Consider the following 72,089-nt stretch of genomic DNA (forward strand, 5'->3'; position numbering starts at 1 on the left):
CCTCAACAAAGTCTGGATTTGGTCAACCCACATGATAGATTAGATTTCCAGCTGTTAATATCTTTGTCACTGTTGCTGTCATGGCTAAGATTCATGATCTCTGGCTGAAATCAGATGTTGCTTAGTACCTTCATTTAGCAGTATTTCTGACTTCAATGTCTTCTGCAAGGATGTACAGAGGAGGATGTGATTATCAATTTATGCAGGGTGATTGAGAAACAAGGGAGGGAGTTGTAAGGCATGGGAAAAATATGGATAGACACTTGCAATAAAAACATGAGGAGGTTTACCAAGTCCAAGAACTGGCTGGGGCTTATCCATGTCCATGCAATACTTGCAAGCCTGAGACATAATTTTTCACAGAGAGTTCTGGAGCGTAATACATCATCATTCAAAACAAATCAGCCATTCTCTGAAAGCTATTTAGGTCATGAGATGTCACCACACCTGACCATAACATCCATCATGCTGGGAAAACCAGTGACCAGCACCTGGCATTGCAAAACACTGTTAGGCAGAAGCTATATTTATCTTTGTTAGAACTGACAGATTGCCCCTGTAGCTTCAGATTAGCCCACACTCACATACCAGCTCCATGTATTACCATCCATCAGGGTGATCTCCTTCGGAACAAACTAGCTGCTACTCTAGCTTCAGGATTTCTGGGTTTGTTGATGGATTTGGAACACTGTGATCACATGTAGGAAGAAAGATGCCTTTTGAAATGCTAAACAGCTCTTTTCCTTATCCCTAGTAATTATCTTTGGTTTCGGATTGTTTGCTCCTCCCTTCATATTTATTTCTTTTCTTGAGCCTGCGAGGGTATTTTGCAGTGGTGAACCACTTCAGCCTGACAGCCTTGCTTCTGTTTATGCAGCAATGGAGCAAAACATACAGCGGTGCACTTTACATCAAATCTTCAAGGTTCCCACAAGACTGAATAGCAAGTTCAGTCTTGGTACCTCACTGACTCATTAAAGGTCTTTTGGGTTCACCAAACTTCTCATTAAAACCATTGCTTCTATGCAGAGGACACTTGTCCATTAGCACCGTGGAACAAACCAGGTGCTGAAGTGCATCTGTTGAAGTGCATGTCAGACCAGAGCTGATTTAGTGTAGCAGGCTGATAAGGACATATTTCTTTGCTACAGAAAGGAAATAAAGAAATAAATGTTTCTTTTCTATGCTGAGAATTGGCTCTCACTGATGGATGTTTCTGAGTGCCTGACATTATATGAGGCAAAAGATGGAACTTTCTTTCTCTTTGACTGGGCTTTGTCCTTCTCATTTATTACGTAATTACAAAAGAATGGCCAGTAGTGGTCAACAGTGAATGCCAAAGCACTGTTTGAGCAGGTCAAACTTATAAACTTCCCCAGAGGATACTCCCAAGTATTCCTGGGCCTGAAGAGAAGTCTTTATACTTCATAGACTTTGACAGATTTTCTTCCATTAATTCTTCCAATCAATTTTTAAATCTAGGCAAACTTTTCTAAGTTATAGAACCTATGGGATAAGTTCCATTAGTAAACTAGTTTCCACATCCTTAAGTGGAATGTCACTGCTAGAATGAAATCTGAGGAGATTTATGGGAAGAGAACCTTTACTTTAAATTACATTGCTGCTAATAAATATACAGGATATTGTAAAAATACATATAAATTTTATAAAACATACTACTAAGGATGTTCAGGCCTGGATACTATTCAATGAAAAGTTCTGAAGGTGTTCAAGGATGAATAGATGAACATAAACACTAGATGTAATCTTTCCCTGTCAGGGAGTACACGTGACCAAGCCCACATGGATGTCCCTGCTGCTGCCACTGGTCCCTTAGAGTCCGTTTTTGGGTCTCTGTTTTTGTAGGATCTCAAGAGGCCAAGCAGAGCCCACACAACGAAGAACATTTGGTACTTTGTACCCAGTCCCAGCATACTGCTGGGACTTTGAGGGTAACTTTCTGGAGGAGAGAAGTGGAGGAATAAAACTGAGAAAACTTGTGACTCGAGATAAAAACCAGGGGTGTCTGTGGCCTGTTACTCTGATCCCAAAGACTCCCATGTGTGGGATCTCTCACAGCTGTTGGACATGGAATGGGACACGAACACGCTTACCTGGGGGCCACCCACAATTCTAGGACCTGGGTGAACACCAAGAGACCCGTGGCTGCCACGCAGGCGCATCAGAGAGACCCACAGCCATTATGCAAGCTTTCTGTGCTTTATTGTTGTAGCCGTGCCCGTGTGGTGGTCTCGGAGGCTCTGGCTCTAAAACTCAAAGTCTACCATCTCTTCTGGCTCCTCCGGCTCCTCCTCTACGGGACGGCGTTTGCGTCTCCTATTTGGGGGCCGGCGCCTGCCAGTGGGGGGGCTGCCTGTTTCATCTTGGCCAGCGTAGCCAGCATGGCCCCTCATCCGCGTGTTCCGGCGGCGGGAGCGGCTCTGGCCGGCGCGACGCGTCTTGTGCAGGTTTGGCTGGCTCCTGCTCCTGCTCCTGCGAGCCCTGCCCCTCCGCCGTCTGTAGCCGGCCATGGTGGTGCTGGCTGAGCGGTGTGTGTGGCTGCCCTGCTTTTATAGGGGTGCCAGGGTGGAGCCCTTTGTGACACAAGGGCTTTACAGAGCCAACCTCACCAGTGTTGTCACAATGGCTGCATGGCCATACTGGCCACACATGGGCTCCGTGGCTACTGTCCAACCCCAGCCCACATGAAGTGGGGAGCTGTGTCTTCAGGGGCCTTGCTTCACCACCAGTATGTGCCAGTGGGTCTGCTGGACACTGACCTGACACAGGAGGGCTGGCCAGCAGTGCAAGCGGTGTGGTGGGAGGAGGCACCACAAAGACAGATGAGCCCATTGCGGCGTTGGTGCTGGTAGCACTGATGGTGTTTTCAGCTTTTATTGCATGTGTGGCTTTTGATTTCCCTAGTAAACTGGCTTTTATCTAAAGCTACAGGTTTTCTCATTTCTGCTCCTCTGATTCTCTCCCCTAGCCAGCTGGTGGGGGGGAGTGAGTGGCTTCGTGGCACTTTGTTTCTGGCTGGGGAATCTCTGCTGCTATGCCTGGAACACCTCCTCCCTTCCTTCTCTTCTGCCCTGGGCTCTGCAGGACTGTTTCTTGTATCTATTCCCAAAAGACTTTATTCCTGCAGCGCTACCACCTTTGTGAATGGGCTCAGCCTTGGCCAGTGGTAAGTCCTTGGAACCAGCTGGCTGATGTGAAAGCTACTGGTGGCATCTTCTCCCGGATGCTCTCCCCACAGTCTTCTCAATTCCAAGCTCTCACAAACACAAGCCTACTACAGGCACAGAGCACCACGAGGAGGGAGGGGGAAGCTCAGTAACGTTGAGAAACCTATCACAGGGTCCCACAAGGAGATCTGGGAAGGGCAATGTGACAAACCTACCAGGAGTGGGAGGAGGGTGAGAGAACATCCAAGATGAGAGCCAGGAGTGGGACAGGAAGAGCAACCGGCGATGCTGTGTCTGGCCTTTACCCTTTATGCCCCAAAACTGCTGCAGGAGAGGGCACGAGGTGCTGAGTGCTCTCTGTGTGGGCTCTGCTCAGCTATTCAGGACCCTGCAATAAGAGGAACTAAAAAGGGAGCCCAGGGGACCAGTGGCCAGGAGCAGGGGTTATCCATGTTGCCATCATCACGTGCACTCCCCATGGGGCAGGCACAGCCATGGGTTGCAGACACATTCACACCCCATCCTGGGCAAGGACAACCCTGGACATGCACATGCCGCACTAGAACATCCTCCAACTCACAGATCCCACATGGGAACATCATGCCTGAACATGCACATCCTGCACAAGAACACCTCTGTCTGATCACATTCTTGGACATGCCCTTCCCTCACAGGAGTATCCCTGCTCCTGGGTGTGCACCACTGTTGTACACGCTTATGATTCCAAACACTCCCACGTGTTACTCCCATGCATTGGGTTGCTCACAGCTGTTGGACATGGACTTTTGCAAACTGAAAAGAAGCAGCTGCTCACCCAGCAAAGCCCACGCCAAACTGAATACTGCCAAAGGACCTTCAGATCAGAAAAGTGGGTGCCATTGCCCAACTATCCTGGGTGCAGATGTATACCGGAATCTACTTATCTCCAGATAAGTAGCCCTTATCTCCAGATAAGGGAAGAGGCTAAGAAGAGCCAAATCCTGCAAGGTGGGAGAATCCCTGTTAACATGCCATTTTCCTCCCTTTACATGATAACTCTGCTCATCTAGCCTGGGCTATGCATCTCAAATGTTGGACCATGATTGATGCTGACACAATAGGCAACTGTAGCTGTCTTAGGAGATGTCAGAGACTCAGTGAAATGTCCCATGACATTGTCCATTGAAAAACTCCCTGCACTTGAGCTGGAATTGTATAGTAACTCATAATATCTTTGGAATTTAGCGGGGGGACTTCCCCCAGCCCCAACAGATCAAGACTACCCAGTGCAGCGAAGAAACACGGAAGTTGCAACTACCAAGTTTCATTGCTGGATCCAGTGGGTGGTGACTATATATATATCTTTTCACCTTTATACTTTCTTTCCCTTTCTCTTCCCTTATGCATTTCCTTAAGTGTTATCTTTATGCTTCAATATTGCTATGCTTTAATAGTGCTTTATTGCTATGCTTTAATATTGCTATATTGCTATAGATACTCTAATATTTCTGTATTACTATAGATGATAACATTGAAAATGGCAACATACCCGTTTATCTTTGAAACAAAATTGTTCCAAAATAAACCTTACATATAAATGTTTATAAACACTGATTATTCAGTGTCGTTTTACTCTAATTCACCCTAAGGGATTTATTGATAAGAACCTGGGTTACCCTCCTCTTCTGAGGTGAGTCGCAACAGCCACCCATGATCCCGGGACCCGTGGCTGCCATACAGGCGCACCAGAGAGACCCACAGCCATTATGCAAGCTTTCTGTGCTTTATTGTTGTAGCCGTGCCCGTGTGGTGGTCTCGGAGGCTCTGGCTCTAAAACTCAAAGTCTACCATCTCTTCTGGCTCCTCCGGCTCCTCCTCTACGGGACGGCGTTTGCGTCTCCTATTTGGGGGCCGGCGCCTGCCAGTGGGGGGGCTGCCTGTTTCATCTTGGCCAGCGTAGCCAGCATGGCCCCTCATCCGCGTGTTCCGGCGGCGGGAGCGGCTCTGGCCGGCGCGACGCGTCTTGTGCAGGTTTGGCTGGCTCCTGCTCCTGCTCCTGCGAGCCCTGCCCCTCCGCCGTCTGTAGCCGGCCATGGTGGTGCTGGCTGAGCGGTGTGTGTGGCTGCCCTGCTTTTATAGGGGTGCCAGGGTGGAGCCCTTTGTGACACAAGGGCTTTACAGAGCCAACCTCACCAGTGTTGTCACAATGGCTGCATGGCCATGCTGGCCACACATGGGCTCCGTGGCTACTGTCCAACCCCAGCCCACATGAAGTGGGCAGCTGTGTCTTCAGGGGCCTTGCTTCACCACCAGTATGTGCCAGTGGGTCTGCTGGACACTGACCTGACACAGCAGAAGCAAGAGGAGCGACTGGGCTCTCTGGCAGTGCAGGAGACAATACACAGGTAGAGAAGCCCACTACAGTGGTGGCAGTGGTGTCAGCGATGGTGTTTCCAGCTTTGATTGCATGTAGGTCTTTTGCTTTTTCTGGTAAACTGCCTTTTATCTCGAGTAATGAGTGTTCTCAATTTTACTCCAGCAGTGAGGGAGTGCCTTTGAAGTGCTTTGTTTCTGACTGGGGTTAAAGTACGACCCAGCTCCACTGTGGATGCCTAAGGGGTGTAAGGATGTGAATCTGCCCTGCAATGGCACAAAATGGAATGAAGGGTGAGAGCCTGCTAAAGCATCATGTTCCCCAGTGTCTGCAGAGGAGTCTCTGCTGCTATGCCTGGAACACCTCCTCCCCTCCTTCTCTCCTGTCCTGGGCTCTGCAGGACTGTTTCTCTCATGTAGTCTTAAAGACATTATCCATGGCTGCACTGGCCTTGCATCACTACAACCATGTGCGGGCAATTTAACCTTCTGTCTTATTTTATACTTTTGGATCATTTTATTCAAACCAGAAGCTGTTACTATTGTGGTAGCATAGGCTTAAAAGACCCTAAAAGTCCTTAAATGATACTCAATAAATAAATGCAAACTAGTCACTTGCAGTGTTTGCTGATGGAAATTACTCCATGAAAATAAAATAACCTGATATGCTTCAAACTTCATAGAATGATGGCTTATAATCAGCTTATAAGTGTTGGTAGAAACACTACTTCTGCTCAAGTGTGTATTATTTATAGGGGAAAAATTCTGTGGAAGACGTAAAGGGAGCTTCTGAAAACTGTCTTCAGGATATTTGTATTTGCGCTTGAAGAAAATCTCTCTGAGAAGTAGATGAGGTCTACTTTTCATCCTAGTGTTATTTTTTATTTCTTCTTGCCTTAGACAGGAGAGGCACAAAGTAATTTTAGTGATAGTACTTACTGTAAAATACTGCAACTACAGTGCCTTCCCTGGTGCTGTGTGTGAGTTTCGCCTCATGATCCAAGAGCAGACCGGGCTTCTGCATTCTAAGGTCTGCCAGCAACTCCCAGTAAGTGTAGCAAAACAGTTTCATTTGTTTTGGCATTAGTTTTTCTCAGTTGTAGTTAAAGACTAACTTAGTGGAGATGCTATGAATTAGTGCTTATGGATATTTATGAGATTGAAGCCTCTCTCAACTATTTTTTTAATGGTCTTGGGAATCTGGAGCGGTCCCAGTTGACTGGAAGCTGGCTAACATTGTCCCAGTTTTCAAAAAGGGCAAGAAGGATGACCTTGGAAACTACAGGCCTGTTAGTCTCACTTCAGTTCCTACTAAAGTTATGGAGAAGATTATTCTGGGAGGTACTGAAAACCACCTAAACACAATGCAGTCACAACCAGCATGGCTTCATGGGAGTAAAGTCCTGTTTTCAAACCTGATTTCCTTTTATGACAAGGTAACCCACCCAGCTGATCAAGGGAAGTCAGTTGATGTAATCTTTTTGGATTTCAGTAAAGATTTTGATACTGTGTCTCACAGGATCCTTCTGCACAAAATGTCCAGGATACAGTTGGATAAACATGTCAAGTGGTGGGTGAGCAATTGGCTCACGGGTCGAGCACAGAGGGTAATAGTGAATGAGGGAACATCAGACTCGTGATCTGTCACTAGAGGGGTTCCACAGGGCTCCATCTTAGGCCCTGTGCTCTTCAACAGCTACAAAAATTACTTGGACACAGAACTGGAAGGGATAGTAAGTAACTTTGCAGATTATACAAATTTGGGAGAAGCTGTTGATTCCCTCCAAGGGAAAGAGGCCCTGCAGAGAGACCTCAACAAATAGAGGACTGGACAATCACCGACCACATAAAGTTCAACAAGGGAAGGTGCCGGATTCTGCACCTGGGATGGGGCAACCTGGGATGTACATACAGAATGAGATGCTGGAAAGCAGTGCCATGGAAAGGGACCTGGGGGTCCTGGTCTATGGCAAGTTAAAGATGAGTCAGCAGTGCCCTGGCAGCCAGGAGGGCCAACTGTGTCTGGGGGTGCATCAGGCAAAGCATCGCCAGCCAGTCAAGGGAGAGGATCGTCCCGCTTGCTCTGCACTGGTGTGACCTCACCTTGAATATTGTGTGCAGTTTTGGGCACCACAATATAAGAAAGATATTCAGCTATTAGAGAGTGCCCTGAATGGCCTGAAGCTGTGTCAGGAGAGGATTAGGTTACATATTAGGAAAAAGTTCTTCACCCAGAGGGTGGTTGGGCACTGGAACAGGCTCCCCAGGGCGGTGGTCATAGCACCAAGCCTGTCGGAGTACAAGAAGAGTTTGAACAATGCTCTCAGACCCATGGTGGGATTCTTGTGGATGATCCTATGCAGATCTAGGAGTTGGACCTTGATGATCCTTATGGGTCCCTTCCAACTCAGGATATTCTGTGATTCTCTATGGTTAAATTGAAGTCCTAACATATTTAACTCCTCATTTTTTTGGTAGATGATTTCAGGTATGATTGAACTAAAGTTTTAAGTAAGATGTGAAAGTTTTAATCAGAGCTTAGGTTCTTTAAATTTTGATTTTTTTTAACCTCTTGGTTAATAACTACAAAGTGTTTACTTTTCTCTTTTTGTTGCACTGAACTGAAGGCATAGTAAAAGTTTCATGGGGATGGAATCATCAAAAGGATGATGGAGTGAGTTCTCTTATCAGAGAGAATAAACATTTGTTTATTTTAATTCTGTCCTTGTTCTTACTTGTTATTTCATAAATATTGATGAACAGTCAACTAATTCTTGGTATGTTCACTGAATTTTTTTCAATTTTCTTTCTTAAAAATTGAGCTATGATGTCATCAGTAGATGTAGATAAGGTTTTCTTCTCACAACTAGAGGAAGAACAGAAATGCAGATCAGAAGTTTTGAAAACATTGCTGTTATGGTGGTAGGAGACAGAAGTTTCTTAATACCTGGAAACTTATCTCAATCCTAATCAGTTAGGAAATAGCTCGATGGAAGTGAAATAGCTGGATGCAAACGAAAGCATCCAATGTGTTTTTAGTGGTTTATGTGAAAGGAGCCATTGGATTTTGTTTTTTTTACAAGATTTTGTAAAATTAGAATTACTACCTGTGATACTGTAATTGAACAGTAAAGTTTGTCTTTTATGTTTCAATAACATTGAAAGCTGAATGTAGTTAGTGTTACTAGAGGTTTTTGCTCAAGGAGCAAGAGTAAGTGATATCCACTAGTGTGTGAGTGTATCAGTAGACTTTGATCATTTCCCCTTGGTGATTGTACCATTTGGTGTCAATGTAGGTTTAGTGGGACATGCACCCTGTGGTAGGAAATGTTTTAATTTGCAGGCCAGCTAATGTTCTGAGCAGGAGAACAGGGGCCCAATGGCCTATGAGAACTAAACTTTTCTCATAGAGCTGGAAATTTTGTCGACTGGGAAGAAGAACAGAGAGAATTCTGACTCCTCATTTTTGGAGATAGCTCTCATTTTGCCAAAATAAGCATAATAAACCAGACCTGTACCTAATGGTAGCTCACTTAGCTTTTATAGATTTCATATATTTGCTGCATAAATCCCTTCATTATTTGTGTTGCTTTTACTTGAATTCCTTTATTGGAGAGTCTGTGAACCCCACTCAGGACCAAGGCAGGCTATGGAAAGGCTCTCAGTCAATTTAATGGGATCAAAATGGAAAAAGACATATAATTTTGAAGTACATGAGATGTGATAGTAAACTCCTGAAACTAAACACTGCTTTATGATTAATAATGAATGTTGCTGGTATATTTAATTAATGCTGTGACCAATACTATCTTTTTGGAGGCTTAAGCTTGAAGTGGACAAAAGAATGAAATTAAAAGGGTGTTCTTGTATCAGTGTGGGATTGGTTTCTGTTACTACTTTCTGTGTCATAGTTTTCTTAGTATTCATATTAATCTAGGTGTATTTAATGACAGAATAAGCTGGTGAATGTAATGATAGGGCTTTTATCTATACTTCAGCCAGCTGTAGTGAAAATATTGATTCATTTATGTTTTCTTATTCTTTACAGTAAAGTTACTCTTAAGACTGACTACCAAAATAATTTTCTGCAGCCATAACCTTTGCCTGGAGTAGTTAATGGGAAATGTGTTAAATAATTTGCTACAGCTAATACTACTAGATACTGAGGAATCAATATCTCTCTCATCTTTAGTTGCATAAACCCCTTTTGTCACTGTGGGATGTATGCAGTCACAACTGCATCAGATCTTTGTCACGTAGATATTTAAGCATTTTCCAAGTAATTTATTACCTTCTTCCTTCTTTTTCAGTTACAGGTTGGTTAGGATGTATTTGTTGCACTAATGCTTCATTACATGCATTATTCATTTCTGTAAAATACTTTCCAAATAAAGGTTACTTAAAAATGTTTCGGTATAAGTAATGTCTCTCTTAAGATACCTTAAGAATGTGACATCCAGTAGTTCGTGGTACTACAACTCTGCAATGAGGTGAAGGTCTGTCTCCCTGTGACTTATTAATGCTGTCTGTTCATTTTGTTCATTACTATGAGCAATTTAGCTCTTTCAGATACTATTCCTCATGATGACATTTTAAAGCTTATTTAGCTCAGCTCAACTTTGCTTGTTTTGCAAGTAACAGTGAGCAGTTTAATAAATTGCATCACTGTTGTAGAAACCTGATAGCTTGAATCATTATTCTTGATGGTTGCTGATTTATATACTTAAAACACCATGATACAAAACTGGCTTAGAGTCATCTCTGAAATGCTTACTACATGCTCTAAGCTAGCAGATTTTATGGCAAGGCCTGGAAAAGGTTGACTGCCAGAGCAATCAGAGTGATGCCTTGAAGTACAATAGTGCAACCTGAACATAATAATGCATTTGAATCAGCTGCTGCGTATAAGACACCTCAGCTGTTATTTGACAATTTGAAAATAGAAGGGAACAAAGTACTGGCAAACAGATACACTTCAAAAAGATTATTAATAATGGGACATAAGATATTTTCCAAAGTGCCAGAAAAATGATCAGCTGGGTAAAGGTGTTCACACCTTTTCCTAACAAAGGACATAGAATTCACTGAAATTTGAAAGGAAATAAGAGTAGATTATAACAACTGTTCTAATAATTGGTAGTGGGGAATTTTGCATCTTCTTTCAAAACACCTCAAAATGTTCATGGACATTTTAGTACTACGTATTTAGTAGTTTAGTACTATGTGTGTTTTCAAGCAGCATGAGTAACTTGAAATGCTACAAAGAAGACAAAACCATCGAAATATCTAAGCATCTCACAGAGGATTTTGGATTAGGACTAGTTTGAACCGAAAACTGAGAAAGTCTTTCATAGAATTATAGGATCATTAAGGTTGGAAATGACCACTATGATCATTGAGTCCAACTGTTAACCCAGCACCACTGCACTGATCACTAAAGCATGCCCTCAAGTGCTATATGCACATGCCCTTTGAACATTTCCAGGGATGGTTATCCCACTGCTTCCCCGGTCAGCCTGTCTGAATGCCTGACCAGCCTTTCAGTGAACAAATTTTTTCCCAATATCCAATCTAAACTCCTATTGGCACAACTTAAGGCCATTTTCTCCTAACACTTGTTACTTGGGAGAAGTGACTTACCCCCACACTGCTACAATTTCCTTTCAGGTAGTTGTGGAGAGAACAAGGTCTCCCCTGAGCCTACTTTTATCTAGGCTAAAAAATCCCAGCTGCCTCAGCTGCTCCCCAGTTGACTTGTGCTGCAGACACCTCACCAGCTTTGTGGCCCTTTTTTGGATATGCTCAAGAACCTCCATGTCCTGTTGTCAGTGATCCAAAACTGAACACTGGATTTGAGGTGCAGTCTCACCAGTGCTGAGTACAGGAGTACTCTGGTACTTTCTAGAGGTTTGAGTCAAGACTTAAACTGCAGTCTATAAAGGCAAAATTAAAATTTGTCAGTGAAAATAATGGCTTAAAAGAGAATTAATTTCCTTAATTTTTTTTATTCTACTGTGTGCTTAGTCAATGCCATCCTCATTCTTTTCTGTTTGCAGTTAATATCCTGAAGGAGGTGAGAAATTCTTTATCTAAACTTTAGTACTGTAATCTTAAAGAAAGTGCTTCCAAATGATATTTTTAGTATTAATGTGATCTATTATACTTGTAGCTACTATCCAGTATGACACAAAGGGGTGATGTTGCAGGCTTATGAAATAGTGCTTAGTTTATAGAGTATGACAGATATCAACAAAATTATTCTGCAAGAAGCTTAGGCTTAGCTTCTGTAAAGAAACAGAAGGTAGTAAACAGAGAATGGAGGTATTGTACAGGTGGTGCCTAAGAACAACCCTACTGGCTCAGATCAAAGTATTTGTCTCAGCAGTCTGATTTAACATGATCCATCAGCAGTGGTTTAGAAGAAAACATTAAAACTTCCCCAAAATACTGTCCCAGATACTGAACCTTTCAGTGGTTTTGTCTTCCATAATTCTGTCATGCCTTTTTCTGAAGCTACACACATTTATTTTTATATTTTAGTTTGGGTTTTTTTTGGTGGGCTTACAGAGGAACATTGAGGACTTGATTAGCATTTAGGTATCAGGCAAACAAAATGGTGAATGGAAAAGAGAGCAAAAATGGAGATCTCAGTCAAAGGAGAATCGGGGAATTGTTCACACAGAATTTTGATGTTTGAAGTAGGAGGCAATTTAGAAGTGAGCACAGTCTAGATTCAGAGGCAGTGCCCCAGAGGGACTACTGAGGGGCAGAGATGGGCTATTCCGTAGAAAATGAGCAGGGTAGTTTCAAAGCCTGAAATGACAGGAAAAAACCTGCATTATCTCTTTGTACTGAGTCTTCAAAGGACTGTCAACATGCTGGCAGATACCAATTTAAACCAAAACATCTCCATATTTTTATTTTGCAATGCATATTTTTTATGATTTTTCTTAAATGCCTCCCAAATGTGCTTGTAAAATCTAGTACTTTTGTCTCAGCTGAGCCAGTTCTTTAAAGCTGGCCAGCTCTGGAACAGGCCTTTCCAAACTCATAATTATTTGCTGTTGGCAATCAGTAAATTCTGGATGCCATTTCTTTAGGTCAGAGACTTTGCTTTCTGGATCATGGTGATTTTTGCTGGGTTCTTATTGTCCTCACTTAAGTAGCACATAATAAACCCCAACAGAAAAAATTAATTCTCAAAAATCTGGCATATTGACTTCAGTGGAGTAGAACACAGATCAGAAATAAAGATCCTGTTTTTGTATAAATATCATTGATTTAGAAAAGGGAAGAAAAAAGTAGAAAATGAAATGCAAAAATGACATATTACGTAATTTTTTTCCTAGCTAAAATGTGTTTTATGAGACCCTGAGGCACTTATAGCACTTAAATTGTTAACCAGCAAGGCCCTTTTATTATCATATTTGGAGAAAAAAACAACCTAGAGAGGTGAAATTTTTCTGCCCTCCTTTTAGAGACCAATGGTTGTTTTCTGCTCGGGCCACACTAGAGATTGGGGGTAAAAAGAAAAGGAATTTTTAGGAGTGTTGAATTGACTATTTAAATTCATTTTACAGTATCTTACTTTCCTGACATGTTTACTTTACAAATGCTTCAGCTCATGGCCATGACTTATTTTGAATGGCAAAGTATATAACTAACATCAAGGTGAAAGGCGATTATGCGTATAAATACTGCACTATGCCCTCCAGAAACCACTTATGAAGCCAATTTAGGTTACACATAGTTCAGTCTCTCAGAAATCCTACTTAATAAAGCCCCGAGGCACTCTCTTTTACTGAGCAGTTAACAGAAAGCGAGTTCCTGGTGTGATTGTGGGGAAAAGATAATTTTTGGAAAAGGGTGAGGAACCATATGAGATAAACAAACGTTTCCTCACACAGTTCTGCTGAAAACTGAAAATGCAATTTATATGGGCAGTTAAGGTGGAGAATAACATAGTCCAAAAGTACTACAGTGAAAGTGCTTGTATATGGAGTACAGTGATTTATGCTTGAGATATTCTATCCATCCCCTTCTACCCATTTTTTCCTGACTATTTAAATAGATGTTTCCCAAGAACCCTCCCCATGAAGACATATTGAAGAGGGATGATTCTCAGCATTTGGCATATCAGTTGCACCATGAAACCCCTTGGAGGTCCTTGCTTTTGCAGGCACATACTGACAATTTCAGAAGAGCTGAATGGCAGTAAGCATTAGATTCTCATTTGCAGTCATCATTTTCCAAAATCCAGCCCTAGAAAGACAAGGTTTTATTCAGTCAAGTAGTATGGCAGTCACTCGTCACAATTTGATTATTGACAATGTAGACAGAAACAAGCTACGTATGAAAACATTGTGCAATAATACTATATAAGAACCATGTGTTATCATGTGGTACTGGAATAGTTGTTATCAACTTGATATATTTGGATTTCAGCTTGGATTTCTGAAGCTGGCTAGATTATGGACTTTTATGTAAGACATCTCTATGGTACTTCTGCCAAAACAGGACTTTGTGTCATTATTCACTGATTTCTTTGGACCAAGATAATTCCCACTGGTATCCTTGCTGGTCAGAAAATCAATTATATTAGGCTCATAAACATACATAATTGAGTTACTACTCCATTTTTTAAGCTCTCAAAATGCAGAGAAGTGCTGTTATCAAATCAAGATACAGTCATGTTTCTTATATATTTAATAGTTACTGTTGTAGTCAGCACTTATGAGGAGAGAAAAAAAGATTTGTTGTTGTTGTATGATCAATTCTATTTCCACTGTTTATTTTGACATCTATTCTTGTGATAGCTTGATTTGCATATATACATAAACTTTGTACACATCCACACAAGATGAGCAAATTTTGCAGCTGACTGGTTGTTTCAATGTCTACAGTTACCCACAGGCTATACTGATTTTAGTTCAGTGAACCCAGTGGCACTTACTCAGTGTAAGGCAGAGCCATTGCAATGCTGCTTAGCATCAGAAGGGACTGCATTTCACTGTGCAGTAGTGATGTGGCTATAAGATCTGCAAAATAGTTTTAAAGATATTTTTTCATTATTAAAAATATATTAATCCACTGCCCTTGTAGAATAAAGGACAGATATAAATGCTCTTTTACTAGAAGGCAAAGGACAATAGTTGGTTAGCGTGAGTGGTTCCTGTTTTGTTTGTCATTCACATGTTCTTTGTCTGCCCAGCTATCCTCTGAACATACAGCGGCATCAGAGGTCAGACAAGGGTTCAGCGGGAGCTGAGCATTGAAGTCTGAAGTCCTCTCACACTGACACCTCCAGCTGACTTCTGGTGCTGACTGTTCTCCTTTGAAAAGAGAAGGGGGACATCACTGCCCTCCCTATCAGCATGGTGGGGGTACTATAAGGAATTACTGCGACTACTAGTACAGGCAGGCAGGTATTGCAGCTTTAGGTTGTCTTCTTTTTGTATGCACAACTACTCTGAAATTCAGATGATCAGACAGTCTCACAGCCTGTAGCGTAAGAAAGGCAGGAAAATAAGGATCTATTCATTAGTTGCCAAGTGGGTAGTTTTCACTGCTGCTTTCAATGAAAAAATACTGCCTGTGAGGTTTTTTTCTGCTAGTGGCACAGAGGAGATCTCTAGATGTGATAATACTGGGTTGGAAGGGATGCATTAATGTAGTCTCCTTCCACTGTTGAGAATTGGCTTGTTAGGGACCTTTTTTACACTCAGAGGACACAGGGAACATGAAATTTGTCTTTCCTTGGTACATAATGTCCCTTTTAACTTAAACTACTTAAATAGTACACTCTTAACACCTTCCAAACCACATTTCCCCAGGTATAGTTTACTTTTCTGCTGTTTCATCCTGCACCTGAGTACTGACTGGCCCACTGATCTGCTTCCCCTGCACTCATCTCTGTGTTGCCTGCTATTTTACATGCTCTCCCTTTTCTGTATAACAGCCTGCTCTTCCCCTTGTGAGCTCTCTCCTTATGCAAACTCCTTCTTCTAACTATTTTCGTGGTGCTGACAGAAAACGAAAGAACAGTAATGAGGCAGTTAGATGGAACTGACAGTTCAATTATTTATTTTTAAAGAATGCATATATTAAAGAATTCAAATTGGATGGGCCAGATCCTTATCTGATATTGCACTTCTGTGTCAAGAGAGTAGCTCTGAATTGTACCAGAGAAATCTCTCTCCTTATGTGTGCCTTTTCTTTTTTTTTTTAATGGTAGTTGATTTTTCTGGGAACTCTTGCTATGTGTGCTGTTTCAGCACATATGAGTGATAGTAAAGAAATCTTTTGGTATTGAATCCAATTATTGCTAGACAGGTAGTTGTATCCTTGGAGTACCTTAAGCCCCAAGAACACCTGGCAGCACAGTGTGTGCTCTCTCAGATCATGCCTGCGGGATTTCATCAGTGCGGTGCTGCTGAGGCACTGAGCAGCACAGCAAGGGGATTATACAGTTCTTTCTGAATTGGAGATCACACCAGTAATCCATCATTCAGAAGTTTTAAAAACAACAGAGTGCTATTATTGAAGAGACATAATTGTCACTGTTCAAAATAACATTCTCACCTATTATTTAGCCAGACCCAGAACAAATTGTCTACAAGAGCACATATTTTATTAAGTATTCTCTCTTGTTTCAGAAGCATGACAAGCAACTATGAGATAAAACTGCAAAAAGCATCTTTGGCATCTTGTCCTGGAATGTTGTTTTCTGGATAAAGCTTAGGTTATACCTATTCTGACCTTGTAATAACTTTCAAAATCAGAGCTATTGTTCAATTCTTCCTTTGATGTTCTTCGTAATTTTATTTTCATTCGCTTCCCGTGAACTACAGGATGGTGAAAGAAGAAGTGGCAAAACTTTTCATGAGGACAGTGAGGCTGGTCAACATCTTTTTGAATTGAAATCCTCTCACACATCTGATTTGAAGGCAGCTGTTTTTGTAGCCAACATGAGGAAAAATCAGGACAATGTGCAGCTCAGTTAAACTTTGAAGTTTATGTGTAGGAAAGATTGTTTTTAGCTGTAACTAGAACAAGGAACTTCTTGCAGCTGTGGAGACTCTTTGTACAACATACAATTCTAGTTCAAATGCTGTCCAGGTCACTAGTGCTCATTGTTGAATTCTCTTTGAGCTACTAGAAGGTAGCAGAAGATATCACTACTGGTACCTTAGCTGATACTGTCACCTGAGAGACAAGACAGAATAAACTAGACGTTATGAACTCCTCTGCCATCTACAGAATCGGGTCCATCTCACTGGAGAGACAACATTGCAACTGGCTACATTTTACTTAACCAGTGGATGAAAGTGTTTAGTCTCCAGCTATAACTGTCAACCAAGCTTGAAAGTGACTTTTAAAAATTTAAACCAGTTTATAGCTGGATGAGGTTTTAATTTTATTTAAAGACAATTATCAGTAGAAAGGTCATCTGCCTGCTTGGCTGTGACCAGTCCCAGGCTGCATATACAGTACAGCTAAGTATCAGCATTTGTAGGAAATTGGATGTACTCTGTGTCAAGGATTTATTCTTGGAACATAAAACCCATCTCGGAGCCAGTTCAAGACACTAGGCAGAACAGATGCTGACCAAAGGACATGAGTCTGTTGATCACAACTGATGATCTGTTTTGCCTATGTTGGATATGGCATCATAAGTACAACTACTGAAAATCAGCATTGAAAGAGATTATAAAAAGGCTAACATGGAGGGAGAAGGCAGAAAAGTAGTTTACCTGTGAAAATTACCTAGATGTAATATTTAGAAAGTTGATGTAATAATATACCTTAATTTCTCACATCTGTCAGTGTGCAGGGAAGGTGTACTGTGCCACAGTTCTGCATGGGAAATTTTGACAGAATCTAGGTCTGCTGCAACCATTCAGCTAATGCAGTTATGTGTGATGACCTTCTCAGAAGGCATCAGCAGGTGAACCTGTTGTGTGATGTAGGACAACCTCAAAGAACTGGAGTTTCATAATGTTCCTGTTGACATGGCTGTGCTCAAGCAAATAGAAATATGTGAGAAGCATCTTCTTTAGGCCAGTGGAAAATGCTGGGATTACTCTGGCTTTCTACAGTCACCCATCCTTTATTTTTTTGCTATACATCTCTGAAATACAAATTCATGAGTACTAGAGATTCACAAACATTTTTCATATATTCAATGCAAAAGCCGTGTATTAAAGAGCATATAGAAGAAAATAGCACTTGTTTTTTCCTGGAATTGAAGGTAAACTGAGATTATTAGAAAATCCTATTCTAAGGTAGTACCTTGAATGAGAAAATACCAAACCGTTTAAAGCAAGTTCGTATCAGGATGAATATCCAAAGTCCAACTTGTTTGGGTTTTTTTTGGTTCAGCTGAGTTTTCTGCGAAGTCTTTACATTATGAGACCTTTCTTGTAATTTCAGTCGAAGTCTGTAAGATGGGATGTATATATGGTGTTACAGGGAAAACAACCAACACATGAGAGACTAGAGAATTGGAAGTATTCAGTTGGAAAAAGAGTTTTCAGGGTGACCTAATTGCAGCCTTCCAGTACCTGAGGGGAGCCTACAAGAAAGATGGAGATATGCTATTTACAAGAGGATGCAGTGACAGAACGAGGTGGAATGGCTTCAAACTGAAAGAGTAGGTTTAGACTAGACAGCAAGAAGAGATTCTTTACTGTGAGGGTGGTGAGACACTGGAACAGGTTGCCAAAGAAGTTGTGAATGCCCCTTCCCTGAAAGTGTCCAAGGCCAGGTTGGATGGAGCTCTGAGCAACCTGGTCTAGTGAAAGGTGTTCCTGCCCACAGCAGGGGTGTTGGAACTGGATGATGTTTAATGTCCCTTCCAATTCTGGCAATACTATGATTCTATAATAGAAAACGCAATGCCTTAATACAATAGAAAATACTGCAAAAATATCCTGTTGTATGTTCTTCATCCTTTTGTGGAGTTTTTCTGAATTTGAAATACAGTTGGTTAAGCCTCTGAGGACTATTTTCCTCTGTGTAGACACAATTAATGGTGTAGACACCATTTTATATTACATGAATATGCATACAATGCTTTACAGAAAAGTATTTGGTGTCTCAAGTAGTCTATAGTTCAGAGAAAGAAGAGAAGAAGCTATGTTGGAGGGTAAAACCCTATAGAGATGGAGACATCTCAAAGTTATTGTTGGAGCAGGTGGTATATCTGAAGCATGTAGGCAGTGGCTTTTACAAGTTCGTCTTTTTTTCTTCATTATTTATTTTCTACCAATGGGAAGCTGATATTTCTGCTTTTGCTTCCTTTTTTCAGTAACTCTCATATGCTCTTATGATTTTATTTTTCATATTATCATAAGCTGTGAACTTATGAAAAGAACATGTGCTAATGCTATTTCTGAGCGTCACAAGTCACAACTATTCAGATGCACTTCAGGAAACAATGTCATTTTTCATGATGTCTTTAGACTAATTTAGTAGAAAAAGCAACAAAATGAAATGGAGAAAGAGATCGAAGTTCAATTGCCATTGTATTTGCCATCACCTACTCTTGAATACAGAAAATTATTTAATTTATGATACTAATTTGATCATTGTCCTGACTGAAGCAACAGGACTGTGGGATGTTACTGTGACATGTAGCAAGGAATCTAGCTGTACATGCAAGACTACCTTCAGGCCAACATTCTGTGGTTTTAAAATAATTGGAGAGAAACAATTAAGGCTGGACATTATTGTTGTTACTCTTGTGTTTTTCAGGTACAGACCCATGAAAAATAAAAGGCTTTTAGGCAATTTGTTATATGTTAAGTAAGTACAAACCCCTGTGTCAGATGAGCTTTAATGGAGCTTTCAGCGGCAAACATGTGGAATGTTGTTCTGGCCTTATGATAGGTAGCACTTTGCTCTACCTTTTGCAGAAGGATCTACTGCAGCTCCTGCCCGACTTTGCCACTACACAGTGTTGGCTTATTTCTGATGTGATATCTGACTCATGTCAGGAAGCAGCAAATTGTAATTTATTTTTAAAATGTAAATTTTTCGTGTTTCATTGCTGAGTTATAAAGGCTTCTTCAGGGTTCCACTGTTTGAAATAAGACTCTGAGAGTCTTTTTTTGCCATCACAATCAGAGTTCTTGCCCAAATCTAGGCTGTCAGAAGCTGACAGAGCTGGGGATGAATCTGGGTCAAGGAAGGTTTTGAAAGCAACTTTTCTCAACTCAATACTCTTGCAGCTGCAGGAGTGATACTTGATCCCTCCTCCTTGATCTCCTCACTCTTGTGAGCCTCTGATCTCAGTCCCATTTATGGGTATATTAGAGGACAGACCAGGTCAGAACTGAAGTGGGAAAAAACTAACCAAGCTGACTTTCAGGTCACCAGTTTTACTATGTCAGAATGAAAAATAGAACAGGAAACATGGTTTTCAATTCTGACATGGAAAATTCAAAATCCACTTGGCTGAGTTTGTGGTGTGGGGCTTTTCTATGTATGTTGTTTGTCATAAAATATTTACTGCTCAGAATGACTCAAATTCATTTTTCAACCTGAAAACATATTTCACCGTTGTGTCAGAGTGTGCTGGCTCCAACTGGGCATGAAAAATTAACATCATATCACATCAACAGTTAAGAGGGGAATTGAACAAGGTGATTTTTTAGTTAATCTCCATTACTATGGTTTTTTTTTTTGTTGTCTATTTGAAATATATGTAGAAAATTTAGGAAAGAAAAGAATGGGAATCCTCAGTAGACACAAAAAGGTACACGAAGTGTCAACCCTATTGCCCAGCTCATCAGTGCTGATCTATAGCCAGAGTTCCCTTGAGATTTGATAACTTAATGATTTGCTTTGAGATTTCAGTCTTACATGGCAGCACGACAGTCCAGGGCATTTCCTGGAGTTTTTTCAGCTTTGGGATAGACAATAATAAATAAATAAATGTGGACCATTTGTGTATATGTGAGAAAAGGAAATTAGGATACAGTTGTGCTTGCTTCCTGCCAAAAGTTTTCAAAAAAGTTTTATCCTTCCTCCACAATTATCTAGTAATTCAGCTCATTAAACTCATAAAGTTTATTATACTTAGTAAACCAGCTTAACCTGCACTAGGCTCTTTACCAAAACTAAAAACATGTTGTTCCAATCAAGGGTTCATAAAGGTAAAAAATGAGAGAATAGCATGTGATCTTGCATGTAGAAGTGCTTCTTCAGCAGCAGGTTATTTTCTCTGTTAACAAGATAGTGTACAGCTTCCAGTGTATGGGAATAAACACATAGTACAAAGTCAGCCTTCTCAGTCTGTGGCTCAGTGGTGTCTATAAGAACAGTGCAAGTGTTGAAACAGCTAAGGATAGCAACGCCTCCTTTTCTGATGTCATAAAAAGAAACAAACCAAGGAATAAAAATTTAGGGGGAAAATAAAATAATTGCAAGCACTATATAGTAAAGACAATTTTTCCCCACCACTATTACTACTGAAAACACTTTTAACCTAATCAAAATGTTTTCCATATCAAGTGACAAAGTTAGTCCAGTAACTTTTAAACTATGTTTTGTAGATACTTCATGGTGTCCTGACATACAAAAGGCAGGGAATTTACAACCATGGAAAGGCAGATCAGTAAAACTGAATGCAGGTTATACATAACATTTATTTTTCATTATTGATTCTGAATTTTTTTGGATGCCACTCCATTTGCCTCTGCAGCAGTAAAACAAGACTTGTCAGCTTAATGGCCAACACCTAACTTGCTAAAGATTTCTCAGTCTTGTACATGGTACTGGGTTTCTAGTGCTGTAGAGAAGTGTTTCAGTGCAGATAAATTAAAGCCCTTCAGGGAAAGTTATAGTGGTCTTTAGCAGAGAGCTATTGCTAGAGCTTGCCAATCACAGGTGCACTTTAAGGTTTATAGAACCTCATTTTGATTTTCTAAAGCTTATGCTTTTTACTATCATCCCCTTTTTTTTGATTTAAAGAAAATAATTGCCTGCTACTACAATGTCTACCCTCTTGTGCTATAGAAAGCTTAGCAGTATAAATGCCTTCCTTATGCCTCTCCATCTGACTGCTGTGCCTCAAGTGCTTTGGAAACCTTCCCTGTGAGCTTAGAGAAAAGAGGAATTTGGTGTCTTTGTTATGCAAATCAAGGGAAGAAACAATTGGTTTGTGTTGCCAAAACCCAAGGCACTACAGGGATTTGCATTTTTTCATTTAAGTGTGTTTTGACGACTCCAGTCCCAAAATCCCTCTCCTTAAAAATGTGAAGTCAACATAAATATTACTGAGATAAAGAAACCCCTTAATGTTGGAGGCTCAGGCAGCCAGACTCTCTGCATGGTTGATCAGTGCTATCAGTCAGTAGCTGTACAGACTTTCTTTGATTAGGGCTCATTTAATGACAAACTTTTCTTTGCAAAAGCCCTTTGTGTGTCCTGAGAACTGTAACTTTGCCCCAGAAAAACTCCACCAGTGGCCTGGCAGCATACTCTCAGATTGGACTCCAGGCTCTTGGCATTTGGTTTGAGGCCCTTCATAGACATTATTTTCTGGATCCAGCTACATATGTGGAAGAAGTTACTGACCTCAGCTGTGCTTGGTTGCTCTGGTATTTCTGCTGATGTTTCTAAGGTCAAGTAACATTGTAAAGAACACACTCTAGGGTCTTCTTAACCTTAGTGGAAGAAGAGCCCAATGTAGGATGGGGTCAGGATGCAGCACTGGTGCATACAAATGATTTTCCACAGCCACATCAGATGTAAACCAAGAGTCCTCTTCTCCAGATGCTCTCAGCCTAAGGAGACTGTATCCATTTTGGAGCTTAACTGCGCTCTATCAGCTTTCTTTAGTGTAGGTGCTGAAAGTGCTCTCTAGTTTGCTGATTCAGGTAAAATCATAGAGGTCAACTCAAACCATGGCTCAAGATGACATACTTGATTTTATCTGAACAAATTAAGAAGTGTTGAAGGGTTCAGCTGACATATCTGTAGATGTTTTTGCCTCCAACAAAAGGTGGAGCAAAATACGGTAAGCATTCTCTTCTACGGTGGCAGAGCTGGATCTAGCAGAAAGTAGCTGTAACCTTCAGTTCATTCTTTTCCAGAGAAAAAGATTTTTTTTTTTTTCTAATTCAGTGGCTTAGAAAGCAAATAGGATTGTTCTAGATTCATCCAAATGCTTAATTTACAGCAATCAGATACTAACTTTAAACTTCTGCATGATGTTGGGCAAAGACCTTTGCTGTCTTCCTTTGAGCTGCAGGGGAGCAAACACTGGGAGTGTTTATGAGGCATTTTGATTCAGATCTCTTCTCAGTAATCCTGAGGCTAGCAGAGAAATTCTGCTTACTAATTCTGCTTTGAAGCACAAACAGGTAAGCAGCAATGTCAGATCTCATTTTACCCTCCAGAGTTTGTCACTGAACAAGTCAGCATCCCTGAATTATTCACAACACAGAGTACCAGCAAGTGTCAAGATCAGTAACCATCAGCCAAACAAGAAATCTGGGCTGGGAGTGGTAGTTTTGCACTGTCAGGAGAGCCTGAATTTGAGAAATTAGATGTTCTTGCTATTTCATGTTCAGAACAATTTAATAAAAACAAAAAACACAGGCCTGGCCATCTAGGTGTTTTCGAGTTCACCCATTTATTCCATTTGTAAAAAAAAAAAAAGGGTTTTCTTACCTTTTCTAAAATTGTTTTGTTTCAATTGTACCATCGTACCTGCAAAATAATTTCATTGATGATTTTAGAATCCTTTCAGCTTCATGTAGATTAAACAAAAGTTAAATTCTGGTCCCAGTATCCACATGTACTATGGATAATTCCTGTAAAAACTAAAGCTAGTGCTAAGGACCACAGCCTTTGGTGATCTTCAAGATTCAGTGCACTACTATAATAGCAGGCCCCTATAAAACAGTTTAAGTTAATTCAGCTGTAGATTTTATTTCCATGGTAGAGTCTCTTGAGGCTTGTCAGAAACTATAAAATGATGGATAATTTAGATGACTGACATTCTTGAAAAGCATTTGCCCCTTTGATTGAAGAAAAATGTCTTGTTAAAAATAGTTTGAAATCAGGATATGCTAATTAAACTAGGAAAATATAAAAGAGAAATCCCACTAAAATGAATTCTGATTATGATTGTGAGCAGCAGCAGCCTTTCTTTGTCTGTGGATGTTTCCACTAAGCAGAAGGAGTGAATCAATACTTGTAAGTGCTATGGCCCTTAGATGTGCCCTGAGAAGGTTGAACAGCTTCTTCCATCGGATCGGGAGTTCTCATCAGTAATTAAAGAGTATGTAAGAGCTGTGTTTGGGTGGTGAGATTGTTAGCATAGGGTAATCTCATTTGTTTGTTGTGATACAAATGATCCCTATTTCTTTAGACTGATGATGTGATTCCTGCTGTACAAATAAATTTTGTCTGATGTGGCTGTGGGGATTCAGTTTTGTGCACTGTCTCTGCAAAGACCGTGTAAGCTTTGTTTGTGCCCTTTTTCCAGCAGAGTAAGGAAACCACCAAGGGTGTTCTTTATTATGGTGGTTGACCTTAGAAAGACCAGGGCTGTCAGCATCTCTTTTTTTTCTTGGTTTCAGTTCTGGTCTCTCTGGAATACAGAGAGGAACAAATGGGAGGGAAGAATGGGAAGTTTTCTTTCAAAAATAACAAAGCCCAAACCAACCAGAGAAATCCTTCATAAGTCATATTTTTCCTACAAAGACAGGAAAAAGAGAGAAATCAATAGCTGTAATTTAAAAAAAAAATCGAGTGATTCTTTGGCAGGGTGATAAAAGTAGACAGATAGCAATGGAGTAAAATAGCTGGGGAGCTTTCATATACCTTCAACATGCTGGTGAGGGGAACTGAATATTACACTTGAGAGCTCTTTCCTACTGCTTGTTAGCCAGTTCTTGTTTTACCCAGTACTAATAATATTACCTCCATTTTCTTTAATGTTTATGCAGGAATTCAAATAGATACAATAACAAGAAAAATTTTCTTTATCAATTTATCAAGATTTGCTGCTGTTTGTAACTTGTGGTGTAATATTCCTTCTGATATTTTTCAGTCATTCATGCACAGTTTCTGGAAGAACAGTACATTCGATAGAGACTTGAATTGTTCTCCCCTCAATCCCAACTCAATGCTCCTATTTCTCCTTCTCCTGCCCTGGACTTTTTTATGGAACTTCAAGGTTTTTCTATCTGTCTAGAGGACTGAAATATTAGAAGCCCATATTTTTCCATTTCAAGTCATGTTTAGCTAAAAAAATAAACTTCAACAAATGCAACGTATTTTGATGGTTCCAATCTATATCCTGTTCTTAGGCTCTGTCATCAGAGCATACCTGCACAATGAATATGGTGTTTAGAAAATTAGGAGGTAATTTAGAAAAAGGAATACTGGCTGGATAGGAAAGAAACAAAGAAGATAAGAACTGAGGGGAAAAAATGTTGGATACAGGTAATGAGGAAGCTACTTTGACTGAAGAGAGGAGTTAAGTTACATAACATGGCAGTGATGAGAAGCTCTAGAGTTTATGATGTACTATGTCTGAGCTCAAAGGTGTTGGTCTATTTCTTGAGTTAATGAGTAAGGAAGCCTGTAACTTTCTGAACAGCTGAAAATGTAGCAGTTATTTCTACTGATAAGGAAATAAACTTTTATTAGGACTGTAAATTTTAATTTTCTCTTTTATTGAAGCTTTTTTATGCTATGTGAGCAAAAGCTGAAGAGCATGTAGAAATGGCCTGAAGTTGTCTCAGGTGTTAAGGTAGTGTGGATGGTGATCCACAACAGACACAAAGTTAGTAAAAAGAATGGCTGTATTGCATTGAACCTTACAGGTTATACTCGCAACTGTGACAGTGTCAGTAAGAGTCTGAGTGTGCCTCTGTGTGTGAAAGGGGTGATGCAAACTCTTTACCCAACCAGAGACACTCAGCTGGGAGAGGGAAGGATATACTCTTTGAAGATTCTGGGTGAGTAAAACTGCCTGAGGATAGCTGGAGTCAGGATACAGGTCTGTCATCTAGACTGTTCTAGCCTGTTCCGAGAACTGGATATTTGTGCTTTCTTTCCCTTTTTGATTCTGTGCTTCTCAGAGGTTAAAGAAAAAGAGAAAAAGAGAAAGAGAAAAAAAAGATGATAGATTTTCCAAATCACTTTTTTTCTCTGTAATGATCTTGGCAAGATGCAGACTGGGTTTTGTCACCCATAATCAGGCTAGAAATTGCTTTTAAAATAGTTTGTCTGAATTTGATTGAAGTAAGCACAAAGTAAAATGCTTCACAATGCAAGTAAAGGGTCCAGGAATCAAATCTTCAGGACGTTGTCAGAAAATAGAACAAGATTAGAAAATGAAACAACTGGTGTACATGCATTTTAAAGCATAATGTTCTATAAGGCAGAAAAGGAATTTTCATGCTTCCTATCTGCCAGTTCTTTTCTTCTTGCCAATAAGTGCAGTAAAATATATTAAAGACCAAGTTTGGTAATTTTTTTTTTACATTTTTCTTTCAAGGCTTACCTTTTCTCAAACTGTCTCCAGCTTTAGAATAGCGACCAAGTGACACAAGGAAACGTGAATTTGTGTTTGATCATCTGTTTTACCATGTAGCTTGGCATAAAGGAAGCACAACACTCCAAAAGTTTGATTTTCATTTCCTTAAAAAGTATTCGTATCTTTTTTTTGAAATTTTTTCTATCTGGAATAGAAGGACATCTTTCATGAAAAAAACTCCAAAAGCTTCGATTAAAGAGTTTAGAGATTCTCTAAGTCAACTCGAGGAGTAAAAATGGGACAAAGGAATGGGTAGTAAGGAGGGGAGGCAAAATATTCTTATCTCTCTGTAAATTAATGACTTTTCTGTTGTGACAGTCTATAATAGTGAAAGTGTCTAATGCATCATCCTTGCTGCATTCAGAAGGACTAAATTCCGTGCAAGTGTCTACAAGAAAGCACGAGGTGCCAAATGCTTTGTAAGTGGCTCTTAAATTTAGTGACGAGCTATGACTCAGTTCAGAATAATGGGAAGTTAAGTGCTTTTTGTCTTTGAGCTGTCAGTGAAGGATGACATCCTCTATCTATAATGAATATAATACTTCACACAAAGTATTAAAGTAATGAGGTACTATGCAAAGAAGGTTTCTGCTATTAGAAATCATTGCCACTAGAGTCCAGCCACTCATGGCTCCTGCAGTTCTGATGATATTTATACCAGTGCTTGTCAGCTGTGTGCTTTGTGGGTTCAAAATGTAGTGTACTACCTATTTGGTTCTGGGGGGTGAAAGTATCATACCTACTAACATAGGAGCATTTTGGAGAAGATGAAAGAGGTTTGGACTGAGTTGAAATAAAGATTAAAGCTAAATAAAATATATTAGTTTCAATTTAAGGACATATAGTGGACTTAGCTAAGTCTAAAAATAAAATAAATGTAGAATGTGAGGCTCATTGCGTTAATTCCTTGGAACTTGCAATTTCTCACTACCTGTGCAAAGAGGTCAGGGTCTATATGGGATTGCTTAGAAAAGATGTAGATGGTACTGTGTATCCTAAACAGAGCTGAGAGATGAAAAATATTCAAAACAACAGTATGTCTGGCATAGTGTGTTATGGGTGAACTAATTTGTTATGCTGCTCAGAAACTCTTTGTTCCAGAATGAAAATAACAGATCAAAGAAGTTAGTTGTTTACTAACGGCCTCAGAAGTCTTTATTCTTCAACAGAATGGGAACTGTTGGTTGTGGGTGAGCTGGAGAATATATTCACATGTACTCCTGAGGTGCTACATTTTTTCTTTAATGAATGATCATAAACACCTCTTTCATATGTCATGTCTAAAAATCTGCTCTTACCACTAAAAATCTAGTGTGTGGCTTGGCAAATTCAGTCATATTTATTCTGTTGGTTTTAAAAGCACAGTCTTTCCTGTCTTCAGGGGAAAATTGTGGTGCTGGTGGTAGTGATGCCTGTCAGAAGTATCAGCCTGCACTAAGTTATCCCTTCCACAGGCTGTGATGCTGTCCAAAGTCCCTCTGATAATTTACTCTAGCCCTCTGAGGTATGTGTGGCTCTGGTTTGACCTGGCTGTGAGGTTTGGACAGATGCAGCTGTACTGTACAGCGAAGGAGGGGTTTTACTGCATTAGCATTCCTTATCTGTTACATTTGTGGATCTCCTCATGGAATTCAGTTTAGCCCTCTGCTCCATGAATCAGAGGCCCCAGTGGCTTTCAGAGGGATAGGGTTGTTAAATACTAGGACCCTCGATACAGTGTCACCTGATAAGGTGGACTTATCAGTCTCTACATTACTAAGCATTTGCACATAAATGAAGCAATAAATGCTAAAGTTGTATGAAGCATGAATGTTTAATCAATAATGAAGAAAATGGTTTTAGATCTGTGCTGTTCATGTAGGTTTTTAATGTTGTAAGCAGGAGGGTGGAAGAGCAACTTTAGGAGCAGGAGGACTTGCCAAACAAGTTTTTCAAAGGAAGGGGGTCCTTTGATCTTACAGTGTGGCAAAGAGCTAAATAATTTTAATATCTATCCTGTGTGGAAAGGGTATGCAGTCAGGTGGGTGATCATGGGCTCTTCTGTCTTTTTCCTTCACTTGTACACCTATGAATGTATCTCAAGAATTGCAGAAAGTAGGTGGTGTCCAAAACCCAAGCAGGCAGAAAAATATAATTAAAAAAATTTTTTTCTTGCAGTTCTGAATCCTGGTTCGGACCTTCTGGACTTGTCAGCACAACTAAAAAGTGAATTAATTATATTAATTATATATAACTTTATAACAATAAAGCAATGAGTTTGAATAGAAGAATTGTGTGTATGAGGGCATTTTAATTTGTGATGCCTGATACATGAACTTAAATTTGTCAGATGCAGGTTTCCACTCTGCCTAATATATAACTTTCCCATTTCCCATGCTTTAGAGATATGGCTGAAGTAAGATTAAATTTTCCCTGTAATTATACTTTTGGTAGTTTTCTTCTTCTGTGTTACATATAGCAGTACAGGAGAGTAGAGTGGAAAAACAAGGAAGAATCCAGTCTTTCCAGCAGGGTCACGCTTTGTGATGGATTGAATTGCTTTTCAAGTCTTCAGTTTCTCCAGCTACAAAATTGCTCTAACTTCATTTAGCAAGCTGACATAGTGGTATAAGCTTGGCTCATAAAAGTAATACATGATGGTTAAATGTAGCTTGTAAATAGAACTTGTGCTTTTCTGTAGCAGGGAAATCAAGAAGGGTGTGCTACATAGAAACGGATGGTCATATTTATGGGTCACCATCTTTAGAATGTTTTACATTTGTTTGCATTATTGTACTATAACTAAAAGAAGTCCATCTGTTTGGAACTTGAATTTACTTCGTGAAAACGAAAAAGCAGAGAAACCTGAACCAGTGTCTGAGTTCTGCAGGGAGTGCCCAGTCAGCCAGACCTGGGGTGGGCAGGGGCTGCCAGCAGCCCCGGGCAGGCACAGAGAAGAGCTGGGCAGAAACACAGGTAGGGGCAGCCCAAGTGCTTGCCTGAGTGAAGACCTGGAATCATGTGTTTCTATCCATGTTTCCTGTTGCAGTTTAATAGAAGAACCTGTCAGGGACTTGGGTAATTGTCCAAACGCCATCTCAAAGGATGGTGACAGTAAGAATTAAGGAAGAGAAGCAAGAAACATAATCTGACAGATAGGCCCTCCTTGGACATACATCTCTTTGTACTTTTTTTGGGAAGAGCTGAACACATAGAGACTATTGTGACTAAAATATTGGAGGAGTGAGAGTGAAAAAGAGAGAGAGTACAGAGGAACTTTCGTTTTAAGCACAATTGTCCTGGCACAAAATATTTATGGTATAGGGCACTGGACTGAAATAATTATTTGTGGCATTATTTTTAATTGCTTTAATAGAAGCATTTTTTAACCTGCTGGCAAGCACTGGAAAAACTCAGTCAGCCTAGGGGAAAAAGAGATTTTTGTGTGTGGCCATTTTTCTTTATATTGTGTAATGTACAAACCAATTTTCCCTGAATAAAAATTTGTAATTAAAACAAATTAGAAAGTGGCTGGGAGATTTTTATGAGGAAAGAAGTATATATGGAGGGTTTGGCCTTCTGAACATGAATTTTTTTGTAGTGTCTTTATAAGAGCTGAATTTCCCTTTAGGGTTTATAGTGCAGTATATACAATTATTTATGAGATACTGGAGTATGATAAATAGAGCATTTTGACATTAAAAAAATACCCCAAAATCCACCCAAAGAAACCTCAGGATTGGTATTACAGGTCTACTTAGTATTAACACTGACCTTTATTATAAAACTCAGAATAACGAGAAATACAAAAGAAGTTATGCTATATATATAGGTAAATTGGCAGAAGCATGTTTAATGTGATGACCAGATATGAATAAACTTGTTCTACCTTTTACAAACTTGTCCTCTATGCAATCAGTGTAAATGTTCAATTTTGTCTTCATCAACCCTGCAGGAGGAAACAGATGCATAGAATAGGAATGTAGAACCAGTACATAATCAGTGAATCCATCCAGCCTTACACAACTCTGTAAGAGACATTTAGTTTATAAAGGTCTAGGCAGTAACTCTGCCACAAGCCCACACACTTCACAGCAGTCTACATAAGCTCAACATCCAGAGGGGACCAAAAGCTGTAATCCTAATGTGCTCCTCAAACCCAACTGTTCTGCGGTGTCAGAGAAACATGAACAATACCACCCATGAAGAGTTCCTTCTTCATAATTTAAAAGAAGGCAGACCTCTTGATTTTTTTTATTTTTTACAAGAACTCTTAAAAATGTTCAAATTTCTTCCTAAATACACTTTAAAATATTTTAAAATTATTTTAGTGAGCTCTTTTTTTCCCCACAACAATGCTTTTGGGGTAAGTTATCTGTAACGTGTTTCCTACACCTTTCTTTTCTTTAGGGATTAAAATACCTTTCAGATGGCCTTTTCCCACACTTCTTAGGTCTGACTTAGCCAGTCTCATACACTCAGTGTGAGCTTTATTTTTTATTCACTCTGCATGTTCCCAGCTGTTGCAGCCTTACCTCAAATATTCATTGCATAGCTCTTATGGCCTCTCTTCTTCCTCATCTTCGACACTGTATAACAGATGTTTGGTTCTGTGCTCTGCTGCCTAGCTACATCTGCCACCTTTGGGAAAAGAAGGGTCATGAGAAAGGAAGAGAACTGTGATGCTGCATGCCAGCAGCTATGGGTGAATACTTTCTCCTTGGCATACCTTGTGAAAGTGCACTCTCTTCTACTGCATAGTGTTCTACCCTCCCCACTACACCATAGACAGAATTATTTCAGATGCAACACCTAGGGTGTGAAGGAACATGCCAGGAGCAAAGTAGGTCTAAACATCTACAGAGCCCCATTAACCAGCACATTTGGGGTGGCTGTGACTTTGGATCCTTACCCTGTAACCTCTGAGGGAAGTGTCTTAATGTGCCTGCATAGGTGTGCAGACCAGAAAGCCATGTCACGGGACTGCCTTCTGTGGACAGCTCTTGCTCTGACATCTGCTTTTTTCTTTTACTATCATCTTGGGTTTGTTCTTATTTCTTGAGGGAGTACCTGGAGTTTGGACACAAAGGTGTTTTGCTTTTTTAAGTTGATTGTTTTTCAGTAAGCTTGTGAGAGTGTGTATGTGCTGCATGTGGGTGTTCATTCTGTACTTTACCAGAGGACATGGCCTTGGAAAGGGCCAGAAACATTTTTCTTCTTTTAGAAGACAAAATGTGATAGGAAGGTTGGCACTGGAAGAATACATTTCCTTCATTAGACTTATTTCATGGTGTCTGCATGGTCACTTCTGGAGCCAGCATTAGTTGGTGAATATTGTTCTGTGCATTTTAATATCAGGGTGAATGTTTTGCTATGTGGAACTTGTAGAGATAATGAAACCTAACAATACTAAATTAAAAAAGCCCCAATTGCAACACCCTTGTTACATACTAAGACACCTGAATGAACAAATGTGCGTAGAATGAACAGGCAGAATTAATGCGGAGAAATGCACTGGCATTCAGACCAAAGCAAAACACAATTCAAACACCGAAGATTGCTGAAGCTCTTGGAACTTACTTCAAAAATACAAAGCCAAGGAAATATATAGCTAAAAATAAAAAGCAGGCTAAACCCACCACATATTTCTGAAGAGGGGCACTTCACTCCTAAACTACCACTAAACACCAACGTGTCACACTTTGTATGCACAGAGCAGTGACACATTGAACAGTGAGCAAGGACTCTCCTCTTTCCTTCTATGCAATTAGCTTCCATATTCATGTGTTCATGCACTATTGTTTTTGGCTTTTTATGCAGCAAGAATGACTTGTTGTCAGAGAAGAATATTCCTACAGATAAGATTTGTGTGCGTTCTTTTTCATTTGTTATTTTATTGTGTTTATTGCCTCATTTCAGTACATAATGTTTTAGCATCTCCTGTTACTTGAATATACAGCATCATCTCTCATTAGGATGTCTAATTTTATTATAGCTGACTAGATATTCAGATTTAATATTTTGATCTCACTGGCACACCCTAATAAACTTGGAAGCTGAACTGTTTCTGAGAGGGATGTATTTCTAAACCACTGAAGAACTAGTGCTATTATAGAGGGATTTACTTACTCCTATCTCTGCAACTTTTCATGTGAACTTGGATGATTTATTCAGACTTTTTGCCCTTCACTTTCCATTTATAAAATTAGCGTGTCCAATTGTCTGCTGGGAGGTGGATGAGCAAATATCAGTGGTGCTGCTGGGAATCTTCTGGCATTAACTGGTCTCCAAAATGTGACACAAAACACCTTTTCCTTGCTTTTTTCCAACCTTGTATTCTTAAATTGTAAGGAGTCTCTCTTTCCATGTAAATGATTTATAGAGAGGATCTCCAGCTTGATTGAGATCCCTAGAGATTATTCTAATACTGGTAAAAAGACATATTAATGTCTTGCAAGGGAAGCAAAGGAAGTCTTTCCCTCCATGTTTTTTTATTTGATCCATCTGTTAAACTTTCCCACACCTAAAATGTGACATGCACACATCTAAGATCCTGCTCTGTCTGTGTTTGTCACTTTCTCATTACAGTCAGTTGAAGCTTTGTCTCATTCCTGACACAGTGGGAGCAAGGTCTGCCAGCATGGGGAGAGGAGCCCTTGGAGATTCTTTTGTCTGGTGATCCTCTCTCATCTCTCATCTCTCTGTATCTTTTATTACATCTCATCCCCAGGGAAAAGATTCTTTCACAAGCCCTTTGGTCAAAGAAGGCACCTCAGCTGTCAACCCTTAACACATACATGAAGAGGACATTTGTTGGTGTGAAATACATGCAAAATGCAACAGGGATTATAAAATATTGAGCAAATCTACATGAGAGAGACAGGAATACAGAAATTCCCTCTAGTTCTCAATTCCTTATTTCTTGCTCTGTGTTCTTGGCTTGGCTTGTTTCAAGGCAACACAATAGTATTTACTTAAACCATCATTTACATTTTCAGATTTTGCTTTGGAAGAATTGCTATTGATGCCTGGGTTTATTTTGCATAGGACTTGGTAACAGCTCAATAAAAATTAGATTACAAGCCACTCATTATTCCTTAGGAAATATTAAGATTTATTAGCAGTGTCTCCAAAATTAAGTAGTTTAAAACTGGTACTTTTTAGAATTAAAGTGGGAAATATTGGTTTGTTTGATCTAGGGTGTAATTATGCTGAGTAGACTTTTTACTTACATATTTCCATTGTATAACATTGCACATTAATTGGTATACATATTGTAAAACAAATCCTCCATTCTGTCTCAGAATCCAGTGAATCCTGTGAAAGATGAATTTTGTTTCCAGAATTGTTGCAAACAAGGAAGTAAATAGGAGATGAAGCTGATTTTTATTATGAAATTTCAGTAAAAGCATGGAATGATGACAGTTCATTCTTTGCCATAAGGAATTTATGATGTAATTATGGGAGTTGCAATAATCTTCTTTCATTAGGAATACCTGAAAGATGAATTTGTTCTCATACAAATATTGCAAAATTGACAAGTTAAGGGTCCTTACCTAGATTTGCTACAGTGTGAGTTCTACATGCTCACCACTTTTCAGAGCTCTGCCTTGGTTTTGATTGTTTCTAGAGCCACTACTGTCTTTGTAATATCAAAAGCTGACATGAGTTATCAAAGTGTATTTCGTAAACTTTCCTCAAACTTTTAACTTCTGTTTAGTTTTTAAAACTAGAGATATAGAATTAGTGACATAACATTTTTTTATCTTCCTCTCTATCGTTCCTACTTTTTGTTAGTGGAAACAAACAACTGAATTGTTTGCCTTTTGTTTATACTTTTTTCTTTCATAATGATATTTCAAGACTTCTACCTCCAAATAGCTGTACTGTCAAAAAGGGGTATAGAAAAGTGATAAGAAAGCAATGAAAGGATGCCTGAATGCTATTAATATGTTGCATTCAATTGCAAATAGGAGTACAAGAAAAATGTGAGAAGGGAAGGAAGAATAAAAATAATGAAAATCTTTTGAAGCACATTTTGTTAGGTTTTGGGGGCAAGCTGGGCAGGAAATGTTATCTTTTGGAGATATGAGAATTATTGGGGAGTTTTTAACAAATACTTCTCTTCCTCCTTCCCCTTGTAATCTGGGACTCCTCATTATGTTTTAGCACTTTCAGAGACTCAATGAAAGAGTGCACAGAGCCCCAAAGGCCTTGTTTCTAGCCTTGCTTAATACAGGGAAATTGCTGGGCTGTTTGGAAAAGCTGGCTCTTCTGTTAAACTGGTGAATCTACTGGTCAGGGGAGATCATATATGAAGTTTTAGCCATTGGGGAGCAACAGGTTGCTATAGAGAAAACTTCTGAGTTTACTTTGAACTCCTGGTTTTTTTAAGGTTTTCATAGAGTCCAGTTCTGCTGTTGGGCTCTGACAGCAATTTGCCACTAGAAACAACCATTTACCCATATCCACTACCATAGGTACCAAAAATATGAGTAGCAATGCCAGCAGGTTTTTGTACACTCTGTCTTCCTGGCCTTATTCATTAACTACAGCATATTTTCTCATAATTGGTCAATTACTGCTGTTAAAAAATGGTTTATTAGCACATTAACCTACATTAATAGAGTCTTGTCTGAGAACTGCCACACATAACCAGTTTCTCAAGCTTTATAGATTTCAGTTATCCCTTTGTGTAATTCTCTGTATTAAAAAAACTGGGAGGAATTTCAGAGACCTGATGGTGAGAAGTATCTGGCATTACTTGGATCTGCCATACATATGGCATTATTCTTTACTCAAAATTGTATGTTCCTCACAAGACCTTCTGGAGTGTTTTAACTATCTGAAAATGTTGGAGAAAAATCTGTTGTGGTGGGCTGATGGAAAAGACTGATCCAAGAGCTCTAGGAACTGATGTCTGTTTCCAAAAAAATACAAAAAATCAGGATCTATGATGGGAAGTGTTATATCTCAGTATAGATGGGATTTGGAGAGTAGAAGGCTATATTTGACATCACACTTGCTATTTAATAATAATATTTAGCATTTGAAAATGACTCAGAATTCCTGAGCAACTGTGCTTGATGAAGAGACTCAAGGTACTAAGGGAGACAGGCAAAGAACCATTGGCCAAATGCTACCTGGTGCTCCAGAATCTATTGTTGATATACCTAAACAAACTCTCTCTTCATCATTTTCTCTGCTAATTATCCTCTTAATTTCAAAGTGGGTGACAAGATGGACAGTGTCTGTGAGGGTCTGGTGTATGTTTCATGGTGTAAAGAACAAAGGTACTGAGCAAAGAGAAGTTAAAACTCTGCTGCATGCTGAAGCAATAGCCAAGAGGTGTCCACTACTAAACAGTATTGTTTAACTTATTCATCAAAGACTTGGATGTCGTGAGAGTGCCTCCTCAGCAACTTTGCCGATGTCACTAAGCTGAGAGGAGCACATGAGACCCCAGAGTGCTGTGCAGTCCATCAGAAGGACCTCAGCAGGTTGGAGAGATGGGCAAAGAATTACAGAATCCCAGAGCAGTTAGGGTTGGAAAGGACCCCTGAAGATCATCTAGTCCAACCCCCCTGCTAAGGCAGGGTACACAGGAGCATATTCAGTTGGGTTTTGAATGTCTCCAGAGACAGAGACTCCATGACCTCTCTGGGCAACCTGTTCCATCTGAAACTCAACAAAAGCAAATGCAGGGTCCTCACCTGGGGAAGAATAACCCCAGGCACCAGCACAGGCTGGGGGCCAACCTGCTGGAAAGCAGCTCTGTGGAGAAGGACCTGGAGGTCCTGCTGGACAACAAGCTGTCCGTGTGTCCTTGTGACCAAGAAGGCCAATGGTATCCTGGGTACTTTAGGAAGAGCATTGCCAGAAGGTCAGGGGAGGTGATCCTGCCCCTCTACTCAACCCTACTGAGGGCTGGAATGTTATGTCCAGTTCTAGGCTCCTCAGTACAAGAGAGACTGTAGTGGGTCTGTAGTGGGTCCTGTGAAGGGCTACAAAGATGATTAAGGGACTGGAGGATCTCTTATGAGGAAAGGCTGAGGGGGCTGGGCCTGTTCAACCTGGAGAAGAGGTGACTAAGGGGATTCCTCACCAATGTCTATCTGAAGGCAGGGTATCAAGAGGAAGGGTCCAGGTTATTCTTGATGGTGCCAAGCAATAGGACAAGAGGCAACAGGTGGAAACTGATGCATAGGAAGTTCCACTTGAACATGAGAAGAATTTCTTTACTGTGCAGTGATTGTATACTGGAACAGGCTGCCCAGAGAGGTTGTGGATTCTCCCTCACTGGAGATATTCAAGAACTGTCTGGATACAATCCTGAACAATGTGCTCTGGGATGACACTGCTTGAGCAGGGATATTGAACCAGTGACCCACTTTGGTCCCTTCCAACCTTACCTATTCTGTGATTCTGTGATTCTGTAAAGTGACTTCAGATTACAAGAACCAGGATTTGGCCTCCTTGATCATTCATATGCCTTTAAAACCCTCAGAGGTATCCCATGACATAGGTTTCCACAGGTAAAAGTCTTCTCCTGATTATATTCAAGTGGAGTATTTTGTATCTGCCTTTTCATGTTGCTCTGGGTGGTATTTAGCAACTGTTCCTCCCTAGAATAGACCAATTGCCTTGTTAAACTTAATCTCAATGAAATAAAAATACTGCCTCATTAATACTAAACCTAACCTTCCTACTAATTATCATACCTAGCAAAGGGTTAAATGTCATGATATTTTACTTTTATGGCTGGCTATAGTTTTTCTAGTTGGTCTCATTAGCACTGACTGCCTTTGAAAATGCTTTTCAATTAATATAATTTTCACATATTTTTTAACCCTCCAGTTAAGTCCAAAAGAATCTTGATCAGGAAGAATTGGTGCGTGATGGGAACTGCGGAATCGGGAACCACCAAATAACTCAGCATGGATTGTTTCCCAGTAAGGAGTATTTGTATTAACCTTCAGTTTAATTAAATTAATTGTTCCACTAAGTAAGACTTTTGCAGAGTTTAGTGATATTATTAAGCAGTGTTTCTGCTGTACGTAGTAGGTATGGAATATGAAAACACATGGGCATTCTTTCAAATCTGAAGTCAGCTGCAAATGGTGCTAGATGAAATCACTTAGAAGGTGAAATGGCAGTAGAAAAAAAAATTTTGAAAGAATTTTCAGGGACTTCGGGGCTTTGATTTTGCAAATTTCTGGACTTACAGTATTTTGCCACCCACATACAGCATCCTCAATACAGGGAAGTTGTGAGTGGTATTCTGACAGAAGGAGTTAATCTAATCTAGCTATTTACCTTGTGGTCTTTTTGTAGCTGAATGCCATGTCATGTGATGAACTAATTAGACAGCTAGCTTCTTTATGAGCACTACTGAGAAACAGAAAATTCTCCTATTTTGCCTCCTCTACTCTGATCAAATCCCTCTAAGAGTCAGTCATCTCATCTGTTATTCCACTTGTAACTACTGAATGGTAGAGCTGTTGAAGTTGCATCCACTCCTAATACATAGGATCTATTAAAACTGTCAACTACGCTACTATTTTTGTGCAGTGGTGCAGATCCCATATTGTAAAGAGTTCAGAGGTGACCCAACACGGATATGATTTATGATTTAACTAAATAGATATCTCTTTATTGGATGATTCCCAAACAGAGTGACAAATAACCTCCTTTAAGCAGTTCTTGAGCCTTGAAACATAGGGACTCCTCAGTGGGATTTAATTAAGAATAATTTAATTGAATGCAGTAGAAAGAAATATGGATATTTGTGCACGATGATAACCTGAAACCTTCCAAAGAATTTTTGCATTTCTCTCCATACTTACCTTGTATGCTTATACATTCCTGCTTTTCTCCTTGCTAACAGACAGAGAGGGCTGACTTGTATTGAAAAACTTTTCCTGAGAGATGACAATAGAGGATCGTAAGGCTCCAGTCTCATTCAGCAAGTTTCTTAAAGGGGATTTGTTCTTTTTATACCCTGAGAGGGCACAAGGGATAAAACAAAACAAGGTTTTTCAGGAGGTTAAACAACAAACTTTTACTGACAAACTTTAGAAAATAGGAAACTTGGCAAATTTTAAAGGCAACATTCAATCACAATAAAGCAGTTCATGAAGCATTGACTTAGCAAACTCCAGCAAATCCAACTTTAAGTTACCCAGATTTCAGGAACGGGAAATTAGGAGAAGAGAGAAAGAAAGCAAGAGAGAGAGAGAAAGCAAAAACATACTCCTTTGGTTCCCTCATGGTCTTAGCCAAGGACAGTAGGGATGTGATCACACACGTCTTTGTGCAATGATTTTTATTTGGTCTGGCCTCCTGTGGCCACCCCCACACGTGGGCCTCTGGTCTGCTATCCATTCTGGAACTGGGTTAGGGGCTCCAGGGGTGGTGAGTGAAACATTACTTGTGGTGTGCCAGTGACTGACAGCCACTCCTGGGTTGTACTGGAGGCTCTAGGGAGGTGGGATGTGTGAGCAGTGCACTGTCCCACCTTTGCAGAACTTGCTCTGCCCTCTCCCCCCAGCACAGCTTAGTTGTTTTGAGCCAGGAATAATTTTTTCCAGTCTCTTGCAAGGGTGAATACCTTTTTTAGCAGCATCGTGAAGCAGTCAGAAGAATCTCACAGTCCTTGTGTGCGGCAGCTCTATGTTATAGGATGGAGGAAACAGCATTTCACCACAGGTCCGTGGGTGAAAAGGCTTACAATGAAAGAGGTGCCTAGATCCTGAAATTTTGGGCTGATGTTCAGCCTCAAAATGTGAATCTTGATTTACTACAGCAAATGAACATTCTTAGTATCACGAGTACTCAAAAAAATTTATCATGTAAAAAAATACACTCTCTCTAGCCTCTAGAAAGCCTTGGAGATTTGAGGCCTCTAGAAATTGAAGTTTTAAGAAAAGCTTAAAGATGCATTTGATTCTTTTGAGAGGAATGCCTCCTTTTCTGAGCTCTCTGTCATGGTTATGCCTTTCAGAATTTAGGTTTTTAGCAAGAAAATGACATCAAGAAAATGACATTTTTTAAATCATTATAGGGATTCTCTTACCTCACTGAAAAAAGAAATTTAAGACAAAGTATGCGTTTATATTATGACTTAGAAAAGAAAGCTTTTCTGCTTTCGACTTTAAAAGAGCAGGGAATCCTTTCTGATGCAACATCCTCATCAGAGAAAATGTTGTTACATAGTGCTGCTTGATCACTTCTGCATGAGACTCAGTGTAACTGTGTGTACGTATCCTCTAAATTTCCTTCGTTATTGTAAATAATATCACCCCACTGAGTAGGGAGGAAAGCAAGAGGTGAAGCTCCCAGTTTTTCTGGTCAGGATGTCAAGGATCAAAAACTGGGACACAGCTTCTAGGAAAATTATATTGACATCACCTCACCTCTCTGAGTTAGTACACAATCCAGTGGAAAAGTAGCATACGCACAAGACAGTATCATAGTAGATCTATAGATGGCAGCTACTGAGAGAAACTAAACCTGCTTAAGGAAACTCTTGTAGGCACTTGTGATACTGACTGGGCTTTCATGCATCTAATCAATTTGTTTTTCTCTTGAGATTTGCAGTATCCATTTCGTCTCTGCAGGTTACAATTCATCATCTTCTGAACACGCTGGGTTCCTGTAGACATCACTGCTAAGGTGTATATGTTTAACACCACTTACTGAAAAGAGAACTGCTGTCTAAGGTTACTTATCCCATGCCCACATGACAAAAAGGATATGTGGGATAGAGCTCTACAGGTCACATTCTCCTAGTACTAAGGAGCCTTATTTCCAAGGAGATTTTTATAGCTTGGAGAGCTACAGCATATTTCCTGCCACAGACAATGACACACAGAACTGCTTTAACAGAATCAGATTTGTAATAATCCAAGCGTAGTGTTTTCTTTCACAAGGAAAAATGAACAAGAATTTAATGCAACTGTTTATAATGGCCATATGAAGAACTTCTTTGACCACTATGGCAATTTGGGGTGTAAGTCAGCCCAATTAATGTACCAGAAAACAGATAATAAAAATTTCACGTGTGCTGTCGTTGAGCCATTGAACTTAGCAGGCAATCATCACTCCCAGTTTCACTGTGCCGTGACCAGTGCATAATGTTAAGGTTTTTAGTGGGAGTGACCCAGATTGCTCAGCTGCACTCTGTAGACCCTCAGTTGCAGGAATATCCTTTCAGTTATAAGTCAGAGCCTGAATTTTGGCAGTGGCTGAATTTGTGTTCTGCCAAATATTCAAATTTCATGTTTCTGTGGTGTTCAGTAGAGACATCTGTCTCACCTTCGCGGGGCTCCATCTTATGCCATATTTTCTTCAACATCTTCAAAAATGACTTGGATGCAGGACTGGAGGGGATAGTAAGTAAATTTGCAGGTGATACAAAATTGGGTGAAGCTGTTGATTACCTCCAAGGGAAAGAGGCCCTGTAGAGAGAGCTGGACAAATTAGAGGGCTCGGCAATCACTGAGGGAAAGTATTGGATTCTGCACCTGGGATGGGACAACCTGGGGTGTACATACAGGCCAGGGAATGAGATGCTGGAAAGCAGTGCTGTGGAAAAGGACCTGGGGGTCATGGCTGATGGCAAGTTGAATATGAGTCAGCAGTGCCCTGGCAACCAGGAGGGCCAACCGTGTCTGGGAGGGGCATCAGGCAAAGCATCCAGCTGGTTGAGGGAGGGGATTGTCCCGCTGTGCTCTGCACTGGTGTGGCCTCACCTTGAATAGTGTGTGCAGTTTTGGTCTTTGCAATATAAGAAAGATATTCAGCTATTAAAGAGTTTCCAGAGGAGGGCAATGAAGATCGTGAAGGGCCTTGAGGGGAAGCAGTTTGAGGAGTGGCTGAGGTCACTTTAACCTGGAGGAGACCTTGCTCATAGTTAGAACTGCGTCGTATCTTCTTCATCTTAATAATAATTTTTCGTCTGAGACCATGTTGATTGCTTTCTTTAAGTCTGATGGATTAGATTTTACCTAATTTCCCTGGAAAATCAGCTACCCTAATAAAGGTTATCTGTCATGGTGTTTTATATATAATGATATTCATTCACTTATATTTTTCTTGATTGTGATCAGGCCTTGTAGTTGACAATATCACTTTTTCCCCTATGTTAAATAAAGCCACCACATTTCTGATTCCTGATTTGTATGTTTCTGCCTCTGATTTGACATGAACAGGATTTGTTTATCCATATCACTTTCTGTTTCTTTAGTGTCATCTTTGTCTTTTCGTAAGAACCTATTGTGTTCAGTGCAATGTCCAGTCATGCTTACTGTGCTTTTATATTTTCTTTCCTTAGTGTTTACAATCATCCAGTTTCATGTCCTACATCAGGACTCATGGTTCTTCCTCCCAGTTGTTGCCTTCTTTGCAATAGATGCAACAGTTGTTTGCCTCTGACTTAGTGCTGAGTTTTGTATTGTCATACACTAATTGTATCAGCTGCCTGACTACTGCTCCCATCTGGCATCCTTCTGGCCTTTGCTCATCTCTGTGCAAAAATCCATTGAGCTAATTAAGGACCTAGACCTTCAACTGATCCTCTGCAAAGCCATTCTTCTCCTCATGGTCTGTTAAAATAATTACAGTATTCAGAGAATCACTCATAATGTTTAAAAGTTTCAGAAGGAGATGTGTTTGATTCCTTTGTGGCTTATTTCTGTGAATAATTCTCGTTCTGAAGCTTATCCACAGTCACAGGAATTAATGTAAAAATCCAAATAGTATGTCTGGATTATTCTACTTTTGCATTTTTTCTCCTACTTATAACTAATAAAAATGAGAAATAGGTGCTGAGAACCAACTAAAATCTCCTCTTGTCTTACACTCTAGACCTTAAAAATTTCTGGCAAGTAACATATGGGGGAAAAATAGGGAAAAAACCCAGACTCTTATCTTTGAAGTAACATACGACATTTCTTTGGCCAAACAAATCTATGCAAATGCTACCAATCCATATCTACCCTAGAAATGCAGGATTGCTGCCAAAACACAGTGCCTTTGGCTCAGAAAACACAGGATGCTTCTTAGGAAGGTAAAGTTGATAATAATGGAAAGGGTCATTGTAGAGAGCAAAGGGAGTATGTGTACAGAGTAAGAAGGCTGCAAGTACACAGAAGAGATAAACAAGATTGGCTCTTCCATTTTCTATGCTTAACACAACCCTGAATTTCTTTGCAGAAAGACCTTGGGCATTGCAAACAATGAAACAAATTCTGCCTTTAATTGTTTCTCTCCATTCATTTCAATGAGAAGACAGTGATGGAATTAATTCTAAAACCGACTTCATCTGGATCTGGAATTGTAAGGACCAGAATTGCAATGCTTTGAACTGTGTTGCTTTTTTAAGAAATAAGAAGGCTGGTGTTACGACCCATATCTGAAGGCAAGGGTAACCCAGCTTCTTGTTAAAGAGTCCCCTGGGGGTGGATTAGAGTTAAATGACACTGAATGATCAGTGTTTATAAATATATATGTATAGTAAAAATATATATATGAAAGGATAAGAGTAGAAAGGTACCACCACGCATGGATCCAGCAATGAGATTTGATTGTTGCAATTTTGATGTCCATTGGTAGAAGTGATTGTTGCAGTCTTGATCTGTTGGGAGTGGGGAAAGCCTGCAAAAGACAAAGTTCAATGGATTACTATATGTTTAGATTTAAATGGGAATGCCCAGGAAACTCCCCTGGGGGTGGAGTTTTACAGTCTGATACCACACTGTGGATTGTTGTAACATTGTGGATCATGTGCAGTCTTCTGGTTGAAGGCCCCAGATATGACTCTGGGAGCACTTTGGGGCTCTTTGATGGTTTATGACACCTTCTAGGACATGTCAGCTGCCTCTCGTGTCGACATAGTTGAGATAAATATGCCTCATTAGAAGGGGTGAATACCTTCAGGTCTACATGTGAATGTCCCAGTATCTCCCCAGGGGTAGTTGTACATCTGAGCCAGTTATGCCCCTTTAGAAGGAATGAATAGTGTGAATGTCCCTTACTTTCCCTGATGTGGGGGGAAGTTTTTACAACTGAGCCAGTTATGTAAGGGAGGACATTGGCATGATGTATGGCCAGTCTTCGCGAACGAAGATTTGGGAAGGGTCTTTGCCCTTCGAGCCTGCGCAGTGGATTTTTTAGGTGAGACACGGTCTGCTTCTTACTGGCCTCTTCCCTTGTCTGGCTCAAAAGCCAGCTTCTTGCTAAACAGAGGTTGATTTCTTGTGGTCATTCGCTGGTGCTCACACCCTCTGCACCTGGGTTGTTACTGTGCACATTGTCAGCAAAGAACCTACTGCCTCTGCAAATGGCCAATTGTTTTGAGTCATTTAACATTTCAGTCTTTCACAGCTGACACAAAATTTTAAAGAAAATTTTAGAGAAAGGAGTCTTCTCTCTCAATGACTAAGTAACCATACTTGTCTCCATGGGAATTGCAGAAAAGCCCCATGTTCCCAGTATACTGCTGTGTGTTTCTCTGCTGCTGTGGACTATTCCCTACTGTTACTCAGAACAGAAAAGAGTAGTGGAGAAATATCCCTCACTCTCAGTAGCCCTAATTCATTAGACAAACCTGTGCTTAAGTGTTGGTAACCCTGTAAAACCGAAGTTGTATGCCCGAATTCCTTCAAACTTTCCATCTCAAACTGCATTAGTCCCCCCAAACCACTATCCATAATCATGTGAGTTTCCCACATTTCTTTTCATCTGAAGCTTTTGGAACAGAAGGAGGACAGACTTTTGAGCCATCTGTAGGACTCATGACTCCATGATATTATCAGGGACTCTGGTTAACAGGGTGCCCTCATGTTGTAGCTTATTCCTCTTCCGAGACAGGAATAATGGGTTCAGGAACTATATTCCTAGACTATTTAATTCACAAATCTTTACTGTCTTGGACAGAGATTTAAAGGACTAAAGTGGCAGCATACCAAAGCCACAGCAAGTGTGCAATTCCCTAGTGCCCAGAAAGCAGCTGTGCTTAAAAGCTGTCAGCCAGCAAGGCCTTTTTCTTTCCGAAAAACTGTGTATTTCCATCAATTTACTCTGCCCCGGACAACTCAAATTAAGGACTCTCTGTCATTCTGTTGCCATCTGAATCATGCATCCTCAGATGAAAGCCAGCATTGATGTGGATGCGCCCAGATAAAGACAAATTGCACTTTCATTTATAACATGTGAAATATTTATCTTTTACTTTTATGGAAACGCTTTGCATTTGAGACATGATACCAGGCACCCTGAAAAATTAATGGGCTCCAATTAATTATCTTGTGTTTCTCCTGGTTCAGTTCCAACCTTTTAATTCTATAAAGCTATCAGTTTCATTGCTTTAGCACTTCCAGTACAACAAGACGTTCCAGGTTATGACTTGGACCCGTGAGTGTAAGAGGATTGCCCAGCAATTCATTTCCCATCAGATAAACCCTGAAGGGTTCAAATGTGTATCCAAGTGCATCCAAAACTCTTTGGAGGAGAAATCTCATTAGAACAGACTTTCTTTGAGTTTTGTTTCATTCTTGGTTGGCTTTAAAACAGAGCAGAAATAGCATCATTCATGGCTTTGCTTTCAAATATGTTTTTTTCCCAACATTTCCATTTGTAGCTCTGAGTAAAACTGGGTAGCAGAATAATGCAAAAATTAATGAGAAAAGAACTTAATTTTCTGGAGACAATCAGACAGTAGAGCTAGTCCAAGCACTGGCCAAAATGTAATACTGCTTCTTGATCATTACCTGACTCTCTCTTGTCCTGTTTGTCATGCTGGCTTGTAAGTCATGAAGCCACCAGAGAACTTACTTGTTTTAGTGACAAACAGAGCAATGTCCAGTTTCTAAATTAGTTCACCAAATGCACTTGTAATCAAAAAGATTTAATATTGTTCTGCTTTTGTTATTTAGCTATTTTAGTGTAATTGATTATTTGTGAATTACATCAGATCACACTTTTCAATCCCTTCAGCACTTTGAACAGTCTGAATGTTCACATGGGTACATGAATATTTGTGGAAGTAAACACAAAATTCAATTAAAAAAATGTAACAATAACATTACAGCTTTAATTCTATATTTATCATAGTTGTTCTTCTTTATACATTCATCCTGTTTTTATTTCACAGTAATGGTATATACTTCAAATGAATGTGTTACGAAAAGGTGACTGAAAGAAATAATGGCCATTCCTTTTCATGACATCTTCAACTTGCTCTTTATTTATTCATCAGAGTAATTGCATTAATCCACATTTCTCCTGGAGTTCAATTGGAAACTTTCTGTCTAAAGCTTTTCAACAAAATCTCAAAAACTTATTTAAACTTCTTCCAATATGTGTACTCATTTCTTATTTTAATAATCATTGCTAGAAAAACTACATTTGTCATTACATTTTTATATTAATATTACTTGTTATAATTGCAAGATAAAAATCTTTGGATATCAGAAGAAATTCTTGAATCAATTAACAATCTTAAAAGATAAATTGACATTTTTAGATGCATTTCACAAGTTGTGACGCAGATAATTTCCTTTAACTTCACAATATTTTCTGAAGTTTTATGAAAATGTAGACAGAAATGGACTTTAGTTCAGTGTTTTGCTTTTTGGAACTAGCAAAAGTATGTTCACTGTTTTTAAGTGAGAGTTTGGTCATCCGTGGCTCCAAGCCAGAGGTTACCTCCTTGAAATTTCATGTCCAACAGAACCTGTTGTGTACAGAAAAGAGAGCTCTGAAGCTGAGGTCTAAAGCGCTTTTACACAAATGATTCCTTAATGAAAGCTCCAGCCAAAGAGACACATCTCTACCATCAGCCTTCTCATTTAGGAGCTGACATAATTCATCCTCCTTCTCATCTGCTGCCCCTCATTATCCAAGCAGCCTGATGTGCCACATTACACTTTTGGTAGAAGCATTCCTTTTCAAAAGCATGCTCCCCAGAACAGAGCTCTTTCTTTTGGTTTGCTTTCTGAGTCGCTGACATTTGCAGAGATGCGCCAGTGCATCCGAGCCCCAAAACAAGAAGATGGAAAGCACGTGAAGTTCCTTTTGCTTTCATCTCTTCAGCCTTTGTAGTCAGACAAGATTTCTATTACATTGGCCTTTCTTTTCTTCTTCTACCTTTTTTTTTTTTAATTTTTCTTTCGTTTACCTTGATCTTATTAAAGTTACTCATCTCTTTCTTGAGTCCTGCCAGCAGAGTTCTTAGCAAGTCTTCTCATGCTATGACTCTTATGTAAAACATCCTTTAGCACTTCATCACTTGAACTGTATTCCTGTTACATCAAGATGCACTTGCTTGAAGCTGGGGATGCAATTTTAAAACACTGCTGAAAAAAATTATTTTACTCAAACTCAAGTGTACCTTCAGAGGGTGTTGTGATCTCTCCATCTCAGAATTTATCCTCTGTCAGTGTGTGATACAGAAATCCCTGTCCCCTGTGTTGTAGTAATGAACTAGCAGTCATATTATGAATTCCTGCCTTTTTCTGCTTTGGACTAAAATTTGATAGGTAAGTCTGAGGTTATCCTGTACTTGTGGCATGAACCTAAAATAAAGCTTTCTACTATAAAATCAGACTAACAGATATCAGCAAACAATTACCAGTCATCTATCTATGCACTAAATACCTGTGTTTATAGATGGTACTGACTTCTGATGCTTCATCTGTCTAATTTAATCTATTAATAGTATCTGCGTAGGTGTAACCACATCTACATGCAGGTCATGCTTGCAGCATTTGTTTCTGGAAGGATGAGAGACTCTAAATGGAATAATTCCATTGAGGCAGTCATAATAACAGTCTTGATAGACATGTTTATACTTTCACAAAGAGTCAGGCGAGGGAGGGAGACAAGCTTATGAGCTGTGACAATAATACTTCTCAGAGGTTTCGAGGCAGAACAGGCAGATCTACATCTCCTCCTACTCTGTCAGACACAGAATCACAGAACATTCTGAGATGGAAGGGACTCACAAAAATCATCCAGTCCAACTCTTAAGTGAATGGCCCATACAGGCATCAAACTCACAACCTTGGTGTTATTAGCACCGTGCTCTAAGCAACTGAGCTAATCCCAGGATTACACCATTCTTCTGAACACTTCATACTCTGTGCAAAATATCTAGGGCAGTTGCAGCATCCTAAAATCTCCTTTTGCCTATTATAATCAAAGTCAGGAAACTTCGGTTATGCAAATTTTAATCTGGCTTTTTTTCTTTCCTGTGATTACTGAATCCAAAGATGCCATACAACAGGATTTTAAAGCTATAAGTAAATGTTATTTGTTGATAGATTGTCAGTTGCATTTGTTGGAGGCTGTGAAATGAGAAACTTATATACTACTGACAGAGGTGTCCCAAGCAGTGGTTATGGCTAACTGAATTTCATGTCCCACAGCAACTCATTTTCCAACTTTAAGTGTTTTGATCTGTATCATGATTCTAAAACCTCCACTGAGAGGTGAAGAAAGTTTTCAGTATATGACGGAGTAAAAATGAAGTCACAGGAACGAATGTTTACTGAGCAGTTCTGAAAGTCTCAAGATATATTTGAAGGTTGTTATTAGTCTGTTAGATTTCAGTTGTACAACTAAACTCTTCTGTCACTATCTGGGGTCCAGCTTGGACAGGAAAGAGCCTGACAAGTTGAACTAGTTGAGACCTGGTTTGTAAAACTGCTGTGGGATCTACTGTATCCAAATGGGTGTAAGAACTAATCCATCAGTTGCTTTGGGCAGCTCACTCTTTGCCTATGTGAGCTGTACAATCATCTCTGATTGCTGGTTCTGACCATTGCTCCTTTGTTTGAGTAGCCATTTGGGTTTTGGATTATCTGCTCTTGCTCAGTCCCTTTCCTTTTGGAGCCAGATTTCTGACAGCAATCCTATGCTTCCTGCAAAACATCCTTTGTGGTCATATTTGAGTCATTTTTCTGAAGCTTAGCGATGCTATTGCCTTTCAACTTTGATTCCACCTTAACTTCTCAATTCCTGACCTTGCTTTCACACTATATCGATACAGGGTTGTCTCCCAGCTTGATGGCTGTAACCTGATCCCAGGCACTGTAATGCACTCTCTGCTGGATCTCCACAGGAGCTCCCATAATTTAAACATGTTACTAAACATTTAAAGTTCTGAGCTGCAGATTGCAAACAGGAAAAGAAAAAAAACCCTATTTAGTGTCATCCAGTGATTTTTAGTATAGCTCCTCTGATCCCACCTTTCCTAGAATAGACAAACTAAAAGTCTTTTTTTCCAGGCCTGAATGACTCAGGAGGTTCAGCTGAGGGCTTAAGTTTTCAAATTTGTTTAAGAAAAGTGTTTTCCTTGCTTTTATGTTTCAACTAAAACAATTTAATAGGATAATCATCTAGCAAAAGTATGTTCAGAAGCATTGGCAACAGAAGTCATTGAGTTCTCTGAGATAGGAGGATGGAGTGGGGAAAGGAGTAATCAAAAATTCTGAATACAAGCAAAGCTGCTAAGTGAGAAAGGAAATGAATTTGAAGATGTAGTATTATTCCACAATACAGCTTTCACAATAAAGGAAAGTAATTCTAGCTGTCTGGGTAACTTTTCTGAGACATCATGCTGATGATACATTATGATAGATGAAATGCTTTGATAAGTTGTTTTTCTTGACATCAGTATATGTTTGTCTTTGCCAAGCCATCAATAAAAACCTCTTGACTACTTTCAGATGAATCATTCTCTAAAAGTTACTAGTAGGTAGCAGGTAGCTGAGCAGTACTGCTGCTTTATTCTTTATATTTGGCAGTAATTATTTAAGGCGTGGATTTACTGGGTTATGGTCTAGAGAGTTCTGCCAGTTTTGCATCTACTTGTTCACTACTTGTATTCCTTAATCTGACACAAGGCTTGTGAAGAGTAGAATGCACTAAACCTTGAAGTTCTGGTTGTCCGTAAATAAGTAAAATAATGTTGTGAAGAAATTCTTGGTGCTCAGTCATCAGAAAAGAGGATGACAGTAGTTTTACTTGTGGAGAGAAGTAGGAGTTTAACCTGAGAGTGACTTGAACTTAAAGGAAGTCTTCCAAAGTGTCATGGAACAACTAAAAGTTGTTCCTGGTGACCATTTCAGTCTTGCAGGTATTGAGGTGACCAGATGAGGAATGTCTCAGATCTGAGCTTTTTACACTGATGGAAAGACAACAAGGCATTTAGTGAAAAATAGATTTATCATGTGTGATACTACATGCAGGCGGGAAATTGCAGTGTTTGGGTACAGACAGTTAAGTTCTTTGGCTGGAATAACTACTGGCTACCTTTATTCAAGGTAGATTGCAGTGTTATGGTCTAGTCTTTAATATTTATGAAGTATTTTTAAGATGAATAGCGTAATACGTAGCATTGTATTGATACAGTGATTGGTACTAGTTCTGTGAAATAGCCTAGTATTTTTTAATAAGGGTGGTAGCTAGAAAATGATCCATCAGGGATGTAACCAAGCCTGAAAACGAGTAGCATAAATGGTGCTCTTTAAAAAAACAAAAAAAAGGCCTCCAAGACAAATAAACACTCATTGCCAAACCCTTACTTTATTAAATTAGCTCCCTTTGCTCTGCACTTGGTGGTTATCTTTTTAAATGTCAGTAGTGTATAGTGTATATTATATCTTTTAAAGTTCTCATTTACATCTTCCCTTTAGCTCAGCTGACTTTCAGTTACTGTCTGACACAATGAAACTATGGCAAGCATTTTTTGAAGTTAAAGTGCACAAGTCTGTTTTTCTCAATCTGTTGCAGTCAATATAGTTTTTAAAAACATAAATACTGGTAAAATTTGCATTTCATATTTTGTGCCTGTAGTTCTTGCCACAGTGACAGTTCCCTTATACTGGATACTAGTGAGGCTGCAGCTCCTCACAAAGAATTGCTTGTGTTGAAGCAGCACTAAACACCTTGGATCCAGCCATGAACTTTGGGCTTGGGGGACCGTTCATGGATGTGAAGATAACGTGCGTGGAATAACAATTAAAATTCCTAGGTCCTGGCTTTGCTTTAGCCTGAATCAATCTCTCAGTTTCCTTTCCCTCTTTGTCTGCACAAGTGTTAAGGCCAAACATCTGTCTGTCCATCTGTCTGTCACTGTGGCTAGTGCTAGAAGTACCACACAGAATCATAGAATCATAGAATCAGACAGGTTGGAAAGGACCTCTGAGGTCATCAAGTCCAACCCTTGATCCACTCCCACCACAGTTGCTAGACCATGGCACTAAGTGCCAGGTCCAGCCTCATCTTAAAAACCTCATCTTAAAAACCTCCAGGGACGGATGTAGAACTAGGCCTCTACCAGAACTAGCCCACATAGAGAAGGGTCACATGTGACACATGCAAGGAGGCACACAAGCTCCCTCAAAGCTCTTCTCAGTGAAGGTATTGCCATCATAATGCCATGGTCAAACCCTTTGGGTCTGCCAAGGGCTGTTAGATCTGGGCTGAAAAATGAGTTCCCTTTCTAGACTAGAGTGAGCACTTTCTCATTGCAGGCCTTTGATGAAGTGCACTGGCAAAGCAAAGATGGGGCGTGATGGCACCTCTAGGTGAGCTCTGAAATCTGCCATTTATCTGTGCTGCACGTCACCAGCAAATCTTTTCTCAGGCAGTTGCAGTTGACATGTGTTGCTGATGTTGCACAGGGGCCTCATGCTGGACTAGGTACAGAAATCACCTTAGCTTAAAACAGATTATTTCTGTCTTTTCTTATGAAAAGCACTCATTAAGAGCTAACTGTTTCTACTAGTTTGAAAACAGATTGATGACTTTCCTTGTTATTCAGCTCTTCTATAGCCCAGATGTAAAATCCAGTCTTTCAGCTAAAATGTCTGGAATTTTTTCTATGAACGAAGTGTAAAAAGAAAATATGTTTCGTCTTTAGAAATGTACAGTCATAGTTTGTATTTTCTGTGGAGACTCCCTTGATAGTGTTCATGGATATTATGTTTCTCTCTTTCCTATATTTTTGTTAGAAATTCAGTATTTGTAAGGAAAGCAAGATAAGCTAGTCCCTCTGTGCATGATTGTGTGCATTATTAATGAACAAATGCAGGCCCAAACCTCATGGTGACACTGGTAGTCCCTATCCTGCTTACTTTTCCTCTATATGGAAGATTTCTGCTAGATTAAGCCAAGAATGGTTTTAAGTTGCTCTTTGATGTGGATAACAGTGCCTTCTACTCCTCACCGGCCTACTCTGCTGACCTCTTAAGCTCTATCTCTTTAAAAGAGTCCATGCCTGAGCCTGGCATGTACTTTCCTGAAGGGTTATAGTAAGGGCTCTTCTATTAGAGAGGGCAAAACAGGACTGCAAGTTTTAGAATCGAAACTGGATGTCTCATGGGGAAATAGGTGGAACTTTGTTGTTTAAGCACTCTGTGATATAGTTACCTATCTGAAAAAAGTAGGACCTGTCACAGTGTTGCTTAAAGAGTAAATTAATTTATCATAATGGCCTTGCGTTCTCTAGCCACAGAATTTACTTTCTGTCATACATCCATACATTTTAGTATTAAATTTTCTTAATTCACTTGTATTTCTATTATTTATTAATTGTACATTTGCAAGTGAGCAAAGAAGAAGTCAGTTTAATCTGACCTGATTCTGCAGAAAGCCTGAAACAGGTTGGAGAACTGAAAACTGACCCATTTCCTTCGGTAGAAAAGACTGTGAACTTTATAATTGCTCTTCACCAATAATACAGCATTTTGTCAAGATGTTTCAGAGCTCGGTGCTTTCGCAGTGTACTTTACCACTATATACCTTCTGGCACTCATTGCTTTAATTTCTCTTTTAGTGCCCTGCCTGTGATTGAACTCTGTCCTTCTGCGTTTTTCAATGGAAGCTGAGTGCAGTGCAGTGCTGCATCAATCTATAGCCTTCTGAGAGTGGGTAAAAATATGTATTAAGTCCAAGACTTAGGAGAGAACCAGAAGTTCAGTGGTGGTCAGTTTCCAAAATCCTGGATTCAGTGCTGAAGATAAGCATCTACAAATTATACACCAGTAAATATGATCTGTAAGTGACAGTGGATGTCTTTCCTAGATGTGATGGAGGTATGGCTGAGATATAGAATAAGATTTTTTTGGCAGTAAAATTTAAAGGTTGCAGTAAACACAGTTTTGTCTCTCATCTTGTTAGTCAGTAAAAATGGTCCAGCTGGGATCAAGAACTGAGAGTGTTGTTCAGTGACAGGCTGCAGTGTCATATCTGATGACAGCAAAGAACACAAAGCTCTCAGTTTGTGTGAACAATATATATATATATATATTCACACATATATATATATGTGAAATATATATATGTGTATGTATTTTTTGTGTGAACAATATCCATATATATATATGGATATTTTTCTCATTTTTATTAGAAAAAAATCAGCTACTGCTCATTCCTCTCTTCTTCTAGGTTCACTAAATATCATGATATTCTAGCAGACTTACTCTAGCTATTAAAATTTGATTTTCTTTCAGTAATTTAGAATAACTAGGGGAGAATTAAAGCAAATATTAGCATAAGTGGTTTGGTGGCCTCTTGCTATGTTCATACTGATCCCTTCTCCTTTTGCACGCAGTTACAGGGTTGTTTCTTCTCTTTTCAGTGAACTATTCTGGCTTTGCAAATGATCTTCCCTTTGCAGTTATCTTTCTGTGTGCATATGTATGCATGTTTTTCTTTCCTAATGCAAAGAGCACTGAAGCAAGCAGAGAACATGCATTCAAGGCCAGAAACTGTCTGAAAATATCTAAGATAAAAAATTAAATCTGTCTGAGACTCTTAGTCCCAACCTCCTCACTCCAAAACAGCCTACATTCCCCTTTGGAAGGAGTAAGTGTTCAGAGGAGCATGTGTACAATTCAACATTCTGCTCACAGGAAGAATGTTAGTAGTGTCTTAAGGTCCTACAATTCATTTTCCTATTTTATTCCCTCCAGCTAAACAGGGAGACAAGTATTAAAGTCCCATTTCCCAACCTGTGTCTTTCTGTTTCATTAATCTGTTTATTATCATCTTGCTCTAGAAACATGTGTGTATCTGTCCTCCATTCCCTTAAATCCAGACTCTTCCTGAAACATTAAGAAGTGGATGTAATGACAGCTGTTGGCATTGTGTGAGCCTTTGCACATCATTACCAGGAGAGATGCAGTCCTATGGCATTAGTACACAAACATATTCGGTCTCATGATTCAGTATGAGACCTTTTAGGTTGACCCTTTATGTTTCTCGCTCATGCTCCTTGGACACGGTGCCTGTGTTTTCAGTGCCTGCAGCAGAGGACCATGGATTTCCCCCCACACTCCTTGAACCCACTGACAAGGTATGGCTCTCCAGTCTGGCCTGGGAACTGAGATTCAGACTGGAGATAGCACGGCTTAGGGTATTGTGGGAAGGTGCCCTCCCTTCCCTGTGATTCCCACTCACAATGCAGTTGTTACTGACCTGTATTCAGACTTCTGGTAGGAGTTGGCTTAATGGCCCCAAAAACACATTCAGGACTACATACTGGAAAGCTTCTGGAGGCTCAATTGGGAAGGTGGATGTCTTATACCAAAATATTGGAGTATACGAAGCTTTGCAGAACTAGTTTTTGTTATTTGAATTTACTGAATTGTAACAGCTCTTGTATTCTTACTAAATACTGAAGGAAAACATATACCCATGTCTCCCTCAACCTACTTTGTTGGTTGTATTTTTTTCCATTATAACTGCCTATATCATGTTTTAGTAGATAGTCCAGCCAGAGTATTTCTTCCTTTAGGGTTTGAAGATTCATGAAGAAGAATATATAAAAAATCGTTATGCTTTAAAACATTTTGTAATGCATCATCTTCATGAAACCTTGAAAAATCAATTAACTGTGTGTGAAAACTCACTGGCTTATTGAACTGACCCTGTGCCTGCCTTTGTAATTTGGACAGAATTGTTTTCCCATCCTTGGAAAAATGGAAATAGTAAAAGTTCTGGGTATAAGTCCCTTAAGCAACTTGATTGCTGTTGTTCTCAGTAATAACATTGTGTTGGCACTGAACTAAACAGATGAAAGTTGGGTGATTCTAAGTGCAGGAAAAACATGGGTATGTTCAGCCTTTTCCTGGACAAAGAAATATTACACTTGGACAACTCTTTCTTCCACTGCCTGTAATAAATTTCTGCTCTTCCTCTGAAGAACAGTGAAACAGTTAGTATGTAGTTGACTCATGTTTTAAAAATAATATTCTAGGATATTCAAATAAATTTGATGCTCCTGAAAATTGAGGGAGAGAAATGTTCAGAGGGAATCAAGCTTATTATGTAACCATACATACACAATCCCTAAAGAGGTGTTCTCAGCACGAAGTTGTAGTAATTTGCCTTATTCCTATCCAACAGTAATTTCTGTATTTCTTTTTTTTTTATTTATTCTGTTGATCCAAGTTTTTACACAGTGTCTATCCGTTTAGTACTTGAATATGAATGTAAAATGCCTGTACTGGACTGATCTGGGTGCCTGGTGTGACTACAAGAACTGGGTTAAGCCTGTAGTAAAAATTCCATGGTGCACTCTTCCAGCATCTAACAACATGTGACTCGGGGACTTCATCATCTGGAAGTAGTATCTTTGTACTTATTAAATCATAATAGATTTTTATTCTGGGATTTAGTCCAATTAATTGCCTTCTGAGTCCTTGTAAACATGCAGCAGCTGTCATATCCTGTGACAGTGAGTTCAACAGCTTAACTATGTGAGGACAAATCTACTGTTTCTTTTGTACCTGCAGCCCACTATTTTCCTTTGATTTCACTGGTTCTTCTCTTGAAAAGGAGAGAAAAATCCTGCCATGTGTGTTATCTCCAGGTCTATGAGCCTAAAACCATTACAACATCTTTCTGACCTGTACCTCCCCTGTTACATGAGTTCTGGATGATGACAGGTCTGTACTACCTGTGTCAGGTTCTTCTCTTCAGTGGGTGCTTCAACAGAGTTGTGCCTATAAGTGACAGAAGAATCAATGCTAACAGAAAGCACCTTCCATATAAGGATGCTTATTCCCTTATATATGAGGACCAAACTTCTGTCAAGTAGAGAGTACAAATCATGCCAATTTGTGCAACAGTATTTTAATCTGTGCTTGGAAGTGATACGTGAGACCATTTTCCTTGTGACTTACCAATTAATCACTAAATGGCAAGTTTAATCTTGAGGTACTTTTATTGTGTGGTGTTGTTTAAATAATGAAACTGGCTTGATAGGAGATGCATTTAATAAACTGAATTTCAAAGGAGGTTTGAAATCCTGTAGATTGGGTTTTATTTCAGTTAACAACAATACTGGTTCAGTTTCTGAGCTGCGTCATAACATGGAGATGAGAATTCTATTCAGTATTGCAGTGGATATTGAAAGACGACTGATGGCACTAACTTTTCTACTGCTTCACTGAATGCCAACTCTGTTAATTGCTAATTGTTTTAAGATACACTTCTATGTATTTGAAATTGAGTTGGGGAGTATGATTGTCCTAAAGTGATGGGTAGTGAGTGCTGTGAAAGTGAGTATGAGTCTTTAATTTACTAGATCAAATAAGGGTTTAGATGTTGCTTTCTAAACTGCAGCATTTTACACTTGGTGTTCAGTTGTTCCCATGCCCTGACTCAGAAAGCTTGTTTATCCTGATGACTTCCAATTTACTACACAATAAGTGACAGAAGTGTTTGCTTACTGCTGCTCAGGCCAGTGGATGAAAGCATAACTAAATACTATCTTTTTCTGTTTGTTTTTTTTTTTTTTTTTCTCTATTGTCCTTTTCTTCTTACACCAAAACTAAAAAAAAAATATTTTGTCCATTACCAAAGAAATTTAAACTCTGGATACAGAAACTAGAAGTAAATGTAAAATTCCAGAATTGTCTTTTACTCTCTTTGTTTCATTAAGAGACAGATCACAAAGTTCCTGTATCTTCTTAGGATGCTAAGGGTTGCTTTTGTACTTTGGCATCCCAAATAGAGACACTGAAGCCAGGAGACTGGACTGCAGTGCCATCGCTGTCCTGACAACACCTTGCCTTTACATTTTGACTCCAGGCAAGTGACCTCTTTGCATCTCTCCCTGTCAGAGGAAGAATTCCAGGGACTGGCATAAAAATAACTGTCTAAGACTCCATGGGCAGTGAGGGATATACAGGATGTGATGCTCGAAAAAATTTTCACAAGTGCCATCTACCTTCTCCTGTGTTAGCTACTTGGCTGTTTGTAACTGTTTAGAATTTGGGGGGTGAGGAAGAGGCAAGAGCAAATGTGCAGAGGTGGCGCGAAGAAATCAATTTGAACACATAAGACTGGAAATTTAACTGCGGTTTTAGCTTCTCTAAATATAGCTCTTCTAATAAGGAACCATTTGATTTTTGAAATCACTGTGGTTTTTTCATCTTTTTTCTACTCAGCAGTATTTAGAACAGTCTTTGCATTCAATGAAGATATTTCATTCTGAAAAAGTAGGCTGTAAATACCTTTTTTGTGTCCTCCTCTTTGAAGGATAGCTACATGTCAGCCAAAGAGAAGGCTCCAGGGAGACCTTATAGCAGTCTTCCAGTACCTAAAGGGAGTTTACAAGAAACATGGAGAGGGAATTTTTGCAAGGGCATATAGTGACAGGACAAGGGTGAATATCTTGAAACTGAAACAGAGTAGGTTTAAATCGGATATTAGAAAGTAATTCTTTACTGTGAGGGTGGTGAGGCACTGAAACAGGTTGCCCAGAGAAACTGTGGATGCCCCAACCCTTAAAGTGTTAAAGGAGAGGTTGGATGGGGCTTTAAGGAACCTGGTCTAGTGAAAGGTGTCTCTCCCCACGGCAGGAGGGTTGGGATCAGGCAATCTTTAAGGTCCTCTTCCATTTCAAACCATTTTATGATTCTACGACGTGTGAGTTGCATGTCAGATCATGATGTAACTGCGACGAAATACGATGTTACTTCTATTTATTGAACATGCAGATTGCTGTTCCTTCCCTCAACACCACGCGCTCAAACACACTGCACTCATCAGTTACTATCATCCAAATATTTGCACTGTGGTAGAAATAATATATGACACATGATGTGGTGGTACAATTTACTTTGTGTGCAGTGAGCCTAGTGTTATTTAGCCTGGCTGGAGTTTTTTATGGCGGAACATAAAAGAATTGTGTGTAACTTCCCACCCATCCAGTACTGCTGTTGCATGCAAGAGGGTGTATGGTTCCTTTACATGGAAAATAAATATGTTGCCTAAAAAGGAGCTGACTTGCAAAATCCTCACCTTATAGTTGATGGATCAGAGAGAAAGCAGACTCAATTGCTAGGTAACATCCTGGCTGGACTATAGAGAACACTTCCCTTGAGACAGAATGTGCAACTGTGCAGTGTGGTTGTTGGTTTGTCAGCAGTGCATGTCCATCTGCTGTATTTCCTGCCCTACCCAGAGGCTGGAGCAAAGCAGCTTACTTGATCACTCTCTGTGGATCCACAAATCTATCACTTAGCAGTATGTGAAGACTCTTACACTGCCCTGCTGTTGGGAACAGAAAAGGTACTGTGCTGGTTTTGGCTGAGGCAGAGTTAATTTTATTCACAGTGGCTAGTATGGGGCTGTGTTTTTGGATTTGTGCTGAACACAGTTTTGATAATATAGAGATTTTTTTTATTACTGCTGAGCAGTGCTTACACAGAGCCAAGGACTTTTCTGCTTCTTTTACTGCCCCGCCAGTGAGCAGGCTGAAGGTTCATGGGAAGCTGGGAGGAGACACAGCCAAGAAAGGTGACTCCAGCTACCCAAAGGGATGTGCTATGCCATATGACATCACGCTCAGTATGTAAGGTGGGGAGCAGAAGGAAGAGAGAGGATATTTGGAGTGATGATGGCATTTGTCTTCCCATGTAATGGTTGCGCGTGATGGGGTCCTGCTGTCCTGGAGATGGCTGAACTCTTGCCTGCCCATGGGAAGCAGTGAATTAATTCCTTGTTTGCTTTGCCTTGCTTTCTCTGTTAAACTGTCTTTATTTCAACCCACAAGTTTTCTTGCTTTTACCCTTCCCATTCTCTCCCTGGTCCCACTGGTGAGGGAGTGAATGAATAGCTGCATGGTGCTTGGCTGCTGGCTAAGGTTAAAGGTGATCCCCTGAAAATGGGGTCTATAATCTCAAGGAAAAAGAAAAAAAGACTACTGGTCTTGTAAAGTAAGATATTTTCACCAAACACAGCAAGGCACTTGACTCATATGTCTCAGGTTGGAGTCTGTTTTTCCACAAATCATGGGCTTACAGCAGGGAGAGAAGTTGGATCCTCAGCTGCATTAGGACTGGGAATCAGCCTGAACAGGTTGTTTCCTTGGTGCCCAACATGAGACTTTATACTGTAATGAGGAACCATGTTTGTAACACCTTCTACCTCTAGAATATTTTAGGTAACCCTAAGTCTTACTAGTGATACTAAATGAAGTCCTAAAGAGGTATGTGTAGCCCGTCCCTCAGGTCACTGTTTTGGTAATATAAACTGGACAGATAGTATGGGACAAGAAGTCCATTCCTGTTCTATCCCAAGTAACACAGGTAACAGACATTAAGCTCCATTACCTGAACAGACCAGTTTCAAGTCCTCCCCTCTTTCTTGACATTTTCCTTCACACATAAAATATTTTTTTCAGCACTAAATTTCATCCAGTTTTTCCAGGCTTGGGAGTACAGTTGAATCAGCAGGTTTACTCTCTGACCTGCAGAAAGAACATACTATTGCTCTCCAGTGATGAGCTATGAGAGTTACAGCTGTCAGTGATGCCAGGCAGCTTCCCAAGAGTGTAAGGTTTTAAACATGTTGTCACTTGTTAATGACTGTAGGTCACTATTACACTGGCCAGGATGTGAAACATTGACATAAAGAAGACAAACCTAATGTATCTGTACTATGGCCATGAGCCATCCAGGGCTTCTTTTCAAATGATGTAAGGAAATTATCTGCAGTGTTATTATATTTACATATTAGTGGAGATAATGACATGCAATAAGTCTTGGTTTTTGCTCCCAATTTTCAGTAGCGCAGTTCTGTTGCCCTTCATATACCGTTGTGGGAGACCAGTGATTAATGGGCAGACAGAGAGGGGATGGATAAAGCTTGCCTCCCTGCAAGGCCAGGAGGCCTAGCCAGCCAACCATCAGAAGCTCATTTCTACAGCAATAAAAGGATTGATCCCTTAATATAGTTCCCTCAGAACTTTGTCAATTAGTCCACGTGCAATTATATGCTGGCAGTATAAAGAGGCTGCTGATAAATCACATTTTTTATTTCTAAAGGCAAAAGAGAAGAGAATTATTAATACACAGCAGCATACGGAATTAATATAAATTAGGAACTAATAAAACAAGATGCTTGCAGCAGTGCTGCCATTGCAAAATTTTGAATAACTTGACAGTAACAGCCAATTCATTGCATCTGGGCAGGGACCAGATTCTTCCCATGTCAGGTGATTTGGCTCAGAGCAAACACGCATCTTAAGCGACTACAGAGGTAAAAGAATTGGCTGCCAAAAATGAAGTTAGAGAGGCTTGAGGCAGTGGCCTGAGAAACAAATAGACTGTTGTAAAGTGTAGGGTACTAATTTCTCCACTGTATTAGATGCAAACACAGAACGAAAATGTAATTCCCCAGTGTGAAGAGTTTATAGTTTTCTAGATAATAATGTATGACATGGTGTATAGTGGATCTGGTAAAAGGCAATCTGTGAGAAACATACAGAACAGTGAGATGTTCATTCTCTGGCTTCTCTTTATGTCTTTTCCAGGTACTGAGAGCAGAGTTGTTTGCTCCTCACCGGGGTAGTCTTGCAAGATAAACAGTGCTTATGTGATGGAAATAAGCTGCAATAGCAAATCAATACAAATACACCATCTTCAAGAAAGGGCTTTAATGGCCCCAGTCCACCTCACACAATTCTCACACATTCTTCCTCTGTGTCCTCCTTCAAATAGAATGATTGCCTTTCCTGGAGCTCTCCTCAGTGTATTTCACAGGACCCCATAGGACACACCATAAGGTTGTTTAGAAATCAGCCCAGGGAAATTCTGTCTGTTAATGTAGTTCTTCAGCTTCTGATAATTTCAAACATTTTTACCTTGAATAGAACATCAGGAGGGCATTACACTGATTTTGCTTTCTGTTAGGTTTGCAGGCCTACCTGTAGGGAGCCTGGTGGATTAGCGCAGGAGCATAGCAGGATGTGTGTTATGCCTGTCTGCTCAGTGGGTTTAGGGGAAGGTTGTTTGAATTAGTCTGAGTGGTGTGCTGGAGAAACAACAAGATTCTCAAGAGGTTCATTAATGAATTTTTACTTGCAAACGTTAGAACATTAAGGTAGGATAAGGTACTTGGCAAATTTTAAAAGAACATCCGAAGTAAGGCACTTCACAAACTTAACTTAGCAAACTTTAAGAAGTTAAGAGAAGAAAGAGAGAGCTAAAGAGAACATAAAAAAAGGAGAAAGATTCCTAGTCATTACCCTTCGATCCAGCGAGGAGACTTGGTTCTGCAATTTTGATGTACATTTGTCAAAATGATGGTTGCTGCCTCGATCCATTGGAGTGGGGGAAGGAACCTGCAAAACACAAAGTCCACTGGGTTAATGTTATGCTCAGGCTTTGTGGGAACACTCAAGTACCTCTCCTGGGAAGTGGAGTTTTACACTGTACCTTTGAGTCAGCATCTTGGTGCAATGCTTCAGGGGACATGGATTTTTGTGTGCCCTCTCAAGTGATTTTAGAAGCACTGTCAGTTTAGGATGATAGATTAGTAATAATATTCCTTGGTGCTAATTCTATTTACTGCTAGAAAACAGAGTTAGAGTAGGCAAGATTTCTGCAAAGCACTTGTTCCAGGGTCCAGAAATGTCACTAACTGGAGTCCTAATTCTTTGAAAACCCAACTACCACTAAATATGCCATCTTGCACTCCAGATATTCTAGTCTGTTTAGGTTAAATGAAATATAACTTTGAGGGATGCAACATAGAGAAAAATGTCAGCTATTCATTCCCAGGATATTTTTGCAGAACTGTTTTTAAGCAAATGTAAAGACCTGACTGAATAAACTTTCTGATTTCTTCTTTTTTTTCCCCATTGATCTGTATTTATATTCCCTTTTGGATCTTGCACAACGTTGCTAAAACAACAGGGCATTGATCTGTGTCCTTATTTAATTGCATAACTGTGTGTATTCCTCTTCTTTCCATATAATTAGCTTAGTGGAAGCCCTGGTATAATACCTAAATTTTCAAACCTCAAAAGAACTGACAGCAAAGACTGTCAAGTCATCCTTTTGGTTTGCCATTTCCAATATATATATTTTTTCATGAAAATTTTAAAGACTACTACTTGATTTGCATAATAAATGCAAAACTATTGCAATACAGTGTTCTGGAAGAATTTCTTTCCTGTTTTTTTTAACCAACTTCAGTGAAAGAAGGGATTTTAAGAAGTTAGAAGGATCTTAGTCTTCAATGTAACAAAGGTAACTACAATTAAGCCATGAATGCATTTTATTTAAAATAAAAATCTATAGGTGAATATAGGGCATTTGAAAAGACAACTATTTGTTGCCTCACTTCAGTGGTTGATCTCTAAAAGAAAAAGTTTATGAATTTAGGTAAGTTCATAGGTCTAAAGGAAACAGTCAAGAGCTGCTGTTGTTCTACCTAACCATAAGGGTCTCTAGAGGTTAGTATGAAAGCATGTCCTCTCCTACTGCCTCAAAACAGCAACTGCATTGTGCACAGATTCAAGAGTTCAACTACTGTTGCTGTGGCAATATGTGCATCCACTCTTAGCAACTGCTTTCTTTTCATTCTCCTTTCATGACCTGACTTCCTCTTGAGGGATGAATTGTATACTTTAAAGGCACAGTTTAAAAGCTACAAATATCTGAATCATGAGAGAGTATTCAGGAAAGTATTGTTATGTACTTGCCTGTTTTTATACTTTTTCCTTTGCATTTATAGTATCCCCAGAGACATAATATTGAGTTTGACTAACCTTTTGTCTTATCAGGATGACTATTTTGTTGCTGTGCATCTTCTCAAGAACACATATCCAATTATAGAAGTTAGCAATGCTCCAGGGATTTCCACAAAGAATTGTTTTCCTTCACACAGACTCTTCCTGCTGTTTGCAGCATAGCAGGCAATACTGCATCTTTTGTTTAAAAATCTTACACTCAAAGGTACAAGGCACGAGGTCTCTGGGTGCCCTTTGAGGACAGAATGTGAAAGAAGAAAGAGGAACTCATACACTCATTTCCCTTCCTTGCATGAAGGGCAGCTCACGTATACAAAGACTTTCGGAGTCTGGATTTAAGTTGTTGGCATCACTTGACATTTTTAGGTGGTGTTTCCAAAGAAAGTGTTGATGTGCACAACACTTAGGTAGTCTCTGAATGTTGTTGAATATGCATCTACAAACCTTGTGATTCATAAGCAGCATTCTCTAGAAAACAGCTTTGTTTCAGCCCACATGCAATGTGGTATACAGGCTTAGCAAAGTGTTTCACGAAGACACAATGTCGTTTCTCAGCACAGGCATACTCTGCTCTTGGAAGTGGGAAGAACATTTCTCAAAAGAAGCAGCAGGTGAGAAGAACTGACTTAGCTGAGGTACTGCTTAGTTCCCCAGGGGAGAAACTGAAGGGGTGTCTAGTCCAGGGCCTATGACATAACTTGTGGTAGAGACTAGAATAGGGTCAAGAGACTAGCAGATAAGAAACAGATGTAAAACTGACCCATAATATTCAACAGGCTACAAGCTGACTGGTCAAATCACTGTATGTACTGTACTGTACTGTACGTACAGGCATAAATTTAGCAGCAAATTCAATGTTATGAAGTACTGCAAGTCCTGGGGACAGCTGAGTTACAGGTGCCATGGGAGCTATAACCATGACTTTCTTGGCTTTGCATTTTCTTTTCTTTACTTAACACATCCTTTTTGGGAGAAGAGCCATTTCAAAACCTGAAAAAAATCTTTTTGCAAGAAAACTGTACACGTGTGAGTTGTTGTAACCTGAGAAGCTACAGAGAACATGGAGTCCTTGAGCTAAAACCAAGGAAGATTCCCTCTGCATTTGGGCTTGTATTTCTGCAGTGGACTGCCTTCATGAGCCTTAAGACTGTATGGTTATCCAGGAGAAAGAAAATGCCAAGGTGGTCTTTCAGTGCTTTTTTTTTTTTTAATTAGCAATGAAGCAACATGATAAAACCCCCATAATCCCCAATTATTTTCCCCACACCTCTATCATCAGAGATCCTGGCACAATTGTGTGATTGCTTAAACCCTATCCACCAGAGTAATCCTTGACTATGTGCAAACCCTCCAATGTCTCCTGCCAAATGATCTGCCTGAAGCAAAAGTGATGTTGTTAACATAAAAATGCCCCATTTCCACCAAAGCATGAGTCACTTTCATCCTTTTTTCAAGCAATAGTCATCATTGTGCAAATTTCCATTAGTTTCACCAGTTTATCCATTCTGTGCTTTTCTGACAGCCTGTCAAAACCATCCCTCCCAGTGCTTTCCTTTCTCTTATCTCACCAAGACTGAACTTCATAGAGTCTCTTGAGCACCTTATTTAAGCAATTTCCTTAGTAGCTGCAAAGGTGCCTTGCAGTTTCTCCTTTACTTCTGTCTGAAGGACACTGTGTTAGATTGGGAAGGGACAGGTAGAATGGCAGACCAGGCACCTGCAGTGGGAAATTCCTATTCCTCCCATTGATGGGGTCCACAGTGCTGACAAAGTTTTGTAGGGTTCAGTAAGTGCCTGAGTGGTCTTGTAACTGACTTCCAGGATGAAAGTGGGTTTAGGGACTATACCAGCATCAGTTTAATGTTTAAGAGCTTTCAGCAAAAAAATAAAGTACTATCCAACTAAAACCACTTTTTGTGGGTTTCAGTTTGAAACAACTATATCCAGTTGTCCTAAATTTTCAAAGAGGATGAAAGTTAACCCAGATTTCAAGGGCCTTTCTAAAGCAACTTTCTGGGTTTGTGCCAGAACCTCACTGTATGTTGAAACTGAGGCTATAGCTCTCTTAGGGGTCAAGGTCATTGATTAATGTCCTTTCACATCCTAGCCAGAAGCCTCCTGGGTTTTGTTTTGGATTAGCATTTGTTCTTTTTCATGTTGCTCCAATCACAATGCCTTTTCCCTTAACTACCACTACCAGCAAATACTTTGCCCAGTACATTTCTCTCACTGTAACAGTTTTGTTGCTGGTCAGGCCGGGCTGTGTAATTCTTTCCTTGGATTGAGGTAGGAGTGCTCAAAAAGCACTGTGCTTGCCTGACAAAATGTGCGCTGGGATTCTGCCTTTCCTTCCAGCTAGAGCTGTGGTGTCATTAATATGCTAATTCAAGGCAGCTGAGAGAAGAACTCCCTACCTGCAGCTTTTTAAACTCAAACATTTTTAAATCAGTTTCCTAATTGGGACCTAGGGGACCCCATTAGGCTTTAATAATACATTGGACAAAATCTATCTTTTTTTTAAAATCCTTATTATGGAGTGCATTTTAAATAAATTTGGTCATGAATATCTACATGTTTCAGGGGTGGAGAGAGAGAGCTGGGTCTTCTGTTATAAGATTTACACACAGAAATGCTCTGGAATCTGGCATAAAATACTCCATATGGACAATGCATTTAAACTGTTGCCACTGTATTGATCCAGTCATTATGCAATGATAACTTTTTTTTTATTCAGTTGTTTTCTTTGTCTTTGCTTTATTGGTGACTACAGTGACTGTTATGTGTCACTGCAGTTAGACTGCTCTGTGTTCCAGACAGTTTAAAGGACTATATACCATACTGTGCTGGAAGTTTGGAACTGAAAAGATAGCCCAATAATTTGTGTGATATATGTTCCAAAGGCACTACTGGCAAAAAAAATCTATTTATCACAATGTTTCTGTAAGCAGTTTCTTCCTAACCTCATCACATGATTGGCACCATACTGTCCCCCCTGAGCTTGAGGATGAAGAGTTATTGCTATTTTTTTATCACATAAAGATAAAAGCTCTTTTCTGGCCACGGACAGGAAAATCAGAAGTATACCTATATGTGCTGATATACTGACTGTCATTTTGTAAATCATCATTTGTTGTTTCTCAGCTTACAAGGTGAAGGCATAGCTTCATAACAGTTACACTAACTATGAATTTAGTGGTTTGTAAATTAGCATGCAATTTCTAAGATACTGATTAAACTCCAAGCCAACATAACTTTTTTTTTTGGTGAAGATTGGATTATATTTTCCTATCAACTATCTTGTGCTACCTTTTCTTAAGTCATGATAAGGAACTCAGCAATTTTGTCCCTTGGACTTCAGTGACTGTCTTCATCATTTCATTTTTGGGCAGTTCCCATACCAAATCTCTATACTGGAAATCATTGTAGTCTAAAGAGCATGCACTTTGCTAACAGACTATGCATGAGAGACACAATAACAGTTCTATGAGATATCAAGACAGTGAATCTCTTGATATGTTTGTAGCCTGTATATGCCCTGCATTTTGATTTTTGTTAAATAACTGCATTCTTTGAAAGACAGAAAGCAAGTGATGGTATCTATCAAGACACAGAGTTCTTATAGAGGGACTTGCTCTCACTGAGTATTTGATCTCTGAAGTTGTATTTATTGGCAGCTTCCTGAGATTTTGGCATTAATGCCTACCTCTAAATGTATAAGGTGAGTAATAAATATGCTGAGTCATGACAGGGATCCTGAGGTTGTTCCTATAGAAACTAGCTACCAAGAGATGTAGGAAGAATTTGCTTTGAAACTTTATATGGGGTCTGGTTTTTGGTCCTGGGAAAAGGATTTGCTGATAGAGAGACCCAGAACTGAATAACTACTTCCACTGAGAGACATGACAAGAGTCTGTTTATTTCTGCCAAGGCCTACCTTTTCTCAAAGTTTTATTTTTCAAATATTATGCTCAAATAAGATTGCTTTGGCGTCATACTGTTAGAAGAAAAATGCAGACACCTGCCATAAATAATGCAGTTCTGACATGACTTGCCTTAAGGAATCTCCCCACCTCTTACCTTTAAACACAGGGGAAGCTGATGGTGATTCATACATTTTGTTGAATATCTAGGATTGGGTGGGGCAAACTTAGCATTAAGTGTATGAGCAAGGTTATACACTTGGTTAGAAGGAAGAAAGAGAGGCACTGGTAGTAATTTTCTGTGGAATTACTTCTGCATTTGAGCAAAAAAAATCCTACTGTAGGGCTTCAGTAACTACTGGCTAGTGGCAGCTGCGCTGCCAGCTGACATACAAGAAGGTACAGGGACATCTGTTCCAGAAAGCTACCTGAGATTGTAGGAATGTAGGATAATTAAAATCAGTGTGTGCCTGTTGTTAAATAAATGAGGGCCAAAGAAGAAACTAAAGCATTTCTTCTACCCAACCACCCCCACTATGTAAGTGTATGTTTGGTCTTTGGGTCTTAACTGAAAGGAATTCACAAAACAATTATAATTATGTTGGGACCATAGAGAAATTATATACAACTGAAAGCAGACCCTGAGAGAAATACCACGGAGTACACAGGTCAGCCTGGACTACTTACCTTGGTGCCAGAAAGGACTCCTTGGTCCTATCACTGAGTTTTAGACACGTATTATAGGGAAGATGTGCCACTGGTAGCCAAATGAACTGAAATATTTTCAAAGGAAGGAAAAGGGAGGGACAAGATCTAAAAAAGAGTAGAAAATACGTGTAGGGAAAATGCATCACAATTCATCTCAATCTTTCTTCCCTCAGGCAGGAGGAATCCCATCTTCTCCATTGTCCTGGGACATGGAGCATATCTTAATATGGTTGGCTTGCAAACTTTACATTCCTTCTACAAACACAGGCAAATCGAATATGTATGTCCCTGACACTGCTTGTTCTGCCATCACCTAAACTGGGAGAGCAGTTTCTGAAAAAGAAGCAGCAGACATCAAACTGCATGACACATCTTCTTAAAAGAGAAAGCAAGTCCCTCTGTGTGAATAATTGCATAATAAATAAAAGCTCTTCGTTCTCAAAATTGTTGACATTCTGGGTCAAACCTCTCTCAGGTGTAATTCCCCTGTCTTCAGTGAATTTATATGAGATGAAAAGCAGTCCTCTTTGTCTAGAGACTGAGGCAATTCTGCCCATGCATTTGTCTCACAGCTTGGAAAATTAGCTGCAACCTTGCATATCTGCATGTCTGTGTGCATATTATATACACCTCTGCAAGTGCGCATGTACATCCATTTATGCATTAAGAAACTAAACTTCAGTTATGTTACAAATTTTAATGCTATAAATTATCAGTTTAAATGCATTTTGATTATCTGCCAGGCCCATTTTGCTTGCTACAATTTGCCTATTCATTTTTGATGTAAACTTTACTGACCCTTGACTTGTAGAGAAACAAGTTTCTCATGGTAATTTTTAGCAGTAAATAACAAAACACTATAGGTGTATTATAAGTACCATAATAATCATAAAAGTGACTATAAAGCAGCAACTTCCTCTGTGACTTATCTATTGTTAGTTTCTTCAAGTCATTGCTGCTGATTAGTATAAGGCTTTTGCTCCTCTTTTTCCTGTATCCGAAACACAGCTACAGCAGAAGGAGGTGAATCCTCGTTGCCTCACAGAGTTCAGCTTGAAGATCAAGCTCCATTGCTTATTGAGGTGATGAGGAGAGGAAGAGCAAATACCAATGGGATGGTAAGTACTGCAGTTGGCTATGAAGCACTAGCAAAAGGGCAAATCATAAATTTGATCTCAAACTAAGCAAACTTTCAGGCACTTAAAAAGAAAAATGGTTGCTTTTCTGGGTTTTTATATCTGCAGTGAGAGAGCCCATGTGTAGGTCTCTGACACAATTTTAATTGCTTTACTTTTCACTGGAAAGAGCTAGGATGAGACCCATCTAAATGTATCTTAAAGAAATAAAGGGTATCTTACTATTTACACCGATTGAAAGAGATTAAAATAGGTTGAGTGTGATACAAGGGACAAGCCAGTGAAGAACTGGTATAGGGATGTGTATCTGTCTTGTGTAGAATAAAAGACTGTTGAACAACATATCTGGGAAAAGCACATATCCAGTAAAAGCATGCCAATTTTTCTATCATTTCTATACAAAAATTTATCTGAAAGTTTATAGGGAAATATACTAAAAAATTCAAAGAAGAGATAATTTTTTTTTCACACCAGCAATTACACCCTGAAAATTACCGTGGCAGGTCATTGCTGAAGACAATAGTTTCTCAGCATATGAGAATAGAATATTCATCTTAGGAATAAAATAATTAGAAATTTTCACAGGTACCATCAGTCTCACTGTTTGGTTTTTTTTGATTGTTTGTTTGGTGTGGTTTTTTTTTTTTTTTGTGGAAGGTTCTTGAAACATTTTCCTGAATGTCTAAACCAAAAAAACATAGTTTGTAATGAAGGCTGAGGTGCAGGGGGGTGAGTAAAGTACTCAGTAATGCACGTTCTGTTGCTGTCCTGCTGTGACATGCTCTGCAAGCCTTCTGAGAACCTGAGACAATTTTAGATTTCAGCCTTTCACCAGGACCTTTAGGCTTGAGGTAAATGTCTTGTGTGTGCAAACTTTCTTTGGAGTGACTGGTGAGAATCAGTGACAGAAACAGGGCTCTCAAGTAGCTGGATAAGGGTTTGACAATTTTCACGTTTTTCTGCCAGGCAGTTTAAAAAATACATCATATTTTCATTCTGTAAAGAAGGTGTTTATGTGAGATTTCTCTCCTGTATCTCTTTGATATCTTTCTGTGCCCTGTAGAGATGATCTTGCTGTAAAGCCATATACTGCACTGTGATAAATGCTGATGTTTTCATAATGTGTACTCAAATTTTTACACCTACATATATAATTGCAGTTGTCTAATTAGAAACTGTATCATGGAAGAAGAAAAATATTTAAAATATCAGCTTTATATTATATACTATAACATGGAAGGAAAATAATTTTAAATTAAATGAAAATGGTTGAATTACCACTGAATGGTGCTACCCTAAAATACGTTATAGATGTACTGCAGAAAGGTGTCTGTCTTGCATGTTCTTTAGAACACCAGGTTGATCCCCACCATGCAATGACTGCTGAAACCAATGAGGTTCAGTTGGTCTTTGCCACTCAAACTGCTCTTTTTTCTAGAAAAATGAGGAAAGGTCAGGGATCTGATGCTGTCAGACCATGTTCCTTTTCTCCTTTCCTATTTTTCAATGCATAGACTCAGGGCGTGATTGTGAATAGTATATTTAACTGGTGTTTTCTATACTAGAAGCTGTCATGCTACAAGCTAACTTAACACTTCATGCACAATGTGGCTCTTTTCCTGCTGCCATTAGAAAGGTCTGAGGGAGAGCAGTGATGTGCTTTAGAGAATAGAAAAATATTTGGAAAAGGTTTGTGATAAAACTGGTTTTAATTTTTTTTTTCAGCCACTCAGCTTCATGAATGTCACATCCAACTACAAAAGCTGTAACATAAGACTTGGACAGAAATAAGAGTTTCTCCCATCACTATGTATTAGTGTTCCATAGACATTTAAATACTACATTTAAAGAATGGGCAGTTTCTGGATACATCACAAGGCTTATGAACTACTTTTTTGAGAGTTTTCAGAGATGGTTGAACAAAGAAGGACTGGAGGTTTACTCAGACCTTACTTTGACTGTAGTGGATATTTTGTTTATGAGAAAGATGCCTGGATTTGATTCTGAGCTGTCAGGAGCTGTCCCCTTCTACTTCCCCACCTGTTGCTCAAGTAGATTGTATTGTATCACTGATGTTGAAGTTAGTAAATGTGATAGACATAACAGTGGTCAGAACTGAAGTCTTTATTGATTTTATTGGAAGAGAGACTTTGGACTCCATTGCACAATATGGCACACTAAGTACCCTTTCTCCTTTCCTTGTATTAACCTTAACAATATTTCCCCATGTCTCCTAAAATAAACATACAGCTTCATATACTCAGCAGCAAACTGTAAGGTTTCCACACGAAACTGCCACTGTTTTCAAAATAATTTAAACAGTTTTATTGATTTGACAGCAGGAAGAAATTGACAAGTGAGGATGTAATATTATTTATGTTGTCATATCCAATTTCCATTTTTTTGGCTGTTTTGTGTGAGGGATGATATGCTGGAAAATTAGATACATCATCTATTATAATTTACCTAAGCACAAAAAGATGAATTTACAGCCTTCATAGCAAGGCAATGCATTCTGGTCCTCATTACATTGCAGTAATTGTGGACCAAATCTAATGAGTAAGATTGCTTAACCAGTCTAAATAGGGTGACACAGTGGAATTTCCTCAGCATTCAAAACTTTCTTTAAAGTCTAACACTCACTACAAATTAGCACTGTATTTGAGAATGGTTGCATCAAATACAAGTGAAATTGGACAACTGTGTTAAGGTGGTGTAGTCTTATCAGAATTTTTACTGTCTGGAGTACTGGTCAATAAGATAATCTCCTAATGTCTGCTGCATGGTTTCATAGCCAAATACATTAGTAAATGTGCCCTAGAGAAAGTGTTACTCAGTTGCATCCAACTCTTGGAAGGTACCTGAAGGTGAGGGAAAGCTGTGCCAAAAAAGAGGTCACTATCATTTTTCGTGGTTGGGATTTAGATGTTGACTGTTTTATTTTTAACTTTAGAACTGTGACCTGCTTTTTAACCTAATGTGACAGAATATGTGAGACATGTTAATTGCCAAGAGAAAATAAAGATGATTGATGAAGATCTGAACATGCAAACTCCTGGTATGTGTTTATCTCTACCAGTGAGAGTCCAGTTAGAATCAATGAACCAGAAGCTCTTGTACCCCTAAGCAGATCCATGCTTGAGAACCTGTGAGAGTCCTCTTTTAGCTCATGGAATAGTGGATTATTTTTTGGAGTGCAGGTATTTGTGTACCAATCCACCACCCAGAGTGAATAGAATTTGTTCAGTAACAGATCCAGAAGTCTCAAAAGAAGTCTGAGAATACTCCTGGAAATATTCCTCATAATTGAAACAATGTGTATTTTTTCCTTTGAATCCATAATTAGGTTAGAACTAGGGAATAAATTTTAAAGATTTTGAGTTTTTATGCATCTTACCCTGTGGAGGTAATTGTTCTGTCTAAAGTACATCTCACTAGCTGGGGGTCCTGAGAACAAGATGAACAGTTGGACCTTTAAAAGATCTAGACTTGTTGTTCTTTAAGATGCACACTTGATGAACAGCCTCTTGCAATGCACTTCTGTTCTTTCCATTCTCTAACCTCCTCTCATACCTGAGGCAGATTACAGGCAACGTTTGACTGACAAATTATAAGTGGCTTTTATAAATGGGAAAATTTAGGAGCAAGGCTTTAAATACCTCTCAAAATCAGAAAACTCTGAAATGATTTTTAGAATAAAATGAAATTCAGATAGGTACTGAGAAGAAAGTAGGTTATGACCCCATTACTTCTGCAGCAGAGTAAAGTCATCACACAGGACTAATGGACATTTGCAGCTCTGAGGAAGCCACAAAGTTTATCGGGTGGAAGTGGGCTATTTCATTTTTGTGTCTATTTTTGACATTTGTTTGAATATACTGTGAACCTTTCATTGTCAGCATTCAAAGTTTTGGCAGTCTTTATTGACTGTTTGAAAGGCAGCAACATTGATTTATAGTATGTGTAAAAGGATCCTTGTAGTCATCAATGAATTACATCAATTTCTGGAGAGAAACACAACAGGAGCTTCACTGAACACAGCAGTTCTAAGCAATAGCATAAGATGAACAGCTCGTCATATAGTAGAAGAGCAACAGAAAGACTGGCAGTAGGTAAGAATTAATATATTTGGGATAGTCCTTTACTTTTAAGAAAGACATAATTGTGAAACATTGTAAGTGATCAGAA

At 39.5% G+C, this 72,089-nt stretch overlaps 1 long non-coding RNA gene across 2 annotated transcripts; it reads left to right on the forward strand.

Annotated features, from left to right (window-relative positions):
* Window positions 1-5,383: 5,383 nt before the first annotated feature.
* Window positions 5,384-36,997, forward strand: LOC116788334. Of its 2 annotated transcripts, none has more exons than XR_004357600.1 (3): window positions 5,384-5,636; window positions 11,208-11,447; window positions 36,937-36,997. It is a non-coding gene; the product is annotated as an uncharacterized LOC116788334 (long non-coding RNA). The 2 variants fall into 2 exon arrangements; XR_004357599.1 differs by lacking the exon at window positions 36,937-36,997 and adding an exon at window positions 13,612-13,748.
* Window positions 36,998-72,089: the final 35,092 nt, after the last annotated feature.

The sequence above is a fragment of the Chiroxiphia lanceolata genome, chromosome 6 (assembly GCF_009829145.1).
Source record: "Chiroxiphia lanceolata isolate bChiLan1 chromosome 6, bChiLan1.pri, whole genome shotgun sequence".
Taxonomy (NCBI): Eukaryota; Metazoa; Chordata; class Aves; order Passeriformes; family Pipridae; genus Chiroxiphia; species Chiroxiphia lanceolata.